The sequence below is a fragment of the Schistocerca nitens genome, chromosome 2 (assembly GCF_023898315.1).
Source record: "Schistocerca nitens isolate TAMUIC-IGC-003100 chromosome 2, iqSchNite1.1, whole genome shotgun sequence".
NCBI classification, from domain to species: Eukaryota; Metazoa; Arthropoda; class Insecta; order Orthoptera; family Acrididae; genus Schistocerca; species Schistocerca nitens.
Window position 1 is genome coordinate 124551857 of NC_064615.1, and position 72089 is coordinate 124623945.

Here is a 72089-nt window from a genome sequence, read left to right on the forward strand (position 1 = left end):
CGCTGTTTCCGGAGTCAATGTTGATTCCTACAGAGTAGATTCTGGGTTTCCAGAAATGACATGATACGCGAGCTAAAAACATGTTCTAAAATTCTACAATAGATCGATGTCAGAGATATAGGCCTATAGCTTAGCGCATCTGCTCGACGACCCTTCTTGAAAACTGGAACTACCTGTGCTCTTTTCCAATCATTCCTTTCCTCTAGAGAGTTGCGATACACGGCCGTTAGAAGGGAGGCAAGTTCTTTCGCGTACTCTGTGTAGAATCGAATTGGCATCCCGTCAGGTCCAGTGGACTTTCCTCTGTCGAGTGATTTCAGTTGCTTTTCTATTCCTTGGACACTTATTTCGGTGTCAGCCATTTCTTCGTTCGTGCGAGGATTTAGAGAAGGAACTGCAGTGCGGTCTTCCTCTGTGAAACAGCTTTGGAATAAGGTGTTTAGTATTTCAGCTTCACGTGTGTCATCTTCTGTTTCAATGCCATCATCATCCCAGAGTGTCTGGATATGCTGTTTCGATCCACTTACTGGTTTAACGTAAGACCAAAAGTTCCTAGGATTTTCTGTCAAGTCGGTAGATAGAATTTTACTTTCGAATTCACTGAACGCTTCAGGCATAGCCCTCCTTACACTAACTTTGACATCGTTTAGCTTCTGTTTGTCTGAGAGGTTTTGGCTGCGTTTAAATTTGCAGTGAAGCTCTCTTTGCTTTCGCAGTAGTTTCCTAACTTTGTTGTTGAACCACGGTGGGGTTTTCCCGTTCCTCACAGTTTTACTCGGCACGTACCTGTCTAAAATGCATTTTACGATTGCCTTGAACTTTTTCCATAAACACACAACATTGTCAGTGTCGGAACAGAAATTTTCGTTTTGATCTGTTAGACAGTCTGAAATCTGCCTCCTATTACTCTTGCTAAACAGATAAACCTTCCTCCCATTTTTTATATTCCTATTTACTTCCACATTCAGGGATGCTGCAACTGCCTTATGATCACTGATTCGCTGTTCTGCGCTTACAGAGTCGAAAAGTTTGGGTCTGTTTGTTATCAGTAGGTCCAAGATGTAATCTCCACGAGCCGGTTCTCTGTTCAATTGCTCGAGGTAATTTTCGGATAGTGCAATCAGTATAATGTCAGTCGATGCTCTGTCCCTACCACCCGTCCTAAACATCTGAGTGTCCCAGTCTATTTCTGGTAAATTGAAATCTCCACCTTTGACTATAACATGCTGAGGAAATTTATGTGAAATGTATTCCAGATTTTCTCTCAGTTGTTCTGCCACTAATGTGGCTTGCAGGTACTTCGAGGAGAAATGCATCACAGCAACGCAACCTTCTGTACTTCATCAGTTTGGCTTCTAGTCGTCCACAAGGAAAACAAGTACAAACCAAAGTAGTGGGCAAAGAAAGTGGGCAGGGCAACACCTGGAACTGAACCTGCATCAGTGGCATCGAGTTCTCTTCATATACAAGAGCCAATTTGACCTGGCATCTGATAATCGTTGTAGGACGGCGGATCCGGAGAGGTACCCACACGTTTTGCAGGAGTTGGGTAAGTCACGTTTTGGGCTAGTATCAGGTATTGATATCGCAGTCTCTCTTCACAATGAATAGGCTGCAATAATCCTTAACTGTCATGTATAGTACATGCTGCACAGATACAATTTATTGGAGTAATAAGAGACTTCGACTTACATGTTGCTGTTGTTGTGGTCTTCAGTCCTGAGACTGGTTTGATGCAGCTCTCCATGCTACTCTATCCTGTGCAACCTTCTTCATCTCCCAGTACCTACTGCAGCCTACATCCTTCTGAATCTGCTTAGTGTATTCATCTCTTGCTCTTCCTCTACGATTTTTACCCTCCACACTGCCCTCCAATACTAAATTGGTGATCCCTTGATGCCTCAGAACATGTCCTACCAACCGATCCCTTCTTCTAGTCCAGTTCTGCCACAAACTCCTCTTCTCCCCAATTCTGTTCAATACATCCTCATTAGTTATGTGATCTACCCATCTAATCTTCAGCATTCTTCTGTAACACCACATTTCGAAAGCTTCTATTCTCTTCTTGTCTAAACTATTTATCGTCCATGTTTCACTTCCATACATGGCCACACTCCATACAAATACTTTCAGTAACGACTTCCTGACACTTACATCTATACTCGATGTAAAAAAATTTCTCTTCTTCAGAAACGCTTTCCTTGCCATTGCCAGTCTACATTTTATATCCTCTCTACTTCGACCATCATCAGTTATTTTGCTCCCCAAATAGCAAAACTCCTTTTCTACTTTAAGTGTCTCATTTCCTAATCTAATTCCCTCAGCATTACCCGACTTAATTCGACTACATTCCATTATCCTCGTTTTGCTTTTGTTGATGTTCATCTTATATTCTCCTTTCAAGACACTGTCCATTCCGTTCAACTGCTCTTCCAAGTCCTTTGCTGTCTCTGACAGAATTACAATGTCATCGGCGAATCTCAAAGTTTTTATTTCTTCTCCATGGATTTTAATACCTACTCCGAATTTTTCTTTTGTTTCCTTCACTGCTTGCTCAATATACAGATTCAATAGCATCAGGGATAGGCTACGACCCTGTCTCACTCCCTTCCCAACCACTGCCTCCCTTTCACGTCCCTCGACTCTTATAACTGCCATCTGCTTTCTGTACAAATTGTAAATAGCCTTTCTCTCCCTGTATTTTACCCCTGCCACCTTCAGAATTTGAAAGAGTGTATTCCAGTCAACATTGTCAAAAGCTTTCTCTAAGTCTACAAACGATAGAAATGTGGGTTTGCCTTTCCTTAATCTTTCTTCTAAGATAAGTCGTAGGGTCAGTATTGCCTCATGTGTTCCAACATTTCTACGGAATCTAAACTAGGGAAGATAATTTAAAGGCTAGGTGGTATTGGTACAGAATCCTCCAAACTATTGTCCAGATATCTACATCTATGTCTGTACTCCGCAAGCCATCTTATGATGTGTGGAGGAGGGTACCTTGTGAACCAGTCGGTTTTTTTTCTTTTTTTTTTCCTTTTTCTTTTCGAGTCGCGAATGGTTCCTGGGAAGAACGATTGCTGATAACCGTTTGTGTGGGCTCGAATGTCTCTAATTTCATCTTCATAGCTTTTTAGCGATATATACGTAGGAGCAAGCAATACATTGGTTGTCTCTTCTAGGAACGGACTCTCCTGAAACTCAAACAATAGATCATACCATTATGCGAACTTCTCTCTTGCAGCGTCTACCACTGGAATTGCTGAACAATTTTGTGACTCTTTCGTGCTTAATAAATGAACCTGGAACGAACCATCTTGCTCTTCTTTCGTTCATCTCTATTTCCTCTGTCAATCCTATCAGCTACGTCTCCCATACTGACGAGCAGTATCCTAGTACTGATCGAAAGACGGTTTTTTAAGCTATCACCTTTGTGGGTCATCTGCACCTCCTGAGAGTTTTTCCAGTAATTCTCAGTCTGGCATTTGCCTTGCCCGCCATTAATTTTACGTGATTGTTCCCCTTCAAATCCCTCCACATGTATACTCAGATATTTTGTGGAAGCAACTGCCTTCAGTGATTGTTGTACCGTACGAAAGTACACTCGCTGGCACAACGACGAGTTCTTTGGTTCACTCTAGAGGTAAACAGGCCAACGGCCTTGCCGCAGTGGTAACACCGGTTCCCATCACATCACTGAAGTTAAGCGCTGTTGGGCTGGGCCAGTACTTGGATGGGTGACAATCCGGTCTACCTAGCGCTGTTGGCAAGTGGGGTGCACTCTGACCTTGTGATGCAAACTGAGGAGCTGCTTGATTGAGAAGTAACGGCTCTGGTCTCAGAAACTGACATACAGCCGGGAGAGCGGTGTGCTAACCACATGCGCCTCTATATCCACATCCAGTGATGCCTATGGGCTGATGATGACACAGCAGCCGGTCGGTACCATTGGGCCTTCTTGGCCTGTTCAGGAGGAGTTCAGTTCAGTTCAGAGGTAAACGGAGTGGAACTGTGACACATAAAATATTAGTTCAGTTTATTACAATATGCACTCTAAGACAGAAAAAACAACGACGCACCATGAAGGAATTATCCAAATGGGATGGAAATGGCAGATGTGATGAATATGTACAGATAAACAAATGTTTACAATTTCAGAAATATTTGATGAGTAATTCAAGACAAACGGCTTCGCAAATTGAGCAAATTAATAACGATTTGTTCACCTCTATCCCTTATGCAAGAAGTTATTCGGCTGGGCATTGATTGTTGGATGTCCTCCTGAGAGACATACTGCCAAGTGCTGACCAAAATTGGCAACTTAGATCCTGGTGGGAGGGCCCTGCCCATAATGCTCCAAACGTTCTCATCTGGGGAGAGATGCGGCAACCTTGATGGCCCAGGTAGGGTTTGGTGAGTACGAAGACAAATAGTAAAAGCTTTCGCCGTATGTGGGAGGGCAATATCTTGCTCAGATGTAAGGCTAGGGTGGCTTACCATGGAGGGCAACAAAACGGTGCGTGTAGTATCATCGACATACCGTTGTGCTGTAAGGATGCCGCCCATGACAGCCGAAGGGGTTCCTGTGAAAAGAAATGGCACCCCTAGACCGTAAGTCCTGGTCGTCGGGTCATATGGTGGGCGACAGTGATAGGCGACAGTCAGGTCGCTATCCCGCCGCTGTCTGGGGCATCTTCAGACACGTCTTCGGCCTGGAATATCATTGACTGGAGCAGAATTTTCTTCAGTGATGAGTCCCCTTCGAACTTAGCCCCGATGACCGGCGAAGCTGTATCTGGAGACGCACCAGGCAATGGTGGGATATCAACCTGCAACCTGACTGACGCTCGCCAAAACTTGCTCGCACATGGTCAACAGCTTGCTCACTCAGTGCAGGCTGACCCGTTGATCATACTATCGATAATATGTGTAGGTGTGATACTGAGTCAAACAAGCTTTGGAAGTCAACAAATACTGTATCTACCTTACTGCTGCCTTCAGGGTGTCATAAGAGAAAACTGCGAGTTGAGTTTTAACATTAGTTGTATTTATTTATTGATTTATCTTTTGATTGCTGTTTTAAGCGATATTGGATATGTTAGTATGGTCACACAGTTACATTTGCAGGAACAGGGTAACTTACAGTTTGAGCACATACATTGTTTTACAACATAGGCAAAACAAAAACTTTAATACTAATGTAATTTACTAGAGTTGGGCATTAAATTTCAATTTCTGCTGCAGTACTAGAGTATTAATGAAACATAAGAAACATTTCATGTTTACTTTTTCATTGACGAATTACATGTAGCATATTTCTCAGGATATTGCTTTAATACTTTCTATCTGTTCTGGACTAATCTCGAAATATTCGTTAGCACTGTACAAACATCTGTTTTAAAGTACTCCCTTAGTTTCACTTTGAAAACTGGTAGTTCTTTATATTTTTAATCTGCTTGGTAGTCTGTAATATATCTAGCACCCAGCTTTAGTAGGGTCTTTAACAACCAGTTGTAGTTGGGCCGGAGTGGCCGAGCGGCTCTAAGCGCTGCAGTCTGGAACCGCGCGACCGCTACAGTCGCAGGTTCGAATCCTGCCTCGGGCATGGATGTGTGTGCTGTGCTTAGGTTAGTTAGGTTTACGTAGTTCTAAGTTCTAGGGGACTGATGACCTCAGAAGTTAAGTCCCATAGTGCTCAGAGCCATTAGAACCATTTTGTAATTGGGAACTTTTGATGTGATGGTCACCTTTGGTTCTTGTCTTGTAATTGTTCAGTTCTCTGTTTATCATTGCTGTACAATTTAGTTTCGAATGTATATGATTGATGTTTCCAGAAACCATGGTGCTGAGATTGCCATCTGTCATTTTATTTGAGATACCTCGCACGTTTGAGCTCAGAGTAAGTTCAGGTTCTTCAATGAATAGTCATCAAATATATCAGATGGTAATTATATGTATCAGTTTTGCTGCCCTTTTTGCAGTCAGGTTTGACCTGTGCTTTCTTCCAAACATTGGGCAAATTTTATTATCTGAGCGATCTACAGCATATTATGTTTAAAAGAGGGGCTAACTCAGCTGCAAATTCGGTATAGAAGCTGATATGGATTTCATTGAGCCCTTGAGCTTTGTACAGCTTTAACTAATTCAGCTGTTTCCCAGTTTCACTGACATTAATATCTATTTCACTCACCTTTGCAGTGGTAGGAGAATTAAACTGTACCAATATTTCAGATTTTACTTTACAAAGGAACATTTGAAAATGGAGTTTAGCCTTTCTGCTTTTGTTTCAGTATGGACAGTTCTGGTCACTGCATCTACATTGTGTGTCTAGACACTATCTCTGATGCCACTTTCAACATATACAAATAATTAGTCTTTGGGTTTTGCAAGAGGCCTTTCAGTAAGACTCTACTCCAGCAGTCATTGAAGGGTTAACATATTACCATTTTGACAGGTAAATGCATTTTGTTTCGAATTTCTCTGTTATTTTTTAAACATGTTGTGCATCTGTCTCCATTCCTTTAGAAATTTCTTTGCAGTGAATGTATACCAAGGATGGTATACAGTCTGGTTTGGCAGTAGAAGATAGCAAAACCAAGGCTAAAGTTTTAAATTCCATGTTTAAGAAATCGTTCATGCAGGAGAAGGAGAGCGGTGTGCTGACCACATGCCCCTCCTATCTGCATCCTCATCTGAGGATGACACGGCGGTCGGATGGTCCCGATGAGCCACTTGTGGCCTGAAGATGGAGTGCTCATGCAGGAGAAGCGCACTACTGTACAGTCGTTTGACAATTGCACACAGTCCTGTATGGACAACATAGTAATTAGCATCCCTTGTGTAGAAAAACAATTGAAAGAGTTGAAAACAAACAAGTTGCCAGGTCCAAATGAAATCCCAATTCTATTTTACAAATGTCTATGTCATTGGTCCCTTACTTAGTTTGCATATATCGCGAATTTCTCGACCAGCGAAAGTGCCAAGCGACTGGCAAAAAGCGCAGGTGACTCCTGTATATAAGAAGGGTAAAAGAACAGATGCCCAGATTTAGGGACCAATATCCTTAACATCGGTTAGCTGCAAAATTCTAGAGCATATTCTGGGTTTCAATATAATAAATTATAAGTAGGCTGTTTAGGTTTTTTTATTGGTAACGCCACGTAGCGCTCTGTATGAAAATCACTGGCTGTGCTGCGTGCAGTCTGTGGCTGGTTTGCATTGTTGTTAGCTATTGTAGTGTTGGGCAGCTGGATGTGAACAGCGCGTAGTGTTGCGCAGTTGGAGGTGAGCCGCCAGCAGTGGTGGATGTGGGGAGAGAGATGGCGGAGTTTTGAGAGCGGATGATCGGGACGTGTGTCCATCAGAGACAGTAAATTTGTAAGACTGGATGTCATGAACTGATATACATAATTATGACTTTTGAACACTATTAAGGTAAATACATTGTTTGTTCTCTATCAAAATCTTTCATTTGCTAACTATGCCTGTCAGTAGTTAGTGCCTTCAGTAGTTAGAATCTTTTATTTAGCTGGCAGTATTGGCGCTCGCTGTATTGCAGTAGTTCGAGTAACGAAGATTTTTGTGAGGTAAGTGATTCATGAAAGGTATAGGTCATTGTTAGTCAGGGCCATTCTTTTGTAGGGATTATTAAAAGTCAGATTGCGTTGCGCTAAAAATATTGTGTGTCAGTTTAGTGATGATCAGAATAACTAAAGAGAGTAATGTCTGAGTATGTTCAGTTTTGCTCAGCTGTTTGAAAAGCGAATAACGTAAGCGGTTTTCCAGCACAGTAATTCATAAATTTTTCTAAGGGGACGTTTCAAAATTTCATAGAGACTGAAAAGCTCATATCTACGAGCCAGCACAGCTTCAGAATGCATCACTCTGCGAAACCCAGCTTGCTATATTCTCACATGAAATACTGCAAACCATGGATGAAGGGCAACAGGCTGAGTCCATATTTCTAGATTTCCGAAAAGCAGCAGGGTACCCAGCCACAGACTGTTAACAAAGGTACATGCATATGGAATAGGCTCTCAGACATGTTGCTGGCTCGAAGACTTGTTAAGTAATAGAAGCCAGTATGTTGTCCTCGATGGCAAGACAGGGGTAACATCAGGAGCGCCACAGGGAAGTGCAACAGGACCATTACTATTTTGTGTATACATAAATGATGTGGCAGATAGGGTGGGCAGCAATCAGCAGTTATACGCTGATGACGCTATGATGTACAGGAAGGTGTCGCTGATAAGTGATTGTAGGTTGATACAAGATGAACTACACAAAATTTCTAGTTGGTGTGATGAACGGCAGCTGGCTCTTACTGTAGAAAAAAGGTAAGTTAATGAAGATGAGTAGGAAAAACGAAGACATATGTTCAGATACAGCACTAGTAGTGTCCTGTTTGACACAGTCACATCGTTTAAATATCTGGGCATAACGTTGCAAAGCGATATGAAATGGAACAAGCATGTGAGTATTGTGGTAGGGAAGGCAAATGGTCGACTCAGGTTTGTTGGGAGAATTTTAGGAATGTGTGGTTCATCTGTAAAGGAGATGGCATGTAGGACGCTAGTGCGACCTATTGTTGAATACTGCTCAAGTGTTTGGAATCAGCACCAGACTAGATTGAAAGAAGACATCACAGCAATTCAGAGGCGAGCTGCTAGATTTGTTACCGGTAGGTGTTACAGATATGCTTTGGGAGCTCACGTGGGAATCCCTGGAGGGACGAAGATATTCATTTCGAAAAACACTACTGAGAAAGTATAGAGAAGTTGCATTTGAAGCTGACTGCACGACGATCCTGCTGCCGCCAACAGACATTTTGCGTAGGGACCACGAAGATAAGATATGAAAAATTAGGGCTTGTACGGAGGAATATAAATAGTCGTTTTTCCCTCGCTCTATCTGCATGTGGAATCGGAAAGGAAATGACTAGCGGTGGTATGGGGTACCCTCTGACGCACACTGCACAGTGGCTTGTGGAGTACGTATGTAGACAGAGATGTGTGGTCGCTCCCATATGGATTATTCTACTAAGTATGTGAGTGTGCATTAATGCCTCCGAATTTTTTGTTCTGCTCTCGTTATCAGTTGAGGTATTACATGTCATGCACATTACTCAGTCGATTTCTTTGCTTCACTGACACAAGCTGCAACACTCTGCCACCAGAGGGCTCTGAATTGTAGCATGTAACGTATATAATGTGGCAGTCTCTAATGTAACTAAGTCAATGTGTGAGAGACCCTCAGAAAAATGAAAGCATAAATTCTAAGGGATTGTCCACACATGGAGAACCCTCTCCTTCAGCATGACAATGCGAGACCATACACGAGTACTTTGACATCTGCAACAATCTGACTCCTTCAGTTCACTGTCATCGATCATCCTCCATAGAGTCCCAACTTGGCCCATCCGATTTTCATCTGTTCCCAAACCTTAAAGACCACCTTCGAAGATTTTGATAGTAATAAAGCAGTACAAGCAGAAGTGACGTTGTAGCACTGTCAACAGAGTCAAATATTCTACAATGAGGGTATCAACAAACTTTCTTGGGAGAAATGTGTTCGTCGCCTGGTGACTATGTTAAGAAATAAATATGTACACATGAAGAATAAATACGTAGAATATTAATAACGTTTGTTTTATTTAAAAATCTTTCAGCATTTCACATAAAAAATTTCAATGCATTACTTTTCAGCATGCCCTCATACATATCTATTCAGCTTGTGGTAATCTATTCTTTTAAGCACGAACCAATTCCAAATTTATGCTCATCCCTAATGCAAAGTTTTTCCCAAACAATCTCGCTTGCAGCTTCAGTTTCTATCTCAGTGGATTTAAGTTTCTTGCCTGCTGCTACAAATTGATCACTTCGTTTTTCCATTAGCCTATCCTTTCGATATACACTTAAATTTTCTCAAAAACTCTCACTGTAATCAATTTTGGATTTTAACCAGACTCTTGTACCTAGTATTACGTGTGCACCACTGCTTTTAAGGATAACTCTAAACTCTGGCATTTTATTGCGATTGTATCAGCAATTACCCACAAGGATTTAAATATTCTCACATGTAGGAGGCATTTCTTTGGAACTTCCACTGATGCTTTTGGGTCTCCAGCTACTATCATCATCTGAAATGGATGGAGAGTCGCATAATTTCAAATAACTTTGCATGCACTCTGCCCACAATTTGTTTTCTTTGATGTGCAGCCCACAGTTCACCTATTTAGGAGCACCCTATGTTTCATGACCTATGGCTCAAGTGTAGGAAGTCACATCCTAGCTTGTCACAGATGCTTTGAAGTTTCTAGCCCAAACCTTTCACGCGACTCAGAAGAAAGGCACCATGATCAGTTTTGGGGACAATGTTGCAGACTGTGAGCTACATTCAAATTCCATGACCAACACTGGGTTTCTAAATCTTCTCTGTCAGTTATTGGAATTATCAAAATATGGAATCTGTGCTCTGATGAAAGGCATCTTTTGTTCCATTGTGTGCCACAATCTGCAGTTGATTACACCCAGTTTATCAATGGCTGCCAAAGCAGCATCTTCACCATGTTCAATGAGACCCCCTAGTATTTACACTGAATGCATCTGGTGTTCCCTCCCATCAGCCAGCTGTTGTGGCCGAGCAGTTCTAGGGGCTTCACTCCAGAACCACGCTGCTGCTATGGTCGCAGGTTCGAATCCTGCCTCAGGCATGGATGTGTGTGATGTCCTTAGGTTAGTTAGGTTTAAATAGTTCTAAGTCTAGGGGACTGATGACCTCAGACGTTAAGTCCCATAGTGCTCAGAGCCATTTGAACCATTTTTTTGTTCCCTCCCATCCCTTACTGCAACTTCCCTGAGGGGTACCATTATTCACCAAAAATTTGAACCGCCAACAATTAATAGAAACTACCCTTCTGCGTTTACCTCTCTTTAACACAGGACACAGCATGTTTCACAACAGGTGAAATGACTCTCACTGGCTCAGTTTCTGGTTCAGTGGAACACAGCACCTAGAACTTGTCTGTTAGTAGGGTGAACGTAAGATCCCAATTTCTCCCTAGTCCCTGTTTGCTCCTACCGTTCACATGCCACTCACAGTATAGTCAACAAGTAGTGATAGAGGTACCTTTAGTACCTCTCATACATGACTATTGGTTGCCCTCACTACACAGCCATTCGCAGCAGCTTCCAATCGCTTGACAGTATTTAGGGCAATTTCCAGCTGATTCTGAACATCAACTGTTTCATCCCAAGCCCAAGAGGAAGGTCCGAGGCCGTCTGCGATATGAGTATAGGAATCAACCAGGAACGGTGATGTCGGTCGCACCTCGCGGATAAAATCCGTGTGCACTAATTCAAGTTACGGCTTCCTGCGGCGTTTACCATCTTTGATGCCGAATTGTTTGCGATCTTGCGGGCATTGGAGCAGATGAGATGTGTTCCCAGTCGTAAGTTCCTCATCTGTTCTGACTCCCTGAGTGCCCTTCAGACCATGCAACACTTGTACCCAGCGGATACGGTCGTCCAGAACATCCATGATGCCCTACTCCACCTGCAACGGCAGGGGAAGGAGGTTTCCTTCTGCTGGGTGCCGGGGCACGTGGGTATTAGGGGCAACGAACTGGCGGATGTGGCTGCCAAAGATGCGTGTTCCCTCCCTCACGTTGTTGCATGTGCCGTCCCCCTCCATGCTGTTACCTCCCTCCTGCGTTTTCGCGTTCTGCGTCAGTGGGAAGAGGAGTGGCTGGCAGTCGGTGAAAATAAGCTGCGTCTGATCAAGGCCACCACGCGGCCCTGGCGTACGTCCTACCAGTCATGCAGGCGGGATGAGGTTCTCCTCACTCGCCTCCGCATCGGGCACAGTCCCTTCACGCATGATTTTTTACTCCGGCGGGAGGACCCCCCAATCTGCAGTGCTTGTGGCGTCCAGATTACTGTCCGCCACATTTTACTTGACTGTCTTTTATTCTCTGACCAGAGGGCGGTGGTTTCTTTGCCACCGGATTTGCCCTCTATTTTACAAGATGACGCGACTACTGTATTTAAGGTCTTACGGTTTTGTGTCCTGTCCAATTTGTTGCCTCGGATTTTAGGGAGAGGGTTCTAATGTACTACTGGGTGACTGGCTCACCCAGGTTTTAGGTAAGAGGTCAGCCAGTCACGATCACCTCCTTGTTTCCCTTCGGTTTCTGTTCTCTTTTCCTTGTTTCCCTTCCTTTTTCGTGTGTTCCTTCTCCTCTTGTTTTGCCTCTGTATGTGAGGATGTAAAACTGCGTCAGGTCTGTCTCTTTTAGCCGTACTCCTTGTTCGCTGTCCGTCTTAGTCCCTTCACTGCATGTGTTCCTGTTTTTATGCGTTTGGGCGCTGATGACCCCGCTGTTTAGCGCCCGTAAACCTCAAACACACACACACACACACCAAGCCCAAGAGCAGCATATATAGGTGAACTGAGTTTTGGCTAATCAGTATTTTACAGAACAGTAAACAAATAACTCTAAAATAAGCTTGCTGATTAGGCTTTAATTTATGTGCCTGATAGGCTGCAAGTATTCCTGAAATGTTTTTGAGTTTCAGTAACCAAAAAATTGGAAAATAGTGTCTGTTTATGACAAATACAGACAATATATATTGCTGTTAAAAGAGAGATCTAAATGTGATACGATATATTAGTTATAATGCATGCTACGGTAAATGTAAATCACAAGTGCCAATTTACTGTGAAATATATTGTGCACAATTCGCGTGATTTCCGAAAATTCTCAGTTATATACCTTTTTCCAACAAGATATGTGCTGAAATTTCAGCTTAACGATTCTTTTTTTAATTAGGATACTACTGCGAAAATTGTATAAGGCACTAACACTCTCAAGTGCTCGAAAATTCGGAGAAAAATACTTTTTTTCACACTCCATAAGCGTTTGGTGAAGTTAGTTAAGGATCGTTTTTGATTGAGCGTACTGTTGTCCAAAATTTCTAAAAACCACAAATTAAGTTTACAATTAACGATACATTATGGGCTTCTTGTGGCACTTGCAAACATTCAAAACTATGCAATACATAATGATACATACAAGTCTGAACACAATCAATGAAAGATTATGTGAAAACGACACAAACAATTAAATATTAGAATCTAGAATTTGACTTACATATCCAGTCAAGAGAAGGCAGTGCAGTTCAACCATTCTCGAGATAATTTATGTTTTTTATTTGAGAATTTGCCCATTTTCTCAAGACTCTTGAATGAGACAAATGCCTATTCCTAATGCTTGCAGTGTTACCAAAAGTATAATCTTTAAGTTTTATGTGAAATGCTACTTGCTATTTATAATAGCTTGAGGGTATATGGGAAACTAAGGCTCTTACCTGAATATTTCTGCTTTGTTTCGATTCTTTCATGGTTCTGACAGGTTGCAGTACTATAAATACAACGTTTCTGTTCTTGATTTTGTAACCAAAGTTTGTATCATAAAATTCATGGTAAAAACTTCAGCTGTCAATTATTTTGCGCAGTTCGCTTCTATTTCCGGTCAATGACCATTACCAAGCTTAGCTGGCGTAAATGGAAGGAACGTTATACCATAGTTTAAACAAAAGTAGTTTGCTCTTTTAAGCCCACCATAACACATAAAAAATTTCTCTCTTGCTTGTTGACGAAAATTATTGTACACAGTTATTACTGTGACAATTTTTATGTACTATTGTGTACTTAAAAGGGCAAATTACTTTTGTTTAGATCATGGTATAGCTTTCCTGCCGTTTATGCCAGATAAGCTTGATAATGGTCATTGATCGAAACTAGTAAAATTGTGCAAAATAAATGACATCTGAAGGTTTCACCATGAATTTTAACAACTATTTTTGTCAGATGAATATCCCCATCTGTAGACATACATAAATTTTGTATCATTTTTTTTATCAGAATTATCATCATTTGTTGAAGTTCCATACTTGGTCATTTGAATGGAAATACTTCTACTAATTCGTTCTTGTGTATGTATGTTAATCGTAGAATAGCGATTATGTATGTGTATGCGGTACATCCTGCCATATACTTGACTTCTGCACAATGTTGCGTTTTCATGTTTCGTAATATTCCACATATGTTAAAATCTCGTTCGTGGCTGCTTAAATGGGAAAATGTTGGTAAGTCGTTCTTTTGTATAGATTCTAAAAGTAAAATTACACATGTTAGAGAATAAAACAGGGTGTGCAACGAGTCCGGCCGTCTATTTGAAAGCTGCGCGTTGTTTTAATATTGAAGGCTCCGGTTGGTGTAGAGCACGCTATGCTGCATATGATGGTGCAATGAATACAAATCGATGATTAAAAGGAATTTCTATTTTAACCCTTATATCATCCCAACTAGCACGACAGTGATCGAGTGGTGAATTTCCACAAGCCAGTTGGTTGGCCTATCCGATGTGGTGATGCGCCAGTGCAATTTTCCGTTGACTGTGCAACTTTTCATTGCCTGTGAAAGACTACAACGACATGGATGAAGTATCTTTGAACATCAGTGAGCGATGTGCGTGAAATATGGCTAATTTGAATAGAGTGGGAACCGCATTATTTCGAATTGCGAACAGTTTTTTTGACAGCTATAAATCTGGGGTAAATACATCAAATTTAACTTTCAGGAAATCATTTACACGTTAGCGAAAGTATTGAGGAGTATGACAATAATTCAGGTTATAATGGAAGTATAAGTAAGAAGTTTTCTCTGTTAGTCCATTGACAGAAAATATTGGTGGCTCAAGTAAATTGAATCTGAAATGAATTCATTCTTATGTCATTGTGTTAGAGTGTGATAATGCCTCCTCGACATCTTGTTCATCGTGATACAGCAACATGTATATGTACCATCGCTGTTTGTTTTGGAAAGAAAAACCACCTTTGTTGCCGTAGTGTATTTGTTACTCCTAGATGGGTTTCACCTTTTTCACTTAAAGGGCACGCAGACAAACTCGTTGTACCAGCGCTATTTAACGCAGGTCATAACACACTATTACCATTGTAATATCCCCCTACTTGTAGCGTGCCGACCTAGGATGCATTTATCCAGTCGTCATACATGCCTTCCTGTCATCCACCACATTTTAACTAAATTTCAGCACTATACAGGGACAAAAACTATTCAATCCCAAAGGAAAAGAAAACTCGTTTTTATTGAAGTTAGAATCGATAAAAAAAAAGTTTAACTTGTGCCATGTAAATGAAAAGCGCTTCAGAGTAAAAAAAATGATAAAAACTTTTTGAATGCACAAATGATTGACTTAAAGAAAGTAAAAATACTTATTGTGCTTTTGATGCTGTAAATTGTTCAATCAATCCATATAAATTATAGTTTTCTCCCTCCTATCACGTTTGTTGAGCCAACTTTAGTGTGCCCAGGCCCTTGTCAAAATCATAGTTCCGCTCTCTTGTGTTGCAAAGAAATCTGAACTTTTTGTACATTTCGTTGAATGAAGAGAACCAGTTTATTTCAAACTTCTTGGCCCTCTGTCTTCACTTTCCCACATCTTTTCATTTACACTTCCTTATTTTCTTCACCCTTAACTAAACTTTGCACCTACAGAAACAGTGGGTAGTGCATTTGTCCCAGCTGCCACACCCTCATTTTTCCACTGCACTCCATTACCAAATTGGTGCATCGGGTTGAGTTTATCCCTTCTTTTAGTCAGGTTATGATAAAAAGTTTTTTTTTTCCAATTTGATGCATGATGAAGTACAATTACATTATCCAAATGATCTGCCCATCGAATCTTCAATATTCTTCTGTAGCTCCACAGTTCAAAACCTTCGATGCTCTTCTTTGTCTGTACTGTTTGCCGTCCACATTTAACTTCTTGTATAAGGCAGTGCTTCAGTCATACACTTCCAGAAGAGGCTGTAAAACTTAAATTTATGTTCAGTGTTAACAAGTTTCTCTTTTTCAGACACACGTTTCTTGCCAGTCTGAATATGATATCCTCTCTACTTGAACCATTATCAATTATTTTGTTGCCCACATAGCAAAACTCATCTACTACTATGTCATTTTCTAATGTATTTCCCTCATCATTGCCTGGTTTAATTCAACACTATTTCATTACTCTTGTTTTGCTTTTGTTGATGTTTATCATAGAACCTCATGTCACCTGTTCTTCCAGGTCCTTTTCCGACTCTGAAAAAATAAAAATTTCATTGGCAAACCTTAAATTTAACTCTCATTCGAGAAATGCTACCTGGTTTTCTGTACAGGTTGCTCAATATACGTATTTGAATAAAATTGAGGAGATGCTACGCCCCTGTCTCATTTCCTCCTCAGGTGATATTTCCATTTCATGTCCCTTTACGTAACTGCAGTCTGATTTCTGTAAAAGTTGGGGATAACTTTTCGCTAACTGTAATTTATCTGTACTACTGTCAGAATTTGAAAGAGTGCAGTCGAGTCAGTATTGTTAAAAGAGTCATTCCATGTCAATTCAACCAGGGGCTCCAGCTTGTAGTCTCAGATTTGTCTGAAATTTAGCAAACCAATGCTACCATGTGTGGAATGCTTATGTACAAAGTATTAGGTTCCCCTGAGAATTAGTTCCAGATTTATAGTTTCTGAAACAAGGCAGTGTGACCCGGAAAATGCAACACACTTTTGGCAGTTAATCATCAAAGCCAACTTCAGGGCTTAATAACTTAGGAGCTATTCCTCACAGTGCAGTGAAATTTTTATCACCTAGTAACATCTACTTAGGGAACACAATGTATCAAAACACCAACAGGCTTCTGAGGGAAAATAAAAAATGTCAAAATGTGATAAAAAATGCAACTTGTTAAAAGATACATATTGTAGGTTCCCTCTTCTTCTTATTCTTCTTCTTCCTCAGTAGTACTACAGCCCTTGGTGAGCCTTGGCTTCTTCAACAATCTTCCTCCACATTTCTCAGTTATTTGCTGCTCGTTTCCACCCATCAGATTCCCATATCGTGTCATCAGTCCATCTTCTTCCAGGTCTCCCTTTTTGCCTAGCTGAATGGCTCACACCTTTCATCATTTTCTTTGGAGTTCTATCCTCTGCCATTCTCTCCATGTGTCCTAGCCATCATATTCGGTGTGATTTCACAAATTTTACTATGACCCTACTTTGTATTGACACTTATAATTCGGCTTTGTAGTGTTTTCACCAGCCTTCTTCCTCCCTTCTTGGACCAAAGATTTTGCATAGTATTTTCTGATCAAAAGTACTTGGTGCATTTTTATCACGTTCTGTCAACATCCATACCTCTGACCCGCATGTGATAACTGGGCAGATTAGGGAGTTAATATATTAGCAGTTTTGTTTTTCTTGTAACAAGGATACTTCTGAAAAGTTGCATATTTGCAAAGTAAGCTGTTTCCTCCTTGTATTCTTTCCCTTATAGCCTTTCCAATACTGTTATCATTTATTATTAGGTCTCCCAAGTAATTAAAAGAGGACTCCCCTTTGAAGCATTTCCCTTTGATGTTTAGGTCTTTAGTGTTTCTTCTGGCCTCAGATTGTGACAGTACCATATATTTTGTTTTGTTTTCATTTACTATGACGTCAACTTTTAAGGCTTCTGTGCTCATTGCCTGGTATGTTTTTTGCAGTGTATTGATATTTCTTCCCACTATAGCGTGGCTCTTTTTGTTGATTTTATTTATTACACTATGCAGAGCTATATTGAATAGGACAGTGGAGAGACTGTCATAGCCTTATTAGTTTAGCACTTATAGCACTTTTTCCAGTACTCTGTATAGTTATTGCCGGTTTACACTGTCAAAGGCTTGTTTAAGTCAGTGAATAGGAAATGCAGAACTATATCATATTCATAGAACTTTTCTATCATTTCCTCTGTCTGGTCGAAAGCCACACTGATGTTCCCCTAGTATGTCTTCTGCACGCTTTTGTATCCTTTTGTTTAATATACTTGTGGAGATTTTATAAGCTGTGCTTAGGAGTGTTATATATCTGACGTTTTCACATGCTGTTGGTCCCCTTTCTTATAAATAGGGATTATTATTCCAGTTTTCCAACTATCTGGCCTAGGCTCTGTTTCTCATTTGTTATTAATGTGTGCAGTTCCTTTGTTACAGCCTCGCTACCAGTTTTTATTAATTCAGGAATTATGCTGTCTTCCCCAGGGGCTCAATTGTTTTTTGACTTGTGCACAGCCTTGGAGACCTCTTGTAGCATTGGCTTTCTTGCCTCATGGCATCATTGTCTACTTCCAGCTCCACTCTTTCATCCTGTGCAGCTCTCTCTTCACATTCTAGGCTGGTACTTAATGTGCCTTTGAAATACTCTGCCCATCTTTCCGCTATCTGTTCTTCCTCCCTTATCATTTTCCCAACTTTACTGGAACATGCCATTATTTTTGGCTTCCAAATACCCAGATGGATCCGTTTGTGTGGGAAGCAGGTCCAAATAATAATCGTATTATTTCTTGCGAGTTGGCATAGTAAGTCTCCATTCTCACTGTTTTCTCTATGTATGGAATTTTCCCAGAAACGCTATATGGATGTTCATTTTTCCCTATTTTTGGATTAACATCTATTACTAGCATCAGTTCATATTTAGGTACTGCGCAGCATACTTTCTCCAAGTCTTAATAGAACTGTTCTTTAATTATATCATCTTTTTCCTCTGTTGGTGCATGCGCATCCACTATTGGTATATTTCTAAATTTCCCTCTTAGTCTGAGTCTGCACATTCGTTAATTTATGTGTTCAAATTCTAATAATCTTTTCCTAACTTACTTAGTTATTATAAATCCTGTTCCAGGTTGGCCTGTTCTTTCTTGTGTCCACTATACACCAATGAGTACTGCAGGTTTATCTATCTGCCCATTCCCTTGCCATCTTATTTCCTTTAGCTCTACAACATATTTGAAGCTTAAAATTTCATTGTCCTCACATTCCATGATGCTGCTGTCAGATCCTTTATCCGTTTCCTTTGCCAGAGTTTGGATGAATGTATTCCACGCAGTTTCCGAGGCTTCTGTTGAATTTTCATAATATTCTCTCTCTGAAGATGCCTGCATTAAGGCGGTGTCCCCTGGGAGGCGTTATTGGTTTCCATCATGCTAAATATAACTCATTCAGGAAGGGGATAATATTTTTTTGTAGTAGACCTGATATGGACTATAACACACACACACACACACACACACACACACACACACACACACACACACACACACACTTCTACATCTTTTACACATACTGAGTTACATGCACAGGAAAATACAGAAAACTGAAAAAAATTGCTGGAAAAACATGGATTTTCAAAGTATGGTAACACAAAAGGGACAAGTGATATCCAAACCAAATTTCGTGCATTGCATAAGTGACCATTATGTAATATGTTGGAATTTCATGTTATTGAAAGCTATTTGTGTACAACGAAAGTTGACAGAGAAGTATTTGGTGATGTGACCATTGTTGCAGAACACGATTTTGGAAAAAAAACTTGTCTTAAACTCATGGGATTCTTCCTATTCCTTCCCCCCACCCCAGTTGTTTAATCAGTAAGCAACAACATACAGGTAAATTAACACAACCTATAGTTAATGCACCTTAACTTCTAAAAACCAGTTACTTGTGCTTAGAACAGAAGTTTTCCCTTGTTGTAGCTACTGATTCTGTACATTGAGTGGCAAATTTTACTATCTTCCTGACACAGTAGTAGGAACTGTAACTGTCTTAAGAATATGTTCAAAACACTTCTGTCAAACAGGGCCAATGAAATGATCTTGCTGGTCCTGCTAGTGCCATGAAGTTCACTAATACATCACCATTAGTACTGTGCAACACGTCCTAAGTACCTTCTGTCATCATAGATAACAACAATGTGGCAACTTGGTTATATGTTGCTATTTTTGCTTCTGAATCCAGGGTCAGACCCACTGTGAAGACACATTTTGTGCATGAACCTTTAATTATAACCAAACAGTCTGCTCATCTGCACTTTGGAACAGATAGTTATTCATCTTTCACCATTGGTCTCTTTGCCATTTTGTGTTTCATTTTCATTTCAGCTTCTTGTAGTTTTCTTCTGCCATAACTGAATCTCTCTCATTTTTCAACTTTCTGTGTCTTCATGGAAGGCAAACTAACAGCGGTCGCGGAAATATTTAATTTCTCAGCTGCTGTGGTGGAAGGCAGCTGACATTCTTTGTTACTATCGTGTACATTATCAGAATATTTTCAATTTTTAGTAGTGTCACACACTTGTACAATAACATTTGTGCTGGTTTCGTGTAAGTTCAACTTCTCGAAGGCTGCATTTCACTGTCTTCTTATGGATCCGAAATGGGTCAAAACAACTTCTTTGTAGGAAAGAATACATATCCAGAAACACCTTCATATGATGGTAACAAAACTCATGTTCCCTGAATCTGTACTTCTCACACCCGTAGTGTGCATCCCAGATCTCCGTAGCAGCAAATCTTGGTCTGATTCACCCAGATCATGTACAAAGCAAATGCCACATTTAGTTCCATATGTTGTTTTATGATGTTCAGATTATTGTGCTTTACCAACACTGCAACATGTATGAACAAAAGCATCACCAACATACTCATCTGCCTCCATATCACCTTTACCACAACAGCACTGACCAGTTTGAACTAGAATCTTGAAAGCATGAGTAACCTGTGATGCTCACAGGTATCCTTTGTTCTTCCTGCCTCACAATCCTTCTTCCTCTTCCTGAAAACGTCCATTGTTTAATTTTCAGTTGCCAAATGATCCTTAACACTTGCTGCAGCTTTATCTGAAACAAGAAATAAATCTCATCAGATAAAGGAGACCACAACTGTCTGCATCATCATTATTAATTGGTAAATCATGTTAAAACAAATGTAACAAAGTACATTTCTGTCACCGTTCATTGTACACAAATGCCTTGCAATGATATGGTGAAATTTTAATAATATTGCATTATGGGCTACTTATGCAGTGTATGAAATTTGGCTTGGATATCATGTCCCTTTTGTGCTAACACGTTTTTCCAGTGATTTTTCAATTTTCTGTATTTTCATTGCATGTAACTCAGTAAGTGTGAAAAATGTGGACATGATGTGTTTTGTGTATTTAGCCAACATCAGGCTTATTACAAAAAATATTATCCCCTTCCTGAGTGAATTGTATTTGGCATGACGTGTTTTGTGTATTTAGCCAACATCAGGCTTATTACAAAAAGTATTATCCCCTTCCTGGGTGAAATGTATTTGGCATGGGGGCACCTACAATATGTATCTTCTTACCTTTTTTTAACCACATTTTGACATTTTTTGTTTTCCCTCAGAAAAATGTTGGTGTTTTGATTTATTGAGTGTGTTCCCTAAGTAGATGTTACTAGGTGGTAAAAATTTCATTGGACTGTGAGGAATAGTTCGTAAGTCATTACGCTCTGAAATTGGCTTTGAAGATTAATTGCCAGATGCGCATTGCATTTTCTGAGTCGCACCACCTTCTTTCACGAGCTACAATTCTGGAAATAATTCTCAGGGGAATCTGATAATTCCTGTTCTGTTAGCTACTGTGGGAGTCAGCACTGACACTAAAAAGGAAGGGGAGAAGTTGCGATGGCCGGCAGGACCAACCAACAATAGGCGGATGGTTAAATCAGCGTTGAGGTAGGGTCACTGAACGCTGTCTTCCAGGAGGTGTGGTACTGCCCACTCTTTTCATTGGCGAGAGCAGGTCAGCACCTTCTTGATGCCCTTTCACGATGCTGCTCTGATCTGTGTGCAGTTGATGCTTTAGGACTATGCACTTCGTAAATAAGAATTCCACATGTGGTAGTGTTGGTGCACTAAATTTCAGCCAAATCTGCTTTCTCTAAGTCTGCAAATTTATAAGTGTAGGTTTACCTTTCTTAACCTGCTTTAAAGATAAATTGTAAAGTCAATATTGCCTTGCATATTATTAATATTATCATGTTTTCTAAGACCCAAATTGATCTTAGCCAAGGTTAGCCTCTGCCAGTTTATTCCATTCTTCTGTAAATAATTTGTGTCGGTATTTTGCAATGACAACATATTAAACTGATAGTTCTGTAATAGGCCTATTCACAGCTGTCAGCACCTGCCTTTTTTGGAATGGGATTTAGGTTCTTCTTGAAGTATGAGGATTTTACACCTGTTCCACACATCCTGTTCACCAGTTGGAATACCTTTGTAATGGCTGGCTCTCCCAAGAATCTCAATAATTCTGAGGGAATGTCATCCACTCCAGGAACCAAGTTTCTTTCATCTACATCTACATTTATACTCCGCAAGCCACCCAACGGTGTGTGGCGGCAGAGGGCACTTTACGTGCCACTGTCATTACCTCCCTTTTCTGTTCCAGTCGCGTATGGTTCGCGGGAAGAACGACTGTCTGAAAGCCTCTGTGCGCGCTCGAATCTCTCTAATTTTACATTCGTGATCTCCTCAGGAGGTATAAGTAGGGGGAAGCAATGTATTCGATACCTCATCCAGAAACGCACCCTCTCGAAACCTGGCGAGCAAGCTACACCGCGATGCAGAGCGCCTCTCTTGCAGAGTCTGCCACTTGAGTTTGCTAAACATCTCCGTAACGCTATCATTGTTACCAAATAACCCTGTGACGAAACGCGCCGCTCTTCTTTGGATGTTCTCTATGTCCTCCGTCAACCCAACCTGGTACGGATCCCACACTGTTGAGCAATACTCAAGTGTAGGTCGAACGAGTGTTTTGTAAGCCACCTCCTTTGTTGATGGACTACATTTTCTAAGGACGCTCCCAATGAATCTCAACCTGGTACCCGCCTTACCAACAATTAATTTTATATGATCATTCCACTTCAAATTGTTCCGCACGCATACTCCCAGATATTTTACAGAAGTAACTGCTACCAGTGTTTGTTCCGCTATCATATAATCATACAATAAAGGATCCTTCTTTCTATGTATTCGCAATACATTACATTTGTCTATGTTAAGGGTCAGTTGCCACTCCCTGCACCAAGTGCCTATCTGCTGCAGATCTTCCTGCATTTCGCTACAATTTTCTAATGCTGTAACTTCTCTGTATACTACAGCATCATCCGCGAAAAGCCGCATGGAACTTCTGACACTATCTACTTGGTCATTTATATATATTGTGAAAAGCAATGGTCCCATAACACTCCCCTGTGGCACGCCAGAGGTTACTTTAACGTCTGTAGACGTCTCTCCATTGATAACAACATGCTGTGTTCTGTTTGCTAAAAACTCTTCAATCCAGCCACACAGCTGGTCTGATATTCCGTAGGCTCTTACTTTGTTTATCAGGCGACAGTGCGGAACTGTATCGAACGCCTTCCGGAAGTAGGACATAGATCTTTCAGTGCTCTTTTAATGTCTTCAGCAATATCATACTTACCATCTCATGTTCATCTTATTCTTCTTCCCATCTTTAGTTATTAGTGGCTTAGCATCTGATCTCTTGACATTCATGCAGTTGCTTCTCTTTTCTCCAAAGGTTTTTTTGTAGTTTTTCGATAGGCTGCCTGTGTCTTTCCCCTAGTCACTAATGTTCCTCCACCCTTGCATATGTTCTCTATAACACTCCTGCGTACACATTTTCCTCTTCATTGATATCAACTGGACATTAAACCGTAGTCTTTCTATCTTATTTTGCACTTAGAACATTTCTACACTTACTGTCATTCTCAGTTTTTAGTCCTCTGCAGTCCTTTTGTCTGCTTCATTTTTATATTTTCTGCATTTAGCAGTTAAACTTAATGCCCCATGTGTTATCTAAGGATTTCAATGAATGCTTGTCTTTTTCCTTATTTGATCATCTACATCTACATTTATACTCCGCAAGCCACCCAACGGTGTCTGCCTTCACTATTTCATCGTTTCTACATATCCAGTCCCCTCTCCTTAATTTCCAACCATTCTCCAATTACTTTAGCTCTAATGTGCAGTTAATAAGTTGTGGTCATTATCCACATATACTCGTGGAAATCTTTTGTACTTTAAAATCTGGTTTCAAATTCTCTAGCTCATCATTATATATCTGTTAGAAAGGTTCCAGTGTCTCCAGGTCTCTTCCACATATATAACCTCCTTTCTTGATTCTTCAACCAACTGTTGGCAATAATTAAATTGTGGTCTGTGCCAACTTCTACCATGCTGCTTCCCTTTTCATTCCTTTCCCCCAGTCCTTGTTCTCCCATTGTATTTCCTTTTCTTGTTGTTCCTACTTTGAATTCCAGCCACCCATCACAATTATGTTTGCCTCCCTTGACTATCTGAGCAATTTCTTTTATCTCCTCGTAAGTTTTTTTTTTACTTCTTTATCAGCTGCGGAGTTAGTCAGCATATAAACTTGTAGTAAGGTGGTGGATGTTTGCATCATACCTGTCTTAGTTATTATAGTGCATTCACTCTGTTGTTAATAGTAGCCTATCTGCATTCCTGTTTTGTTATTCATTATTAGATCTACTTTTGCATTACCCCTACTTGATTTTATATTTATAATGTTCTACTGACTTGACCAGAAGTCCTGTTCTTCCTGCCACAGCTCCTCACACTCTCTCGCTGTGTCTAACTTCTGTCTATCCCTTTCTCTTTTTAAATTCACTAACCTATCCAACAAATTAAGGGATCTTAACATTCCACACTCAGACCCATAGAACACCAGTTTTGGTGGATATAATGATGGCTGGTATTCCAGCACAGCTGTGCAAAGTCAGTAGGAGTAATTAAGGAAAACATTATGTGGTGGGTTTCTCAGTTAGAAATTGTATTTGAATGTTGGTTGCTCGTGAGAAAAGTTTGGTCTATAGACTGCAACTTATTACCCTGTGCTGCTGCTCATTTTGGTTGGGATCCCATGACCTGTCTTGTGGTATTCAAAAGGGCCACACCAGCACCATGCAGCATCACAGTCGCCTCATCTAACTGGTCCCAGAGAATATAGACATGTTGTTAGCTCAGCATTACAGCATTGTACAATCACAAAACTTAGCTTGAGTCAGGAAACGGGCTTGTTTGCACCAAGACTGGCATCCGCTCTGACATGCAGCAACTTGTGGAGCACTATGAACTGTCAGCTCAGAGACTGTTGTTGCTACTGCCCTTGACACAGCAGTGTAGCAACAGTGGTGTGCCAGATGACAACACTGGACACAACAGTTGTACCACATCATTCTTATAGGCAAGTCATGGTGCTGCATGCAGTATCATGTGGGACATATTCATATGTAGAGTAAAAAAAATGTTACCACACTGCTTTAGTCATAGTGTGGGCCAAGCATCAGGCATAATGTTATTACCTCTGGTTTGCTTAGCTGATAATTTGGAGCTGCCATTACATAGTGGCATTTTAACACTGGTGGCTGTGACCTATCTTCAAGGTATGTGTGACATTATATTCCAACAAGATAAAGCGAGAATACTTGTTGCCCCTGCTGCCCTCACGTACCTCAGTACACAAGGGGTTCATCTACAGCCCTGGCATGCACATTCTCCAGATTTCTCACCTCTGGAAAACTTCTGGTCATGGGTTTCAAAAGACTGACACTCCACTACTCACCAGGCACTACGATTGAGCAACTTTGGCGTAGAGTATAAACAGCGCGCAATGACATACGTGTATATGTCTCCATTCTCAGTTCAGCTGATGTCCAGCTGGGTTAGAGCCATTTTTGATGACAGAGACAGTGCTGTGTACCAAATATACCCCATATCACCTGTAAATTAAGTCATCTTCTGCACACAATAAGCAAACTTTCTTTATTTGCTATTCTTCCTCGTTTTGCAATTTTAACGCCTGGCAGTCTGGGACAATTTGTTTAATAATGACAAAATATGTGTCCCGTTTATTTTGGAGTTCAAGAAAACAATTAGTACTGTATTTCTGGCATGCACACTTGCAAAGAAAACCCTGCAAAAAATAAGGCATTGCCAAGGGAAGTTGCCCTTTTAGTACAAAAAACTTTTTTGGTTTCAGTCATAAAAAATTACAATTGTGATACAGTTGTAAAATATTTATATATGGTGTTTAAAACTATCATATTTAGCTTGAATACACACAATGCCTCACCAAATCATTTCCACACAACCATTCATAATCTCTGTCATGGTATTGCTGTGTTGACAACAATAACGTAACTAGCTTTATTGGACCACAAGAGTATCAAATTCTTCATGCTTTTGTTTAATGCCTTTCTCAAGTTTTGCAGTCCGTAGAGTCCTACATCAAATTATTTGTCACCAAATCTGATACAACACTACAGAGAATGTAAAATGTTAGCCAGTGGCTCACTTACTTCTATTTCACTTAAAAGTGATAGTGTATTTATTAATTCAGCAGCTTCAGTTTGATCTTTGGTACACTTGTGTCGCTCTTACTGTGTGGCCTAGTAATTGTTGCTTATCATTTCTTGTTGCAAGTGAAGTACAGGGTCCGGCATAAAAAACTCCCCGATTACAAAGTAACATGCAGCGGACAGTAGAAGGAGCAGAGTGGTGGAGGGCGCGTCGTTAAGTAGCTGCCTACGTGCCGTTTTCAGTGTACACCATGGCGTGGTCTGGTGAACATCGTGCCTTCGTAGTGGAAGATTTTATTCAAAATGGCGAATCGCCTATTAATACTCAACGTGCTTTTCGCGTTCGCTTTGCGCTCGGACGACGGGACCCTGTTCCCGATAAGAAAACAATTTATTCTTGGGTTGCTAACTTTCGTGAGACAGGTTCCGCATTAAAAAGGAAACCACCTGGACGACCACGGACTGCAACAGGCCCCGGAAATGTTGATGCAGTTAGAGCTTCAGTTCAACAATCTCCTCGACGATCCGCTAAAAAGCATGCGGCAGCATTACGGATATCTGATCAAAGTGTGAGAAGAATCTTGCATCGAGATCTTAAAATGCATCCTTACAAAATTGTAACTACACAGGAACTGAGTGAACGAGACTGGTGTCCGTGTAAGTTTGTGCCAAGACCTTCTTCGGAACATTCGTCCCAACGATATTGTGATTTTTTCTGATGAAGCACACTTTCACCTTGCCGGAACAGTGAACAGCCAAAATTGCAGGTACTGGTGTGAACACAATCCCCAAGAACTTCATCAACGACCACTTCATAGCCCTAAAGTAACAGTATGGTGTGCTGTTTACAATTCCGGAGTGATCGGTCCTTACTTTTTCGAAGAAAATGACAGGAATTTAACCGTCAACAGTGAACGCTATTGTGCCATGCTCCGCGACTTTCTCCAACCGCAACTAAGGGAGCTTTTTAGTGAAATAGAGAACGTGTGGTTCCAGCAAGATGGTGCTACAGCCCACACAGCGCGGCAGTCACTGGCATTGGTGAAGGAAATGTTTCCTGGACATGTGATCTCGTTGCGTGGAGACATTGGCTGGCCCCCACGATCGCCGGACTTAACGCCCTGTGATTTCTTTCTTTGGGGCTATTTAAAAGCAAAAGTTTATGAACAACGTCCACAATCTTTACGAGCCCTGAAAGAAGCAATTACACAAGAGGTTGAAGCTATTCCACCTGAAATGACTCAAAGAGTAATGAATAACTTCAGGGAAAGACTCAATCAGTGTGTCGACAGTGCAGGAAGCCATTTAAGGGATGTTTTATTTAAAAAGTAAGACCATAAGAGTATTTTCTAAAATGGCATAATATGTACTTTTATTTAGTATAAATAAAATTATTCTACCTTATTTGGTTTTGTTTTTATTAGCTTTCCTTAAAGGGGAGGTTTTTCTGCTGGACCTTGTATGATGGGATATATTAAAATCTTTTCTCAGCAAAGTGATGACTATGGCTATAATTGAAAGCAGCCGTTTTCTGTTGGGAGAGTACATGGAGAGAGATGGAACAGGTCACTATAGCAGTAAGAAACCATTTTATTCATTGTTGATACGTGTTCTACATCCCTTCCTCCATAATTATTGTAATTAAGTAGTTCATTCATCGTGTTATGTAGATCCCATCACATTCAGTAATGCAAGTCAAGGTGTATGTTGAGAAGGAAAAGCAACTGTTAAGAATAGAATTGGTAATTTACTTGATATCAAACTGAAAAGCCATGTGTTTTTCATTCAGTAAAGAAAGTAGAGTAAGTCCTAAATGAATTTATATTACTACAAGCTCATTTAGCACTTCCTTTTACTGACTGAAACACATTTTCCTTCTGGCATTTCATATTTGCAAAAGATGTTTACTGCTATTCTAGAGAATGCAGATCTGTGAGTTTTTGATCAGTATAGTGCTTTGAGGTCTGACAGTGGCATGAACATATTTGTGCAAGTTGCCATTTTCTTTATGATCTTCGCAGGAACAGATGCATCCGTAAATATATATACCATCCAGGTTAGCACCACTTCCTCTACATCCTGTACTGACTATACACTTTCCTCTAATACTTCTGTTTCAGTTTCTTCCAGCAACACTTAAAACAGCAAAGTAGTTATTAATGTTATATCTGGTTCATTAAGATTAGGTATCTGATTGTAGCTGAATTATCTTTGTTTGTTTATTTGTTTGAGGCACACCGACTCAGAAGCATGAACAGAACCAATTTTCTTGTTTCGTATCCACACACTTTAAGTTGGTTTACAGGTTTTTAAATTGTATATTAATCTGTTTTTGTCAATACATAAACTCCTATGTTTTAGTTTGGTAACAAAAAAAATTGTGCAGTACATTTCATTTAATTCTGATTCATTTTCAGCCAAAACGAAATAAATACCAAAATTGCTGGATGATAAGAGATGTAAAAAGAAGGCAGTGTGTAAAGGAACATGCAGTTGAAAGGCTTAGGATAAACTCTTTGCGAAAGAATGATATACTTCCAGTTGAAATTAGGGTGAGTACTGCAACACAATTAAAGTGTCCTTAGTGGTCTGTGTGTCTCTCACCTCGAAACATTCCATCATTATTGTTTCTCAAGATTCTGTGTTGATAATATGATATATCTAAATATTGGAAAAATTCTTGATAACCTATTAACTTGTAGGAAGAAAGATATTTTTGAGGTATTAGTTTCATTTCAGTACACTAATTTACATAGTTTCTTACTTGTGTGTCTCCCAAATATTAATTTATAATGTTCTCGTTTTCTATCCTTTATTGATTATTGTGGGCAAAAATGAACAGTATCACTCGACTGGAGAATGTTCAAAAGAGTTAATGACATTTGAATGATGATGAATAAGCTAACTCCAGAGTGAAAGGCCATCACTTAAAAATATATTGCAAGTTTTCTTTGTGGGTAGAACGGTTGTGGATATCTTAGAATGGTAACAAAAAAGTAGCTGCTAGTTCCACTGCTCTGATCTGTTCAATCACGAATGCCGTTTGCAGCAGTAATGACAGAAAAAGATCAGAGTTGAAATGAAATATCCAAAACCAAGTCAAAGATTTGGGATTCGATGCTTGTCTAATCAGTTTAGTCTTATCAAGTTTCACTTTAGGAGATCTTGGACAAAAGACACAGAGAACCAAAAGAGATTAGATTGTAATATCCTAACTATAAACATTATATAGTTTCCACAATGCAACAGGTTATGTGGAGGAATGTCATGACTGACTATGTACCAGAGCCAAGCTCTTAGGATGAGCAGTCATTACCTCCTAAGCCTTGGTCAGTGCTAACTCACTCCAGGCATCTCAACTGTGCTGTTGATATCCCTACTGCAGTTCTCACAGATACTGTATCTGAAAAATATTTTTTCAGCTGAGAAGTACATGCCCACAAAAAGTACCTTGAGATGCCGATTAAAAACAATTTTTCATGAAGCATGCATACCAAATCACAATTCTATCCTATACATGAAAAGCCCTTTACTTAGGTCACAAAATGTGGCTGTTTGGAAGAATGAGAATAAAAATAGAACATACTTCTTGAAAGAGTTACTGTTCAACAACTGATCAGATCTTGGATCCTCAAGTGCATTCCTACTTTTCAGTGGTAGCTGCACATAAAAAAGAAACATGTGGTACAAACATGACAGGGAGCAATCATAGGTTAAAAATACAAAACATAACTTGAAATCATACAAGAAAGAAGACCAAAATGTTGCTGTAACTGCAGAGGTACAGAATTGTGTGGTACCTCATACCATGCCACCAGTATTTTTAAGTCGAGTACGTTTCTGGTTACTTCACTCATCTTTTGAATTACTTGGATGGGGATGTAGAAGAAAGGGCTACACATGGTCCCTGAGAATGTGGAATTAAACATCCTGGTTCATGTTAAAAGTATTTTAATGAGTGTGCCCAAGTTGTGGAATGAAAAACACCCCCTGGACATCACAGAACCACTATCAGCCTGAACTTCATCCTTCAGCTATTGCGGCTTAAATGCCTAATTGGGGCCAACAGTGCACTCGCCACTTTGTAGATTTCGAAAAGAGGTGAAATGGAGAGTTGGACCACACTACATGCCTCCAGTCTGCTACTGTCCAGTTTCTGTTGTGTTTGACCCATTCAAGACTGCAACTTTATGTGCTGCTGTGAGTAGTAACCTTTTGTGAAGTGCCTGACTCTAGATGGCCCGTGCATGCAGTTTCCTTCACAGTGTTTGCTTGGAAACTGGGTTGAGTTGTACCTGTGTTTACTGAGAGCAGCAGTTCTTGTGAAATTTCAACCCAGTTGTCATTGAAAAGGCCTTACACAAGTCTCCTGTTTGTGTCAGTAAGGATTTCTTTTTTTTTTTTACAACCGTTGTTCTTACACCATGTTACATAGCTGCAGGAAGCACCATTTGTTGTTGACGTATTAGACAGTCTGCTTTCATACACCAACAGATTGGGCAACCCCATTGACAATGTGATCATGGGCATGTCCCTGTCTGTGATTTTTGTCACATCTCCACATTGACCTACTTACTGTGCCAAATCCGTACAAGCGACGGGCACATACACATCACTTCATTGCCATGACTTACAGTGTGGAGAATCGCATGACTGTATAGTACCAGTTCTACACCACTCCAAAGTGCTCAGTGTGCTCTTTGTAAGGAGGTGGTTAATATTTTGTCCAGAGAGTTTTATTGGTTTGGGAGCTCAAAGATGAAATGAAATCATGTCAGATATTAGGAATTTGCTGTGTATAGTGAAACCTCTATATAACATTTTTCAAGGGAGCACAAATTCTGAACACTGTATAGAGGAAAACACTATAAAGAGGAAGGCTTCCAAATAATAATTATAGGGCATTACTGAAGATCGGGATACCACTAATCAGTTTTGACAAATGGTGCCATAGATGACATTTTAAATTTTCACAACACTGTAATATGATATTCATTGCAAATGATCAATGTATCAAATGATTAGTTTTTTGTAATTAAAACATGGGGCCTGGTAGGTGGATGGGTGAAAGTAAATAGCGCCAAAAAGACCGCAAGCAGAATGTGCGTCACATGTCACGTGACCAGGTTCTGCCGCTGACATATGAAACGCGCTGAGCGCGGGCTTTACGAGCCGGTGCAACTGAATCCACAGAACGGAAAATGATGCGTCTACATCCAGTCGCTTAAACATTATAAAGAGGTAAATAATTGACCAGGGTTCCAAAAATATGAGCATTACATGGAGGAAATTGTAATATAGAGTAAACACAGTAAAGAGGAAAATTTAACATTGTTTATATGGGCTTTTAGTCGGGACCGAAAAAACAGATGTAACATAGAGGAAGACATTATATGGAGGAACGTTATAAAGAGGTTTCACTGTATTGTTGTATTTGTTTACTTTCACGTCGTTCCACCTTCCTCTTGTCTTGTACTTGTGGTCTGATCAACTCCCAAAATTTTGACATGATTTGGTATGTCTCATCTTAACGCCAAGCTCCAAAACCAATCAGGACCAGCACAACTGCCCTTAGCTACTCATCAACATTTAAGAGCATCTACTAATACAGCCAAGTAACATCTGTTCATTTCAAGGATATATTGCTTGCTGCATCCATAGTGTAACCTACAGATGGCACACTTTATTATTATTATTATTATTATTATTATTATTATTATTATTATTATTTACTGGTTGTAAGCTGACTGCTCTGAGAGGAGGAGGTGGTCCTTGTTTCACCAGCCAATGTGCAATGAGCTGATCGCGGCATCCTCTCCTCAGGGTCCAAGTTGAAGTGTGCAATCCGTAAACTACTCTTGCCTCTTGGGGTTGCTAAATGGCAATCACCTTGTGGGGCTGAGTCTTTCTGGTTGGGTTCACTTTCACTGAATGTAGCATTCCAAAACTGTAGACTGGGCAGTATTGTCATTGTCTTTTGTTGTGGAGTGTACACATTTTAGCAACCATTTGTCACTCACAGTAACAAAATGTTCTGTGAGTTGAAGAGCAGGGATCATGTTGTAACTAAAAAACACCCGAACCTTGTAGTGTGCTGTGCCCCAGTGAGACTGTGGTCACTGAAGTGTAAAATTAAACTGTTCACAATATCTGAGACACCTGCCATCATGAAATTGTTTTAGGATTTATTATATATGTGGTACTCTTTTTGTGTCAAATAATTAATTTTCTTGTGGAGCCTTTAGAGAATCACACAGTCTACCTTCAAGATTTCCAGTGGCTTTTGTGGACTAGTAGGTACTATTAAAACTGACCCAACAAAGGCTTCTCAGGTATCTACATCTGCATATATACACCAAACAAGCCATTATACAGTGCACGGCAGAGGATATTTGTATCTAAAACAGCAGTTTTCTGTCACATTCTGTTTGCGTATCGTGTAAAAGAAGAAAAAAAAAAGAAAAAAAGAAAAAAACTCTGTATACATATACAATCCATTGATTGTGACCAGGCCAAATATCTCACGAAATAAGTGTCAAACGAAAAAACTACAAAGAATGAAACTTGTCTAGCTTGAAGGGGGAAGTCAGATGGTGCTATGGTTGTCCCGCTAGATGGCGCTGCCATAGGTCAAACGGATATCAATTGCGTTTTTTTAAATAGGAACCCCCATTTTTTATTACATATTCATGTAGTACGTAAAGAAATATGAATGTTTTAGTTGAACCACTTTTTTCGCTTTGTGGTGGATGGCACTGTAATAGTCACAAACATATGGCTCAATTTTAGACGAACAGTTGGTAACAGGTATGTTTTTTAAATTTAAATACAGAACGTAGGTATGTTTGCACATTTTATTTCGGTTGTTCCAATGTGATACATGTACCTTTGTGAACTTATCATTTCTGAGAATGCATGCTGTTACAGCATGATTACCTGTAAATCCCACATTAGTGCAATAAATGCTCAACATGATGTCCATCAACCTCAATGCATTTGGCAATACGTGTAACTTCATTCCTCTCAACAGCGAGTAGTTCGCCTTCCGTAATGTTCGCACATGCATTGACAATGCGCTGACGCATGTTGTCAGGCATTGTCGGTGGATCACGATAGCAAATATCCTTCAACTTTCCCCACAGAAAGAAATCCGTGGACATCAGATCCGGTGAACGTGCGGGCCATGGTATGGTGCATCAACGACCAATCCACTTGTCATGACATGCTATTCAATACTGCTTCAACCCCACGCGAGCTATGTGCCGGACATCCATCGTGTTGGAGGTACATCGCTATTCTGTCATGCAGTGAAACATCTTGTAGTAACATCGGTAGAACATTACATAAGAAATCAGCATACATTGCACCATTTAGTTTACCATCGATAAAATGGGGGCCAATTATCCTTTCTCCCATAATGCCGCACCATACATTAACTCGCCAAGGTCGCTGATGTTCCATTTGTCGCAGCTATCGTGGATTTTCCGTTGCCCAATCGTGCATATTATGCCGGTTTACATTACCACTGTTGGTGAATGATGCTTCGTCGCTAAATAGAACGCGTGCAAAAAATGTCATCGTCCCATAATTTCTCTTGTGCCCAGTGGCAGAACTGTACAAGACGTTCAAAGTCGTTGCCATGCAAATATGATACGGGTGCAATCGATATTGCTGTAGCATTCTCAACACCGACGTTTTGTGATTCCTGATTCTAGCGCAATTTGTCAGCTCCTGATGTGCGGATTAGCCATGACAGCAGCTAAAACACCTGCTTGGGCATCATCATTTGCTGCAGGTTGTGGTTGACGTTTCACATGTGGCTGAACACATCCTGTTTCCTTAAATAACGTAACTATGTGGCGAATGGTCCGGACACTTGGATGATGTCGTCCAGGATACCAAACAGCATACATAGCACATGCTTGTTGGGCATTTTGATCACAATAGCCATACATCAACACGATATTGACCTTTTCCGCAATTGGTAAACGGTCCATTTTAACACGGGTAATGTATCACGAAACAAATACCATCCGCACTGGCGGAATGCTACGTGGTACCACGTACTTATCCATTTTGTGACTATTACAGCACCATCTATCACAAAGCGCAAAAAGTGGTCCAACTAAAACATTCATATTTCTTCTACACGAATATGTAATAAAAATTGGGGGTTCCTATTTAAAAAAACACAGTTGATATGCATTTGACCTATGGCAGCACCATCTAGCGGGACAACCATAGCGCCATCTGGTTTTCCCCTTCAAGCTAGACGAGTTTTGTTCTTTGCAGTTTTTTCGTTTGATGCTTATTTCGTGAGATATTTGGCCCGGTCACTATCAATGGACCACCCTGTCTATGCAACCTAAAATCTCTTATCTTCTTCTCATGATCCCTATGCGAGATGTAAAATGATGGAATCAAATTGGTGACATAATATTCTCTTAGAGAAACTCAAATATTATGCAGAGGTCTTGCTGGTAACTGGTTTTTATATTATCTAACTAAAAGGATGCACAGTATTGCATTAAGATGCTCAGAAAGTCTACAAAATGAAACAACATCTTAAGAAAGGGGATAATCACTACTGGTGTATGACAGGGATTGATGCTGGATTCGCTCTTGTTCGTTTTGTAAATTTTCCATCATATATCCAAGAAGCAGAAATAGTTTACTTTGCTGATGATTCGAGTGTTATAATCAGGCCTAATGGAGGACCTTCAACACTTACAAATATAAATGATATTTTCTAAACAAGTAAACTTTGCAACTTGTGCATTGCAGGTAATAGCAGATTGTGGAAATGAGAAAATCAAAAGTTGATATTGCTATTTTTGTTCACTATTTCCATATGGCAGCCAGGTAATTTAGTATGTTATTTCTGAAAAGCATTTGACTGATTACTACACGCATTCTTACTATCAAAAGTATGATTGCATGGGAGATGTGAAATTTGTGGCTGGATTGAGAATTTCTTGTTAGGGTGTACAATGCACATTATCAGGGACTGAAAGTTATTGACAGATGTTGAACTGACTTCAGGTGTATGCCCCAGGAAAGTGTTTTTGGACACATGGTGTCCATTTTGTATAGTAGTGTATGGCGGTTCCATCTGATTTTTATTTATTTTGTTTGTTGTCCTCAGTGTCAACTTACTGCGTTGCTACACTGGCTGAAAAAATGGGTTGTGGATTCAGACACTGACTACTGTAAATCATATAGCCGACAGGTGCACAGTTGTGTTTGGCAGTACTTTAATTTTCACTTTGCACAACCCCGAACATTACACTATTGTTTAACCTTCGATAAGCCTCATAATTAGTTTGCAGGCAAAACTCCACACACTGCTACGATAGTTTCTTGTTAAACATCTACGAGCAGTAAAACCTAACCACAAAGTTCACAGTTCTTGAAGAATAATCAGGTACGTACAGAAACAGTCACTGTCATCATTTTTACACACAGCCTCTTGGTGTAACACTTAAGTTGATCATTGTTGTCGTTCTAACGAAAACAGGTTCCTCGCCTGAAACTCAGCTGTGGACTGACTGTCTTGTGACCAAAAATCGAGCCCTTATATATCATCACAATAATAGCTGCTGAAACTACACATTGTTTAAAGTTAAATTTACAGAAATCATAATTAAAACTTAACTCATTAAATTAACTGAATACATCGAAAAATTGGTTCTTTTAACAGTTTCTTCTACTGCAAGAATTAGGCAAAATTATTTGTTTAAACCATGAAATCAACAAATAGTTACGCAAACAATACTTTTGACAAAACTGTTAATTACTTTGGAATTAATGAAGGGTTTGTTTTGCTAACATGTTTTCAAATGGATCCAAATACATACTTTAAGAATACTACTAGTTCGTCTTCCAAATGTTTATAATTACTATAGAATTTATATTTGTTTATATGTCAACAATCGAATTTAAGTCACAAAACAATCACCAATTTCACCCTATACTGAAAGATACTAGGAATAATCAGAATAAATTAGAAAATCAATTACATACAGAATGGTGTTTCTCATAATAAAGCTAGAAGATGGAACATTTGAGAAGTTTATCTTATTTAGAGACACAGTATCCCCGGGCAACTTCACGCATGCTATATTTTTACTGTTCTTTCTCACTACATTAGCTGAGGCATCATTGAGGGAAGAAATTTCTCACAGCTCCGCTTCCCTGAGTGCCCCACAAATGCAAAGTACTCACCAGGAAAAATTGCCCAGAGTGTACAAGGGCTCCTTTCTGCACCAGAATGAAAAATATATAAAATTCTGTTTGGAAACTGACCAGGAAACATGGGAGTTTCAGGAAATTAACAAGTAAGTGTAACAGCTGCGAAGGCTACAAGGAACGTAACCATCTTGCAGATTGTTGACTGGTTCTAGATTGGTGGTAAGGAAGAACAAACTGTGCTCAGTGACACATGGGTAGTTGGTGTCACCCTCGTGTGGCATACCTCATTTTAGTTATTCTGACAGGACATTGTCATTTAATTCACAGCTTCATATCCAGGAAAGAGGAACTCCGACTGTTTTCTGCCTGCCAGCATTTAAATCACTATAATCACATTTTAACAGTGTGATTTTGTGCTTTGACAAAAGGGTAAAACCAAATTCAAATGGCAACCTGTCTTCTGTTTCAGGTAACAAATTTTTGTGTGTTTTCCAGAGCCCCAGCTTAAGCTTTTAGGCTGGAGATTTTAATGTGTTGCAGAGCAGTTGGTTATCCTTTTTTAGCCCAGTGATCAGCAGTCATGTCCTTTACCCTTGTTATTTCACATCCTCCATTAATTTTCTCTTTAGCTATTGCAGGTGTGTGTGTTAATGTTAGCAAAATATTATGATTTATTTCTAATTGACAATTTAATCATTTAACACACAAAACCACACTCACGTCATACAATTATGCTGTGGGAGTCAAAGACAAAACACTTGACCCCCATCTGTTTCAGTGTGGAATAATACTTTTAAGATAAATTTTGTCAACTTTCTTTTCCAAGGAATAAATTTTCAGAGAGTAAATTACATTCTTTTTTTCCCTGCAGGAAATTGCAGACAAAGAAATTGCGGCATTTCCAAGAGACTCTAGTAAAGTTCGGTTGGTGAACCGGTGTGCTGTTACTTCCCGGCCACGTGGTGTCGTACAGAGATGGCGCTTAAGCAGAATTGTCTGGCGACATCTTGCAGACTATAATAAGTTATCTGGAGTACAGAGAGCTATGTGGTGAAGCTTGTGTCAGTAATTTTTGTATGTAGTGTACTGTTGTTAGTGTGATTAATTATGGTAAAAATTCAATAAATGAGAATGTGTTTTCCCAAATTGGAGGTTTGTTCTTTTTTAATATTTATATTGGATTAATGCCATTGTCAGAAATTACAGTGACCTTGTTTGTGATGGACTTAGTATGAGGTGCAGGAAGTCACGACGACATGATATAACTAACCTCTGAACTAAATTGCATTGAATACCTAGATGCTTTTGCTTTCTGTACTTTATTGACTCTCTGATTTGATCATGTTACTTAATACTGTAGAAATGAAGCTTTTTTTTTTTTTTTTAAAAAAAAGGCTAGTTTCTTGGAGTGGGAAAGAATATTTTGTAAATGATCAAGAACTGAAACATTGACCATTTGTTTATCCAGTGATTTCCATATAATATATACCCTGGATCATAACACGTCAAAATTTCATCCCAGTCATCTAATGCATATTACATCTTCCTTTGTCTCAAAATTCTTTTGATCCATGTTCAGTCATGTAAAATTAATAAACGTGTTCATAAACTAAGAACATTCAGTTCAAAAGTATTTTTCTTCAAATAACTTGTATCAAAATTTATTAATGTAGGAACTCGAAGACCTGACTTCATTGGCTGGGTATGTGTTTAATGAACCCGGAGATCCTAAACTGAAGACAGGTGAGTGCTACCAGTCCGATGTAGCCATAAACTGTGTGTGTGCTTCAGCCCGTGTTGTACAGTGGTGGAATGTTGCATGTCACAAGGGGAAGGGACCTTGGTGTAACAGCCCAGATCTTTAGGAAGGTACAAACCTCAATTTTGTTCAAATATATTTAACAAAACCCCAGTCTAAGTTGTGTTGTGTGCCAATGACGTGGATGGCTAGTCTGGTAAAACAGTCAGTGATGAGCAAGCTGTGGGATACCTGCCTATCTCAGTTGCACACTGCCTGACAAAAAAAGTGGAGCACCCTGAAGACGTGGTTAGATGTCAGTGTTACTTCATACATGTCCACACCATAGACGAGTGTGTAAATGTTTTGCAGTTCCCTGTGACTGGTAGAACGGCTACCTGAGTGCATTTAGTGTTCAGTGTCGTTACCAGGCCTGTTAGGGCATATAAGGAGTATGAAAAGTGTCAGATGTTAATTGATCACTGTGGAGAACAGGGAGATGCTGCATGCTCATGTTAGACACTGTTATCAGCAGTTGAAAGAGTTTGTATTGTGCACAAGCATTTTGTAACTCTTTCACATCTGTACATGCCATCTGAGGACAAGAAATGTACTCCGTGCAACATTGTATGTCATCCATCACCATTTGTTAGAGGCTAGCAGCATCCTGGCTAATGAATTATTGTCCCCTGCGTAGGCTGCTGTTAACACCATAGCACAAACAGCTATGTTTGGAATGTTGCCATTTGGATTGTTGCCATGACCAGAAAGCATGGGCTACTGTGTGTTCAGTGATGACTTGCAGTTCTGAACTGTCGTTTATGATCATTGTCAGGTAGTATGGAAGCAACTTTGGGGAAGGTCTCATTCTTCCGATGTTTTGGAGAGCCACAGCAGTGTAACTCCTGGCATGATGATGTGGAGAACCATCATGTATGGCTTCAAGTCACAGCTGGTAGTGATACCGGAAACTCTTGACAGCACAACGGTACATCACAGATATCCTGCATTCTCATTAGTGGGATAGTATTGTGGTACTATTTTTCAACTGGACAGTGCTCGCCCACACATGGCACATCTCACTCAACTCTGTGCAACGTTGAAATACTCCCATTGGCAGCAAGACCCCCAGATCTGTCCCAACAGAGCATGTGTGGAACTAGCTCAGGCGTCAACTCAGTCCCTGTGTCAGAATTCAGGATGCTGAGGACCAGTTGCAATAATTGTGGGACAGCTTGTCTCAGGAGAGCATACAAAAGCCTTAGGACATCCGTCCCAACATAATCAGTGCGTGCATGCAGGCCATAGGAGGTAAAACATCATACTGCCAAGTTCTTTGTTATTTTGACTCAATTATGTAATCACTGAAATAATACATACTCTTCCACACTGTGAAGTTTCATTCGCTATTCTCCACCCCTACTTGGTGCTTCACTTTTTATGTAAGACACTGTGTGAAGCTATGTCCACACCAGACATGTCACACCATTCCATGCACAGTGTAGAATGTTCATAGGTGTGCAGCATGGTTCCATTCTGTGTTCACATATGACTGTAAAAACGGAAGGTGAAACTCTGATAATTGCAATTGTTGCTTTTATAGTTATCTATCATCAGCTGAAGCTGGAGAAACGTGAAAACTCTGTATGTCCGTCTTTTCAGTTGTGGGACTTGGCTGTTCGATACAGGGTGTCAAATCAAACACCTTTCAGCTGTCTAATATCCAAACTTATTTTATTTGGCTACCAGTTTCGGTGATTTACTACTCGGTCTTCAGGCCCCTGACCGACATGTAGGAAGATTTCACTTTGGTTCTGGACAAAACAGGGGCCAGCATTCGAATACTGGTATCTGTAGACTTCTGCCTGCTATATCGATCACTCCAACCATCATCTGCTGGCTGTTAGATCTAACAGTCGGCAGATGATGGTTGAAGTGATCGGTATAGTATGCAGAACTTGACAGATACCAATATTCGAATGCTGGCCCCTGTTTTCGCCAGAACCGAGGTGAAATTTTCCTACACATCAGTCTAGGGCCTCTGGCATAGTAAATCACCAAAACCGGTAACCAAATAAAATAAGTTTGGAAACAAGATGGTTGAAAGGTGTTTGATTTGACATCCTGTAAATGTAAAAATGGTCATCAGTGCTTGACACAACTGCTAAAAAGTCTAAAGATAAATTTCAGAAATACTCTTTTAATGGATATACATATCAGTGGGATATCAATGATGCGATTCACTGACGACATTGCCATCCTCTATTAAAGTGAGGCAGACATACTGGACTTGCCGAAAGAAATGAACAATCAGTCTACTGAGTACAGTATACGGACTGGATTAAACTGAAGAAAGATGAAAGTAATGTCTTACAAAAACTGGGGACCCCAAAGTAGATGAAGATAAGGAATTCTGCTGCTTTGGAAGCAAAATAACATGACATACAAAGCAAGGAGGGCATAAAAAGCAGACTAGCACAGCCAGAGAAGGCATTCCGGGTGATAAGAAGTGTACTAATATCAAACATAAACCTTAATTTGAGAAAGAAATTTCTGAACGATGATTTACATTTGGAGCACAACATTGTACGGAAGTGAATCATAACCCGTAGGGAAACCAGAAAACGAGAATTCATGTTTTTGGGATGTGTGCTATAGAACAATATTCAAAATTAGGTTCACTGATAAGAAAGAAGTCTTCCGCAGAATTTGTGATGTAATGCTAGATGGCCCTACTACTTAAAAAAAATCTCATTGTCCTTTTCTGCTAACTTATTGGCTTTCTCTAGGGACAATTTCACTTAGCATATTGCCAGTACTAGCATTACGTGTTTTTTTACATAATGGAGCTAGTTGAGTTAGGTGAAAAATCACTGTTTTAAAACATATTACTTTATTTCAGTTAAGTGGGCACATTCACACTCCAGCACTGCTCCAATGGTAAAGACCCCAAGCAACAAGCATCTGGGTGCCTCACCACTTGCGCTGCTTCTGCCACATTCCGACACCCAAAGCAGTCTGTCCAAAAGAACAAAGATTTCTATAACTTTCCCACATTCTGGCATTTTAACACTATTTTGTATGGCTAAATGTCACTGTTCTTGGAAAAATATAACTATTGTATTTTAATTCTATGGAAAATTCTTGTAAGACATATGGTGCATGGATACACTACATAAGCATACTGACTTCCAGCGAAAATAACCAACATGTGGAAATAGTATCTGTGCATTATTTCAAAGAGCCTCTATGATGTCGTCTGCCCCTGACCATTGATGTTGTAATGTTATAGTGAGGAGAGAAATTTGGAAAATATTGACAAGAAGGGACAGGATGATAGGACATGTGGTAAGACATCGGGGAATAACTTCCCAGTATTAGAGGGAGCTGTAGAGGCTAAAAACTGTAGGGGAAAACCACTCGGAAGCTGAATGATGCCGACGCCCTCCTCTCTCACTTTACCCCAAAAAAATGGGGGGGGGGAGGAGGAGGAGGAGGAGGAGGAGGAGGAGGAGGAGGAGGAGGAGGAGGATGGAAAGTTTGAACCTTTTTAATGCAGGCTTTGAACACTTGAGTTAGATTGGACCAGTAATAAAGAAACAAGACACTAATTGTAGAAATTCGGTATATTGTCACAAAAAAATCTGAGTAGCACTGTGGAGTAGTGGTTATGATACTAAACTGTTGCATGGAGGGTCGTGACTTAGAATAATGTCATGTAGAAGAAGGTGTAATTAGATGAATGACAAACACTAACTTCATGTAATGAAGGTTTTCTTCAGCACTTGCACATACAAGGGCGCGGAGCAAACTGCGTCTGGCCAGAACACATACAGTATATATACAGCTACAGAACATTCCAGTACAATGATTCTTTACATTTGTGGATACTTCTAGAATGTACTCAGACTGAATATAGAAATTAAAATTGTACAGTCCAGAGTGAGTTTTGAACTCGCGACCCTTCATGCAACAGTCTAGTATCATAATCACTACACCGTGGTCACTGTGCTACTCAGCTTCTTCTGCGACATTGCTCCCTCCTTAAGAGAACAGCGTCTCGGTGTTACGTTGTCCTAGTCCGAGAATGAGTCATCGGTCCTGCATACTCCGACTCCCGATGACTGATGTTCACCCTGGCAGCGATCTTCTTAGAACTTTCTTTGCCACTGTGCTCTTTGTCACCTTTCCGCTTGTTGCCTGTCGCTGGAGCTTCTAATTTACCCTGGGTTGCAGGATCCTTAGAGGGCTTCATTCGAAGGACGTGGACCGTATCTCTGATCCTTCGCTGTCTTGTGTTGGGGTTGAAATCTTCAACTTCATAAGTAACATCAGACAACTGTCTTAACAACCTTATAAGGTCCAAAGTAGCACCTGAGGAGCTTCTCAGAGAGACCAACCTTCCGAATAGGAGTGAAGATCCAGACGAGGTCACCAGGCTGGTAGACAACAGGGGGGTGGCTCATGTCATACCTTTGGTGATCGTTTTCTTGAGCTTGCAGCGTGCGGAGTCGAGCTAACTGCTGAGCTTCCTCAGCTCTGGTTAACACCTGGCCGATGTAGTTGTCGTCCAAGTCATCAGGATGTAACGGAAACACAGTGTCCATCATCGTAGTCACCTCACGCCCATGCACCAGGAAAAATGGGGTAAATCCTGTGGTTCTTGTTTGGCGGTGTTGTAGGCAAACATTATGAAAGGTAGCATCTCTTCCCAGTTGCTCTGCTGAACATTGACGAACCTTGATAGCATATTGGCTAGGTCTTATTAAGGCATTCAGTAAGCCCATTAGTTTGCTGATGGTAGGCAGTCGTCATGTGATGAGTAATGTCACTCAATCCTTAATTAACGACCTTGGGGCACCGCGTTTTAATACAATGTCTACCATGATGAATTTGGCTACCTCGAATGCTTCGGCTGTTTTCACGGCTTTTGTAATGGCATAGCGTGTCAGATAACCAGTGCAAACAATAATCCATCTATTGCCACTAGCAGACGTTGGAAATCGTCCAAGGAGGTCAATCCCAACACGCTGGAAAGGTGTTTTGGCTGGTGGAATTGGTATGAGTCGGCCAGGTGGTTTCTGAGAAACTGCCTTTCTCCCCTGGCACTCTCGACAGTGCGACATATCGTGATGAACACTCCTAAATAAACCTGGCCAAAAAAATCTCTTGTGGATCCTATTGTAAGTCTTAATAAATCCTAAATGTCTGGCCTCAGATGTGTGATAGAATTTCTGTAGAACATCTAAGTGCATGTGTTTAGGAATCACAGGTGGCCACCTCTTTACAGACTGATTAAAGTTTTTCTTGCAAAGTAATCCATTAACTACCTTAAATTGTCCTTTCACAGCCTCTGACCGATTTAAGGCAAGCATAATTTGAGATATCTTGGTGTCGTCCTGCTCAGCAGAGAGATCCTGGAGTGAAGCGAGACAGTGACTAACTTCATCAAAGTCTTGATGGTCTTGCACGGGGTTTGTTGAGAAACAGTCATCTTGGTGTTTTCTTCCACTTTTGTACACTATGGTAATGTCATACTCTTGAAGGTGTAGTGTTCACCTGGTAAGTCATCCTGTTCAATCTTTAACACCTGTCAACCAATAAAGTGAATGATGGTCTGTAACAACTGTGAATGGCCTTCCATAGAGATACTGTCGAAACTTGCACATGGCCCAGATCATAGCAAGGCATTCTCTTTCTGTAGTTGAGTAGTTTCTCTCGGCTTTTGTAAATATCCTAGAAGCGTAGGCTATAACCTTCTGTTTTCCATCCGAAATTTGCAGCAGAACAGCACTGATCCCATACCCACTGGCATCTGTGTGTAGTTCAGTAGGTGCTCTCTCATCATACAGACCAAGTACAGGGTCAGTCGACAGAGCCTTTTGCAGCACATCGAAAGAATCTTGTTGAGCACCACCCCAGATAGATTTAGCATCAGCTTTTAACAACTCTTGGAGTGGCCTGGCTTTGATACATAAGTCTTTGATAAAACAATGGTAATAAGAACATAATCCGAGGAAGCCTCTCACATCTCTAATACTTTTAGGAATAGGAAATTCCATTATAGATCTCACCTTTTCTGGGTCTCTGGCCGCACACCTTCGTTTGACACAAGGTGTCCAAGTATTTTGATTTCTTTTGCTCCAAAGAGACACTTTCTTGGATTAAGTTTCAGTCCACCTTTTTGGAGGCACTTAAGAACGGCCTTCAGTCTTTTTGTGTGTTCATCAAATGTCTCTGAGAACACTATAATGTCATCTAAATAATAAAGACACATCGTCCACTTCAGGTGACTTAGAATATTATCCATCATCTGTTCAAAAGTTGCTGGTGCATTACACAAACCAAACAGCATTACCTTAAACTCGTACAGGCCCTCAGGGGTGATGAATGCAGTTTTCTCACCATCAGCCTCATCTGCTTCGATTTGCCAGTATCCTGAGTACATGTCCATGGTTGAGAAAAACTTAGCCCCCTTCAGACAATCTAGTGTATCGTCAATTTGTGGAAGAGGGTAAACGTCCATTTTAGTTATCTTATTAAGCTTTCTGTAATCTACATAAAAGCTCCAAATGCCATCCTTCTTCCGGACAAGAACCACTAGTGATGACCATGGGCTCTGTGAAGGCTGAGTGATGTCATTCTTCATCATTTTCTCTACCTCATCACGAATTATTCAACATTTCATTGCTGACACACAGTATGCTCTCTGGCTTATTGGTTGATGGTCTAATCCGGTGCTTCACCGTCAATTTGTCTAATTTGCTCTTTACCTGTAGATTGAAGCATTCAGAGAACTCTTGAAGAATGACAAGTAGCTTCTTCTGTTGTTCCTTAGTGAGATCTGGTGATAGTCAAGCTAGAAGATATCTTGTCTCGTAGTGGTAGCACCACAGACTCGGCATGGGAGGTTTCTATGACACTCAGCCGTTCGGCAGTTAACAGTTCAGCGTTTGCTATGCACATGCGTCTTAGAAGGATCTGCGGTTCTCGGCGACAGTTAACTATCCACAATTCACCGAATCCGTTCTTAGACGAGACAACAGAGGCTGGGAAGACCAAGTTAGATTCCACTAGAAGATCCATGGGTTGATATATGGCATGACACATGACAGTTACCTTTCTAGCACTGACTGCAGGAATGATCACTTCATCCATCACACATAGTCTCCACACACTCAGATGCGCATCTTCTTGTACACTGTATCTCATCTCATCTAGCATAATCTTCGAGCGACCACTATCTATAATTGCCTGAGAAGCTTTCAAAAAGTTCCATCCGAGAATGACGTCATGACTACACGCTTGTAAGACGATTAATTCTAAGGGCTTTGTATGGCTACTTACACCCACATGAATGACACATCTTCCTGTAGGTTTTACATATTTCCCATTAATCACCTTCAGCAGAAATGTTTTGTTGTCAATGAATACGGCTTTCTGCAACTGGTGTGGTACTTCTCCGAAATGACTGAATGTGATGCTCCAGAGTCCACAAGAGCTTGGGCTGGTCGGCCATCCACGAGGATATCGACGTAGTTTCCTATCATTTTTGTAGTGATCGACAGTGGAGGATTTTTCTCTTTGGCGGCCTCACCTTCCAGGAAGGACACACCCTTTAGTTTTCCAGGTTGCAGCAGCTAGGTGATCGGCTGGAGCTTCTAAACGGCGATGGAGACCTCGATTGGGGTGTTGGGGAGTGTCCTCTCCAGCGGCTAGCTTGTGGCGATGGTGACCTATGTTGTCCTGCACACACATCATCGTGCTCATCTTTGGCATTGGCTAAGATCAGTCTGCTGTCATCTGGCATGGGCGTCATCAAACATCCGCCACCTTTCTCGACAATAGCACACCACATGTCCAGGTCGTCTGCAGTGGAAACATACTGGTTGGTTATCCTGGGTCCTCCAGGCATCAGCCTTCCTTGGTGCCCAAACACGTTCCTCATGCAGCATTGTAGGAATGTAACTCCACCTGGGTCTCGACTTTTTCACCATTTTAAAGGGAAATGGAGGACGAGAGATTGGTTTCAATGTCTGTTCCACTTCCTCCCTTACAACGTCTTGAAGTGTCTCGGGTTTTTTTGCTCCCTGTGAATCCAAGTGCCTTCTGAACTTCCTCTCTCACTATCTGATGAAGAGCACTTGTGAAATCAGTTTCTTCCTTTATCACAGACATTGATACGACGTTTGGAAGCTGTTCAAACTTCTTGCGTGTAATTCTTTTTTGATGCATTTTCTAGATATACTGACACCATTTTATGAAGTTGTCTGCTGTCGAAACCTCCTTCAGGAGTAGAACTTGATACATGTCCTTGGCAACACCATTCATGAGATGTGCAATCTTATCTTCCTCCTTCATTCTAGGATCCACTATTTTACACAGCTCCAAAACGTCTTGAATGTATGATGCTGTAGTTTCTCCTGGGCACTGTGCCCTGCACTTTAATTTATCTTCAGCCTTGCACTTCTGTCGTCGTGTGTCGCTGAAATACTTGCGTAGTTCCACCTGGAATACTTCCCAGCTTGTGAACTTCTCCTCATTGTTTTCATACCATTGCTTGGCAGTGCCCTCCAAATAGAAAAATACATTAGCCAAACACATGGTGTCATCCCATTTATTAAATTTGGCTATATGCTGATATGCCTTCAGCCACTTGTTTGGATATTGGCCATCATCACCAGAGAACCCAGAAGGATGTCTCATGTAGTGGCACACAGTTTCTGTCATCATAACGTCCTCTTCTGTCTCCGATAGATTGCAATATGTTGAATATGGCTCGAACTCGGGTTTTGCACTACGTAAATGGTGGCTCTGTTGTGGCTTGATGGGAGCCACTGTGCCGTTGATAATGTGCGCTATCACAAGTTCCAATACCCAGCGCCTCCACCAGAATAATGTCACATAGAAGAAGGTGTAATTAGATGAATGACAAACACTAACTTCACTTAACGAAGGTTTATTCAGCACTTGCACATACAAGAGTGCGGAGCGAACTGCCTCCGGCCAGAACACATACGGTATATATAGAGTTACAAAACATTCCAGTACAATGATTCTTGACTTTCGTGGATACTGCTAGAATGTACTCAAACTGAATATACACTCCTGGAAATTGAAATAAGAACACCGTGAATTCATTGTTCCAGGAAGGGGAAACTTTATTGACACATTCCTGGGGTCAGATACATCACATGATCACACTGACAGAACCACAGGCACATAGACACAGGCAACAGAGCATGCACAATGTCGGCACTAGTACAGTGTATATCCACCTTTCGCAGCAATGCAGGCTGCTATTCTCCCATGGAGACGATCGTAGAGATGCTGGATGTAGTCCTGTGGAACGGCTTGCCATGCCATTTCCACCTGGCGCCTCAGTTGGACCAGCGTTCGTGCTGGACGTGCAGACCGCGTGAGACGACGCTTCATCCAGTCCCAAACATGCTCAATGGGGGACAGATCCGGAGATCTTGCTGGCCAGGGTAGTTGACTTACACCTTCTAGAGCACGTTGGGTGGCACGGGATACATGCGGACGTGCATTGTCCTGTTGGAACAGCAAGTTCCCTTGCCGGTCTAGGAATGGTAGAACGATGGGTTCGATGACGGTTTGGATGTACCGTGCACTATTCAGTGTCCCCTCGACAATCACCAGTGGTGTACGGCCAGTGTAGGAGATCGCTCCCCACACCATGATGCCGGGTGTTGGCCCTGTGTGCCTCGGTCGTATGCAGTCCTGATTGTGGCGCTCACCTGCACGACGCCAAACACGCATACGACCATCATTGGCACCAAGGCAGAAGCGACTCTCATCGCTGAAGACGACACGTCTCCATTCGTCCCTCCATTCACGCCTGTCGCGACACCACTGGAGGCGGGCTGCACGATGTTGGGGCGTGAGCGGAAGACGGCCTAACGGTGTGCGGGACCATAGCCCAGCTTCATGGAGACGGTTGCGAATGGTCCTCGCCGATACCCCAGGAGCAACAGTGTCCCTAATTTGCTGGGAAGTGGCGGTGCGGTCCCCTACGGCACTGCGTAGGATCCTACGGTCTTGGCGTGCATCCGTGTGTCGCTGCGGTCCGGTCCCAGGTCGACGGGCACGTGCACCTTCCGCCGACCACTGGCGACAACATCGATGTACTGTGGAGACCTCACGCCCCACGTGTTGAGCAATTCGGCGGTACGTCCACCCGGCCTCCCGCATGCCCACTATACACCCTCGCTCAAAGTCCGTCAACTGCACATACGGTTCACGTCCACGCTGTCGCGGCATGCTACCAGTGTTAAAGACTGCGATGGAGCTCCGTATGCCACGGCAAACTGGCTGACACTGACGGCGGCGGTGCACAAATGCTGCGCAGCTAGCGCCATTCGACGGCCAACACCGCGGTTCCTGGTGTGTCCGCTGTGCCGTGCGTGTGATCATTGCTTGTACAGCCCTCTCGCAGTGTCCGGAGCAAGTATGGTGGGTCTGACACACCGGTGTCAATGTGTTCTTTTCTTCATTTCCAGGAGTGTGGAAATTAAAATTTTACAGTGCAGGTGAATGTTGAACTTGTGACCCTCCATGCAACAGTCTAGTATCATAAGCACTACACTGTGGCGACTGTGCTACTCAGCTTCTTCTGAGAATGGCAATAACACTTAAGTTGTTTTTGATTCATTTTAAAGTTTGGCGTATGTCTTAAAAGTTTCCAAGTGAAGCATCTCCATGATTTTTACTGAAGTGTACAGGGCTCTTAATGATCCATTGAATACGTATTCTTTAATTCAAATTCCGTTTGTTACCAGCACAACTTATGAGGTAAAATTATTAACAATTTCTTGCAAAGAGAGAGAATACTAGTAGGAAACACTTGATGTCCTTGAAGGGAGAATAGTGGTGATCGATGGGTGAACGATTCAGAATTATATTGATTTTTTTTAATCATTATATTTTGGATTGTTCTTGGTACAGGTCTGTTTAAGTTTTCCCTCGAAACTCATTTTGAGGTAGAATTCTCTGTGAACTTCTACCTCATTATGGCATGTTAGTGATAAAGCCTATCCTTATAGAGTGCACACAAATGAATCATTTCTTTTGACGTACCGATACTGTGCAGAACTTGTTCTTGCTCGACAGTGCACAGAGCATTGTGGTTTCCTGCCCACACTGGATGGTGTGACTCTCGTGGGTAAACCAATGATTCCCTAGTGGAAATGGGTCAAAAAGTGCTCACCCCAACAAAAACAGTGTTCTCCACTGGAAGGGTGGTCCACCAGAGGATTTCCGTATCCACTCCACAAAGAGATCTCGGGCAGCCAGCCCTCCTGAAACATCTAAAATGCATTGTAGTAACATAACAACGTCAGTGGATAATAATGTATCTGATGTTATGAAGAGAGCAGAGAACACATTGTAGAGGATGCCCCCATTCTAGAGTCATAAAGGTTTAGAGAGAATTGCTGGGGCTCCTAAATCTGTTGAAAGGTTGCAAAATGGTACTCTGCTGATAGGGAAAATGGCACTCTGTCAAGAGCATAAATCTCTGCAATGCAAAAACTTTGGGGAATATCCTACTATTACTGAAATGCGCAACATCCTCAATTACCTTATATGCATTATATCAAGTTGTGACCTTATGGATGTGGACCCCAAAGAACTTATACAGGAGCACACTGAAAGTAATGCCTCCAAATTTTGTGTGTGAAAGCTCTTAAAGCTTTTTAAATAAAATGTTATTAACACTCTACATCTTTGTTCTCAATGTCTAAAATATTTGCAAACCTTTGCTGCTGGAGGGCTCTGAATTAGTGTGTGTAACATGAAAGTGTTTAATGTAACTGTAGCTGCATGAGAAACAGCATACTGTAGTCAAATTCCAAACTCTTCTGCACATGAAGCACCCTCTCCTTTGGCATGACAATGACAGACCCACACACAAGTGCTGTGACATCTGCAACAATCTGATGCCTCGGATTCGCTATCGTCGGTTATCGTCCGTACAGTCCAACTTGACTGCATCCAATTTTCATCTGTTTCCAAAACTTACAACACAATTTCAAGGATGTCACTTTGGTAGTGATGAAGCGGTGCAAGCAGAGGTGAGGTTGTAGCTCTGTCAACAATGTCAAATGTTCTACAGTGATGGTATCAATGAACTGATCTCTGGGTGGGAAAAATGTGTTTGTTGCCAGGGTGCCTGTGCAAACAAATATGTAGACAAGAAGAATAAAGATTGAGAATGTTAATAATGTTGGTGTAACTGAGCTGTAAAACGTGCTGAAATGGGCGAACAATGAACTGGACATCTTTAGCTCACCCACATTATCTAAATATATAAAGGCTAGCTTGTTACATCTCAAGAGTCCATCAATGTGTCCTAAACTGGATACACTGCTTTCGATATCAGTCCCAACTTGTAAGGAGAAGCGAACCTGTGGGAGATGTGGTTTGGATACTCGTGAAACAGGCTGTCTGTGCACTTTGCCACCATGTTGTTTTAATTGCTCAGGCAAATGTCTTGTACACTCAAACGAATCCCCTATCTACTTGCAGTGACAGAAGATTCAGGAACATTAGGTCATAAGATGACTGTCATGTGTGTTGGAATTAGATGTTAAAAGCTATGCAACCTCCAGAGTTTGCAACTTTATTTTCTACCTTTGTAAAGAAACCATTTACCAAGTCAGGTACCTCAACACAAATACTCTGTGCAGATACTAGCATGTCCACTTGTGCTTGAAGCTGACTCTGTATGGGCAGTGCTGCAGTTGTTATAATATGGCTGACATACAAGTGTGGAGTACAAATCAAAAGTAGGTGAATTCTGCTCAGAAAATGAAGTGTGGAAATAAGAAATCTCAGTGTACCTCCTTACCACACTCCCTTCAGGAAAGAGAAACAATGAGTTGAAGGGTCAGACCTAAAATGCAAGACAGCAATTCCTCTAACTCTAGAGTTTCAGTAAAGTCCAATGAGGAAGTGTATCAGGAGGACTTACAAATATGTTTGGACAATCCATGAAGTCCATCTGCTGTTCTCCTCAGCAGTTTGAACTCCCACATCAATCGCAGGAATTGGCAGTGGCTAAACCCAGTTGTTAAAATTGCTCCCTTGCTTATAAGGTACATCTAGAGTAGTTAAAACTGCAAATACAGGAAATGCCTGTGTAGATATGCCTTCAAGAGGTTCGTTTAAAGACAACAGATAATCTGTGGTACCAAGATGACGCATTTTGCACTATAACATCAGACATGCTCAAAAATATGTTAAGGAGAACATGGAGGCAAATGGAAATGTATTTACGGCATGATGGGAAACCTACCAATGCTTAATATGTAAGTAGGTAATTGAGCTAAAACCAATCAAATCAATTGGCACTCGATGCTAAAGGGTATGGGGATTTCTTTCCCACCTTGTACAATAATCCAACTCCCATTCAAATATCGAGAGCAAACTGCTGATTAAGTGAGGAAGATGAAACTTTTACTAATATAACAGATGAAATGGTTCCAATGAAAATACTACTCCAGCTAAATTTTGAAAAAATAATATTATTCCACGGGGTCTTGGGACTTGTGTCTGGATGACGTCATACAACTGTAATCATGAAAAGTCATGGAATGCTCGTTACTCTGGGAACACTTCAAGATACACAAGTAACACTACAATCACATCAGAAAATAATACCTAATAATTTTTAATTTATCCTTAACGCCTTACAGGATTTAACTGGAGAGAATTTATATAGACTCTTTGCTAAAGGTATACAGGAAACTGACGTAATTTTTCCTTATACGTTCCTGAAGAGGGGCAGCAGCCTTTTCAGTAGTTGCAAGGGCAACAGTCTGGATGATTGACTGATCTGGCCTTGTAACAATAACCAAAACGGCCTTGCTGTGCTGGTACTGCGAACGGCTGAAAGCAAGGGGAAACTACGGCCGTAATTCTTCCCGAGGGCATGCAGCTTTACTGTATGATTAAATGATGATGGCGTCCTCTTGGGTAAAATATTCCGGAGGTAAAATAGTCCCCCATTCGGATCTCCGGGCGGGGACTACTCAAGAGGATGTCGTTATCAAGAGAAAGAAAACTGGCGTTCTACGGATCGGAGCGTGGAATGTCAGGTCCCTTAATCGGGCAGGTAGGTTAGAAAATTTGAAAAGGGAAATGGATAGGTTAAAGTTAGATATAGTGGGAATTAGTGAAGTTCGGTGGCAGGAGGAACAAGACTTCTGGTCAGGTGACTACAGGGTTATAAACACAAAGTCAAATAGGGGTAATGCAGGAGTAGGTTTAATAATGAATAGGAAAATAGGAACGCGGGTAAGCTACTACAAACAGCTTAGTGAACGCATTATTGTGACCAAGATAGATACGAAGCCCACACCTACTACAGTAGTACAAGTTTATATGCCAACTAGCTCTGCAGATGACGAAGAAATTGAAGAAATGTATGATGAAATAAAAGAAATTATTCAGATTGTGAAGGGAGACGAAAATTTAATAGTTATGGGTGACTGGAATTCGAGTGTAGGAAAAGGGAGAGAAGGAAACGTAGTAGGTGAATATGGATTGGGGCTAAGAAATGAAAGAGGAAGCCGCCTGGTAGAATTTTGCACAGAGCACAATTTAATCATAGCTAACACTTGGTTTAAGAATCATGATAGAAGGTTGTATACATGGAAGAACCCTGGAGATACTAAAAGGTATCAGATTGATTATATAATGGTAAGACAGAGATTTAGGAACCAGGTTTTAAATTGTAAGACATTTCCAGGGGCAGATGTGGACTCTGACCACAATCTATTGGTTATGACCTGTAGATTAAAACTGAAGAAACTGCAAAAAGGTGGGAATTTAAGGAGGTGGGACCTGGATAAACTGAAAGAACCAGAGGTTGTACAGAGTTTCAGGGAGAGCATAAGGGAACAAATGACAGGAATGGGGGAAAGAAATACAGTAGAAGAAGAATGGGTAGCTTTGAGGGATGAAGTAGTGAAGGCAGCAGAGGATCAAGTAGGTAAAAAGACGAGGGCTAGTAGAAATCCTTGGGTAACAGAAGAAATATTGAATTTAATTGATGAAAGGAGAAAATATAGAAATGCAGTAAATGAAGCAGGCAAAAAGGAATACAAACGTCTCAAAAATGAGATCGACAGGAAGTGCAAAATGGCTAAGCAGGGATGGTTAGAGGACAAATGTAAGGATGTAGAGGCTTATCTTACTAGGGGTAAGATAGATACTGCCTACAGGAAAATTAAAGAGACCTTTGGAGATAAGAGAACCACTTGTATGAACATCAAGAGCTCAGATGGAAACCCAGTTCTAAGCAAAGAAGGGAAAGCAGAAAGGTGGAAGGAGTATATAGAGGGTCTATACAAGGGCGATGTACTTGAGGACAATATTATGGAAATGGAAGAGGATGTAGATGAAGATGAAATGGGAGATACGATACTGCGTGAAGAGTTTGACAGAGCACTGAAAGACCTGAGTAGAAACAAGGCCCCCGGAGTAGACAACATTCCATTGGAACTACTGACGGCCTTGGGAGAGCCAGTCCTGACAAAACTCTACCATCTGGTGAGCAATATGTATGAAACAGGCGAAATACCCTCAGACTTCAAGAAGAATATAATAATTCCAATCCCAAAGAAAGCAGGTGTTGACAGATGTGAGAATTACCGAACAATCAGTTTAATAAGCCACAGCTGCAAAATACTAACACGAATTCTTTACAGACGAATGGAAAAACTAGTAGAAGCCGACCTCGGGGAAGATCAGTTTGGATTCCGTAGTAATACTGGGACACGTGAGGCAATACTGACCTTACGACTTATCTTAGAAGAAAGATTAAGGAAAGGCAAACCTACGTTTCTAGCATTTGTAGACTTAGAGAAAGCTTTTGACAATGTTGACTGGAATACTCTCTTTCAAATTCTAAAGGTGGCAGGGGTAAAATACAGGGAGCGAAAGGCTATTTACAATTTGTACAGAAACCAGATGGCAGTTATAAGAGTTGAGGGACATGAAAGGGAAGCAGTGGTTGGGAAGGGAGTAAGACAGGGTTGTAGCCTCTCCCCGATGTTATTCAATCTGTATATTGAGCAAGCAGTAAAGGAAACAAAAGAAAAATTCGGAGTAGGTATTAAAATCCATGGAGAAGAAATAAAAACTTTGAGGTTCGCCGATGACATTGTAATTCTGTCAGAGACAGCAAAGGACTTGGAAGAGCAGTTGAATGGAATGGATGGTGTCTTGAAGGGAGGATATAAGATGAACATCAACAAAAGCAAAACGAGGATAATGGAATGTAGTCGAATTAAGTTGGGTGATGTTGAGGGTATTAGATTAGGAAATGAGACACTTAAAGTAGTAAAGGAGTTTTGCTATTTGGGGAGCAAAATAACTGATGATGGTCGAAGTAGAGAAGATATAAAATGTAGACTGGCAATGGCAAGGAAAGCGTTTCTGAAGAAGAGAAGTTTGTTAACATCGAGTATAGATTTAAGTGTCAGGAAGTCTTTTCTGAAAGTATTTGTATGGAGTGTAGCCATGTATGGAAGTGAAACATGGACGATAAATAGTTTGGACAAGAAGAGAATAGAAGCCTTCGAAATGTGGTGCTACAGAAGAATGCTGAAGATTAGATGGGTAGATCACATAACTAATGAGGAGGTACTGAACAGGATTGGGGAGAAGAGAAGTTTGTGGCACAACTTGACCAGAAGAAGGGATCGGTTGGTAGGACATGTTCTGAGGCATCAAGGGATCACCAATTTAGTATTGGAGGGCAGCGTGGAGGGTAAAAATCGTAGGGGGAGACCAAGAGATGCATACACTAAGCAAATTCAGAAGGATGTAGGTTGCAGTAGGTACTGGGAGATGAAGAAGCTTGCACAGGATAGAGTAGCATGGAGAGCTGCATCAAACCAGTCTCAGGACTGAAGACCACAACAACAACAACAACTTGAATATTGATTGAAATACGGGTTTTAAGGCTTTGTAGCACATATTACATTCACCTTACAAGTATAAACAAGACACTAAATGAAAGAGAAACACAAAAAGTTTTTCTTACAATTATTCAGTGTGAACATCGATCACACATCGACTCGATAGGTTAGTTGTTCCAAAACCTTGATCAATGTGTCAAGAGTAACTGTTGCGATAACACTGTGTCTAAAGTCGGATAGATCAGCTGATATCTGAGGCACATACACATGATCGCATCAGATCGTATGTGAACATGGAGGTCATGCATAATATCAAATGCTGTGTCAACTAGCCCATTGCGCCCAATCCACTGGTCAGATACAACGTTGTCTAACCAGTCATGTACTGAATTATGCCAGTGAGGCGGCACACCATCTTGCTCCCAAATAAAGATGTGTTATTCAGCTTCTTCTCATTGAGGCACGTACCATAGCTGTAACACATCAAGATAAGAAACATCAGTTACAGTTGATTCACCAAAAAAGAAAAGCCCATAAACTTTCCACAGGGATATTTCTTGGGGCTAAGCATGAAAGACTTGCACTCGTTCAACACGTTTTTCAGTCACTCTTTTTCGTAACCATACTCTTCCCACTGCACTTTCATTTGGTGTGTTATTTACAATTATACGTTGAATGTAATAAATGCTACAACACCTTAAAACTGGTATGTTCATTTTGAAACACCCTGCATATTTGTTTGTATTCCTCCCCCTACCAATCACTATTTATTTATTTTGACAACACATTTTGAAGGTTTAAATCTCCATCACTGGATGATTTATTTTGAATAATATGGCATGCATGTATTGTGTTACGACTCTGGGGTAACCTGTTGCACTGTAAGACAGTGCCACATGTTACCCCAGGATCATAAACCAATGTGTACATGGCCATATTAATCCACATAAATCCACCTGATGGAGGTTTAAACGTTTGAAATGCATTGTAGAATAAACAGGGACTGGCAACATTAAACTTTTGGTTTCATTTCATATCAATAATAGTCACACAAAAATGTTCACATTTAAAGATAATACAGTTTACTGCAAAAATATGGATGGTTGATCATGCAATTAAAGGGATGAATGAGCCAGCCAGAAATGTATTCAAATCTCCATTCAGTCAAATTGTGCAGGAATTCTGATGCCACACAAAGTTTCAACAATTTTCTTGCTGTCATTTACGATTGAAGATTGCATCTTAATGACATTATTTTCCAAATAAGCCAAAGACTTATAAAAGATAAAATGTTAAAACATGATGCACCACAAATATTACTCCATAAACTTCATTCTGGTGGATCTTTGTGCTGCAAGAGATAATTGGGTGTCATTGGGCAGTGTCTGCTATGTAGGTGAGTGAGGACCACTTCATCACTCTTTTGAGATTGGAAGAAACGGCGCCATGGTTATTTTGACTGCACCAGCTTGTTGCTTATAACTTTTTATCACTGTCTCTCCCACTTCCATTTTGAGATGCCGGAGATGGCGGTGTGTGTTTCCTTTTCTGGAGAAGGCTTTAGCCAAAAGCTAATGTGTAAGTGTCATTTCATTGGCCTGTCTACAACTCAACATGTCATCTTTACAATGGGCAGCAGTCTATCTTTTACTGTATTACTGATGCTCACCCCTCTTTGTTACTCATGAAACTACAGCCTGTGTGGTGATTTTATAGTGAACCGTGCTGTTTTCTTGGTATGCTGCTTTTGCTGCTCCGTCAGCTACCTAGTTTCTCTTGACTCCAATGTGTACAGGTGCTGTGCAGAATTACACCTATTTTTTATGCCTTTGTATGAGAAGGATTACATCCTAAGCTACAGGCTCGAGCAGAAGCAGCACATAGTTTTTACTACTGAATAACTTCTGCTATTTTATTTAAAGAAACAAGTTTTACATTAAATATTAATTTTTTTATTGAAATCTACATACATTAATTAGGTATGAAAAATAATGTCATAGTGTCATTAGGATGACGCCCTTTATGTCAGATGCAAATTTACAGCCTCTTGTCAAAGCTCTCCTTGGCTTTCTTTCAGTCAATACGGATTCAATTTCCTGACAAACAGAAATTTTCAGTTCATTGATTATCCACAGCCTGTTCACGTACACTCATTTTTTCAGAAAACTCCAAAAGAAGAAGTCACAGATTGACAGATTTGAGTTGTGGCACCATCCTGTTGGAACCACATTTCTCTCATGTTCACCAAAGCATTTCCAGTTCTGAATGCAGGAAGTTGTTTTATATAAGGGTGGTTTGAAAAGTTCTCGGAACAGAATTTTAAAAAAAGTATCTACAGCACTGAAACTTTTTATATTTTTCAATGAAGTCTCCTTGTAGGTTAATACACTTGGTCCAATGATGTTCCAGTGCCTTGATCCCATCTCAAAAATGAGTTTCCTCCAGGCCTGCAAAATAGTTGTCAACTCCAGCTATCAATTCTTCATTTTAAGTGAATCTTCATCCACCAAGAAAAATTTTCGGGTTTTGGGAAGAGATGGAAGTCTGATGGAGCCATATCAGGTGAATAAGGTGGGTATGGCAACAATTCATACCTTAGTTCGTGTAATTTTGCCATGGTGACGGCACACGTTTTTGATCCAGCATCAAGAGTCGTGGCACCCATCTTCCAGATAATTTTTCATTTCTAATTCTTGAGTTATAATGTGATACACTCTTTCAGATGACATCTGGCAAGCGTGAGCAATGTCACGCACTTCCAATCGGTGATCCTCCATGACTATTTTGTGCACTTTTGCAATGATTTCTGGAGTAGTGATACATCTTGGCCGACCACTGTGCGTATCATCATCTAAGCTCTCCTGACCAAATTTAAATTCATTTGTCCACTTGGCAACAGTTGACTGTGAAGAAGCAGAGTCCCCCAGTGTATTCTGTAAATCGTCATGAATGTCCTTTGCTTTCATATGAAGTACTTAATCGCTGCTCGAATCTCGATTTTTTCCATCTTCCCAAATCACTACATGGGAACAACAACAGAGCCATGTCGCCGCCACAGCTCTCTTCCAAGAGTTTACAGACAGCAGTCCAAAAGATATCACTTGAACAGATCATTGCACTAGTGTTGACCTCTCATGGTGATTCTGAGAACTTTACAAATCACCCTTGTAGTTCGATGTATCATGCTGTTGTCACACTATCTGTGGTTCCTGCACCACACAGCTACCTTTGAGCTGTGGAGGGGTTTTTGGTGTAGTTCGTGTGCATTTTCCAATGCCCACTACCAACAACTCTGTACATTAACATGGCGGATTATGATTATTTTGTATGGGTGAAATCTGAGATGTAAGGTGGAAGATGTGATGCAACAAACGACATGGCATGCACAACACTACAGCCCATCATGTAGTGGATCATTTCGAACTAGCAAGAACTGTCCTCCCCACTCTATCTGCGTTTCCTGGAGTTTGAATTGAATGCAGAAGACCAGGTAATTTTTCCTTTATCACAAATCTGTTACTTCTAAACACCTTAACCCATTGGAGTAGTGTGTTTTGATCTGGGGCTGCACCATCTTGATGATTGACATTAAAATTTCACGAGAAGAGACATTGAACTGTGACATACAATCATTGTCTTCAAAAAAACTGCTTGACAGCACGGCTTTGTTTAGCATAGCACAAGAGTCCCATTGGGATTTTTTGTGATCTCTCAAAGGCTTTTGATTGTGTAAATCATGAAATTCTGCTAGACAAGCTTAAGTATTGTGGCATGAGTGGGACAGTGCACAAATGGTTTAATTCGTACCTAACTGGAAGAGTGCAGAAAGTAGAAATAAGTAGTTCTCGTAACATGCAAAGATCAGCACATTCCTCAAACTGGGGAACTATCAAGAATGGGGTTCCACAAGGGTCAGTCTTGGGTCCTTTGTTGTTCTTATTATATATTAATGACTTGCCATTCTATATTCATGAAGAGGCAAAGTTAGTTCTCTTTGCTGATGATACAAGTATAGTAATCACACCTGACAAACAAGAATTAACTGATGAAATTGTCAATACTGTCTTTCAGAAAATTACTAAGTGGTTCCTTGTAAACGGACTCTCACTGAATTTTGATAAGACACAGTACATACAGTTCCGTACAGTGAATGGTATGACACCATTAATAAATATAGACCTTAATCAGAAGCATATAGCTAAGGTAGAATATTGCAAATTTTTAGGTGTGTCCATTGATGAGAGATTAAATTGGAAGAAACACATTGATGATCTGCTGAAATGTTTGAGTTCAGCTACTTATGCAATAAGGGTCATTGCAAATTTTGGTGATAAACATCTTAGTAAATTAGCTTACTACGCCTATTTTCACTCATTGCTTTCATATGGCATCATATTTTGGGGTAATTCATCACTGAGGAATAAAGTATTTATTGCACAAAAGCGTGTAATCAGAATAATAGCTGGAGTCCACCCAAGATCATCCTGCAGACATTTATTTAAGGATCTGGGGATATTCACAGTAGCTTCTCAGTATATATACTCTCTTATGAAATTTGTTATTAACAACCAAACCCAATTCAAAAGTAATAGCAGTGTGCATAACTACAATACTAGGAGAAAGGATGATCTTCACTATTCAAGATTAAATCTAACTTTGGCACAGAAAGGGGTGAATTATACTGGCACTAAAGTCTTTGGTCACTTACCAAGTCTGACAGATAACCAACAAGTATTTAAGAAGAAATTAAAAGAATTTCTGAATGACAACTCCTTCTACTCCATAGAGGAATTTTTAGATATAAATTAAGAAAAAAAACAAAAAAATATTTAAAAAATAAAAATAAAAAATAAAGAAAAACAAAAAAACACAATAAAATAAAGTTGTTATATTAACTTAAGTATGTTGTTAAATTAACCTTATTATGTCATGTATTGGAAAATTCGACTCGTTCCACATCATTACGAAATATCGTATTCATGATCCATCGAACTAGTATTAATCTAATCTAATCTAATCTCTAAGCTGTCTTGCTGCAACTGTATGTGTTCTGTCAGGCCCCTTTCCTCAAGCAGAGATATTAACCATGTTTGTAACATGTGTGAATAATATGGGCTATTCCCTGTCTCTTCAAGAATAGCACAGTCCAAGCAGATGTGTCATCACTGCCCGCAGCCTTGCATGAGGTGGGTTCTTTCTAACTCAACTGTGTAATGAGGCTCAAATGACAATACAGGGTGAGTCAGATGTCCGTGGACACCTTCATACATTGGAAGATTAAAGAGAAAATTCTAATGTGATGATGGGAACATAGGTTTGATGTGGGGCTGCAACTTTTGGAGTGAATGTCATTCATGGCCACCATCTTGAAATCCGCCATTTTGGATTCAAGTAATTTTTTTAAAATGGGAAGGGGGTGTATGACACATCAAACAACACTCACTTGAGCTCTGGAAATTAGAGTTGTAATTTGTTTTTGTCTATCTTGTACAGTTTAGAGGTTATTAATGTTCAAAGTTGGGAAATAACCTTCATACCGAGTGCTACAACACATGTTCAACGTGTTGTCCATCCTGTTCAATGCACATCTGTAGTCGCTGCAACCACCCTGACTGCACACGGAGGAGAGTGTCTCCTGCGGATGCTCTCAGCATACACTATCTGCTTAAGATGTCCCCATAGATAAAAATCAAGGGGCATTAAGTGAGGGGATCAGGGCGGCCACTCCACGGGGCCACAGCGACCAATCCACTTCCCTGGCAATTGTTCCTCCAACCATTCACAGACACCAATGCCATAGTGTGGAGGGGCTCCATCGTGCTGAAAATAAAATGGGAAAATGCTGTCAGCGTTCAGTGTGGAAGGGAACACAAGGTCCTGCAGCAGCATCAGATACTGTGGTACAGTTAAGGTGTTATAAATGAAAAATGGCCGAATGATGCGGATGTCCCATATGCCACACCACACCACCACCTTCGCTGGACCATGTTCTGGAATTGGGGCAATCCAGTTCAGATTTGCGTCACTCCAGTATCGACAACTATGTCGATTAACCTCCCTGTTCAAAGTGAAATACGCCTTGTTGCTGAACAGTATGCCCTTGACAAACGAATGATCCAGTTCATGTTGTTCAGTAGCCCACAGGAAGAACTCCAACTGGCGATCAGGGTCATTCTCATTAAGTCGATGTTGCATCTGCAGCTTGTAAGGATGCCACTTATTGGTTTGCAATATCCGGACAATGGAGGTTTGGCTTGTTCCACATGCTAGGGCCACACGACGCATACTTCGTTTAGGACTTTTCACAAACGAAGCAACAACCACGGCTGCAGTTTCCTCATTGGTCGAAGTCATTGGTCACCCACTACGCGTCCTATCGTGAACAGAGCCCGTCTCCCGGAATTTGGTGATCACGTGAGCCACCGTGCTGTGCGATACCGGTTCTCTGCCTGGGTGCCGTGTGTTGTAGTCAGCTGCTATGATTTGGTAGCTGCATTCCCCTGATATAAGGATGATTTAAATCTTCTGTTCACGTGTCAGACCCATTTTAGATCACCTCGACAAAGAGAGACATGAGTCGGTGTCAAGGTAACTTTGAACATTAATAACTTCTAAACTGTACTAGATAGACAAAAACAAATTACACCACTCAATTCCAGAGCTCAAGTGAGTGTATTTTGATGTGTCATACACCCACCCTTCCCATTTTAAAAAAATTACTTGAATCAAAAATGGCGGATTTCAAGATGGCGGCCATGAATGACATTCACTGCAAAAGTTGCGGCCCCACGTCAAACCTATGTTCCCATCATCACATTTCAATTTTCCCTTTAATCTTCCAACTTATGAAGGTGTCCAAGGACTTTTGACCTGCCCTGTATAGCTTGTGAGCTGCAATAAACGGCACATTCTTCTGAAGGCATAACCTCAGCACAGTTTACTGCATTTGGAAATTTGCTTAACAAAGCACATCATGATAAAACACGCTCATTCTGGTCTGTATCCAATAACATGTTTACAAACATCAGTCAAAAAGACATTACCTTAAAGTCTTTTTTTCTTATGATCTCACATTGTTGTCCTCAGTATACCATGTTCCAGAGCACATTTACATATCAACTTCCAAGGAGATTGTTTGATCGAAGCAGAGACTGCGGCACACGTTTCTTCTCGTGTCTTCTTCCTTCCACTCTGCAGCCTGTCTTTAACACTGTCAAAAGCAAAGGCACATCTTTTCCAGTCCAGAAGTGTTGTGTTTCACAATGGACCCTTCTTAAATCTTTCCTGGAATGCTCTCAATAATCTGTCTCATTGTCCGCCCTGTGTGTTATTACTCTTGCAACCACACACTTGTCACTAAACTCCCCTCAGTGGCATAACTATGAACACTCACATCTACCATGGCTACAAATTAATATTTGACTGTGACTGTGAAAATGTGTAAAAGTGAATTCCAATAATTGAGTCCAACAACTGGTAAAAAGTAATATGCTTACCAATCTACATAATAACATTAGATACTAAACAGGAGTACAGGGACTTCTCGCCCACCCTGTACATAAAGCAATATAGGAAGAAATATAACACATACAGCTGTGTATTCACAATAATATTTTATATGACACAAATGACTATTTTGTTGACACTTTTCTTCTGCTGGGTGCCTCTGTCTCTTCAAACATCAACTTTGCTGAATCTTATTTGCTCTAAAATGTCAAGTTTTACTAACAAGGGAACCTCCCCATCGCACCCCCCTCAGATTTAGTTATAAGTTGGCACAGTGAATAGGCCTTGAAAAATTGAACAGAGATCAATCGAGAAAACAGGAAGAAGTTGTGTGGAACTATGAAAAAAACAAGAAAAATATACAAGCTGAGTAGTCCATGTGCAAGATAGGCAACATTAAGGATAATGTAAGCTCAGGAGCGCCATGGTCCCGTGGTTAGCGTGAGCAGCTCCGGAACGAGAGGTCATTGGTTCAAGCCTTCACTCGAGTGAAAAGTTTGCTTTTTTTATTTTCGCAAAGTTATGATCTCTCCGTTCATTCATTGACGTCTCTGTTCACTGTAATAAGTTTAGTGTCTGTGTTTTGTGACCGCACCGCAAAACCGTGCGATTAGTAGACGAAAGGACGTGCCTCTCCAATGGGAACCGAAAACATTTGATCGCAAGGTCATACGTCAACCGATTCCTCCACAGGAAAACACGTCTGATATATTCTATACGACACTGGTGACGGCATGTGCGTCACATGACAGGAATATGTTGTCGACCACCTAACTTGTACACTTGGCGAATGGGTAAAAAGATTCTTCTACCTTGCCCGATTTAGGTTTTCTTGTGGATGTGATAATCACTCCCAAAAAAGTGATGAAAACATAAGAGTTTGTCAAATAAACTGCAACAAATGAATGCAACAGTTTCACAGTCGCACAGTTTTTCCTGTGCTCTGTCAAAACATATGTTTGTTTAGGTGTAGCGTTCCTATACTACGGCGCAGTTACCTCGCATCGGACGGACGGACGGACGGACAGATAATAATTGTCTGAAAATAAAAAATTAAACTTTTCACCTCAGGGAGGCCTTGAACCAAGGACCTCCGGCTTCGCAGCTGCTCACGCTTACCACAGGACCACGGCGATCCTGAGCTCAGACTATCCTTGATGTTGAATATCTTCCGCATGGACTACTCAGTTTGTATATTTTGCTTATTTTTTCATAGTTCCACACAACTTCTTCCTGTTTTCTCGATTGATCTGTGTTCAGTTTTTCAAGGCCTATCCACTGTGTCAACTTATAACTAAATCTGAGGGGGTTGCGATGGGGAGGTTCCCTTGTAAGCAACTGAGAACATAACTAACATTAGCCATTCTCTACTGATCTTTTTAACTAACACTTTCATTTAGGTATCTTTCATGTATGGGATAATTCAAACACAAAACCCATGTGAGATACCACTCGGAATACTTCCTATTGACTCATCAATTCTCAATTGTTGCTCCCTGCCAATCAATACTTTTCTATAAATTATCTATAAAACTCCTTCCAAATTTGAAACTCTCTGGGATTTCATACATGCGAGGTAGCTTCTACTCCCACTAAATGACTAATAACAAATTTTGTTTTTATGATCCCAGGAGACTGGTAGTGCATCTTTTAATGTTCTCTAAATCCTGGATCATCACTCTCTATGTGATACTCATACCGTCAATCCCAGGCATTCTTCGCAAGAATTACTTCCAATTGAGTGGAAAAGCTCCCGTCCGCTATCCCCTTGTACATTTCAATCCTTAGTCTTTTCACCATTGACCCATGTACGCAAGCTTTTTTTACTTCTGGACTCAGTGGGTGATCACTTTGTACTGTATGGTAGAACATCTTCGTTGGCCCCTCCAACTGTCCCTTCAACCACAGATCTTGCTGAGATGAGGTGGCAGAATGTAGGTGCAACCATTTCGGAGATAGAAGAGTATCTGTGGAGAGACTAGACTAACCCATGGTTTCTGAAGAGGGGCAGCAGCCTTTTCAGTAGTTGCAGAGACAACAGTGTAGATGGTTGACTTATCTGGCTTTCTAATAATAGGCAATATGGCCTTGCTGTGTTGCTACTGAAAACGGCTGAAAGCAGGGGTAAACTGCAGCCGTTATTTTTTCCATGAGGGCATACAGCTCTACTGTATGGCTTAATGATGACGTCATCTTTTTGGATAAAATATTCTGGAGGTTATATTGTCCCCTGTTCTGATCTCCAGGCAGGGACTACTCAGGAGGATATCGTCATTGGGGTAAACAAAATTTGCATTTTATGGGTCAGAGTGTGGAATGTTAGATCGTTTAATCTGCTAGGTAGGTTGCAGAGTTTGAAAAGGGAAATGGACAGATTGAAGTTAGATATAGTGGGAATTAGTGAAGCACTGTGGCAGGAAAAACAGGACTTCTGGTCAGGTGAGTACATGATTTTCAACATAAATTCAAGTAATGGTAGTGCAGACTAGGCTTAATAATGAATAAGAAAATAAGATTGTGGGTAAGCTGCTATGAACAGCATAGTGCACACATTATCATAGGCAAGATAAACATGAAGCCAACATCCACCACAGTAGTTGAAAGTCATATGCCGACTAGCTATGCAGACAAGAGATTGAAAGAATGTTTGATGAAATAAAGGAAATTATTTAGATAGTTAAGGGAGATGAAAATTTAATTGTGAAAGAAGATAGCATGCACGGAAGAGACCTGGGGACACTGGAAGTTCTCAGGACGATCGTATAATGGTAAGACAAAGATTTCAAAATCAGATTTTAAACTGTAAGACACTTCCTGTGGCAAATGTCAATTCTGACCACATTATATTGGTTACGAACCGTATATTGAAACTGAAGAAACTGAAACAGGTAGGAAATTAGATAAATGAGACCTGGATAACTTGAAGGAACCAGAGGTGGTTGAGAGTTTCAGAGGGAGTATTAGGCAACATTGGACTGGAACAGAAGAAAGAATATAATAGAAGACAAATGGGTAGCTTTGAGAGACGACATAGGGAAGGCAGCAGAGGATCACATAGGTAAAAAGGCAAGGCCTAGTAAACTTCCCTGTATAAATGGAATATATTGAATTTAAATGATGAAAGGAGAAAATATAAAAATGCAGTAAATGAAGCAAGCAAAAGAGAATACAAGTGTTTTCAAATGAGACAGATAGAAAGTGCAAACTGACTAAGGACTAGCTAGAGGACAAATACAAGGCTGAAGAAGCATGCAAAAATAGGTGAAAGATAGATGCCCCCTATAAGAAAGTTAGAGAGATCTTAGGAGAAAGTAAAAGCAGCTGTGTGAATTTCAAGAGCTTAGATACCAGCCAATGCTAAGCAAAGAAGTGGAAGGTGGGAGGAATATGTAGAAGGGCTATACAAGTGAAATGAACTTTAAAACAGTGTTATAGAAACATAAGAGGCAGTAAATGATAATGAGATGGGAGATGTGATACTGCAAGAAGAATTTGACAGAGCACTGAAAGACCTAAGTGAAAATAAGACCCCTGGAATATATGACATTTCCTCAAAATAACTGAGATCCATGGGAGAGCCACCCATGACTAAATTATTCCACCTGGTGTGCAAGATAATATGAGACAATTGAAATATTGTCAGACTTCAGAAAGAATGTAATAACTTCAGTTCCAAAGTAGGCAGGTGCTGACAGGTAAAAGCTGACCTTGGGAAAGATCAGTTTGGGTTCCAGAGATATGTAGTCTAATTATTATTAATATTAGTAGTAGTAGTAGTAGTAATAGTAGTAATAGTAGCAGCAGTGGTACATTTTTTTACTTTTTGTGGTGGCTCTCCACATGAACTGCAGTAAGAAATGTAGCCTCCATGCTGTACTAGCTTCTTTCTAGTGATTGTGATGACAAAGTCTCACTCTCGGTGCAGAAGGCTTAGATAGTAACTGTGACACGTAGATCCTATGCACAGCTGACCATATGATGCCCACAACAGCTGTGTCTGCTCAGTCATCAACAAACTTAAGCTTGTACAATAAAACAAAATTTCCCTTTAATTCCATCTTAAATGAAGTATCTGTTATAGTGCATTTATTTTCTCATCCTTAACCATTTGCTTTCCTCTTAGAACTTCATAATCAAAAGTCAATTTGTGCCTCTTTTGGTTTATCTTTTCTTCTTTAACATGGCCTCATGCCGTGGAGCAAACTTGTTGTTTTTCCAGTGATTGACTTAAGATCTCTTTTCTTCCTAATGGTTATAATAAATTAATGCTGATTTCTAAAGTATTAATAGCTGTGTACTTTATATGGATTTGATTGGTATATTTTGTAACTATTTAGAGTTGGAGCAGTTGCTTATTCGATTTTTCTTCTTCCCAAAATTCCTTTTTCAATTTTGTAAAATCTGTCCAGAAAACAACACCTAGTTCCAAAATATTTTTCCACAAATAACTCATAATGTATTGCAATTTATAACTTCAACTTCAACTGGCTTTCACCTGTATTACAGTACAGTGGTAGATTAGTATGTTTTGGCTGATAGACAAGTATTACTTTTTCTTAACATTACAAAGTTTGTTTACAATGCCTTCTTGTTTCATTTTTATAGCGAAGAACATGACATATCTTAACAAAATGGCTACCACTCCCAGCCACTGATCATCAGCCAAAACATCACACCACTGCAAGGGTTTGCCTCAAATGAAAAATACTATACCACATTGCCACAATTCCCATCCACACACTACAAATTTGAGAAGTTACTTTCATTAAAGGCTGACTGCAATGATTCATTGATGATCTGTAAAGAGTGAACAGGGGCTGGTTTTTGATTAAAGTACTTTGTGACATCTTATTTGTTCAAGTCACTGAGAGAGAGATGTGTTTATTAGTGCATACCCACAGAAAATGCAACACACAGTACAACAGATATACTTATAAATGACTGATATACTTATGATATAAATGAGTTATAAATGACTGATATACTTATAAATGACAATGTCACTCTTAGTTTTTGGAACCTTTAGTTTTTCTTTCAGAAAAGAAATGGAAGAAGTAGTTGTATGAGATTGTAGAGAGTGCGTAGTTCATTCAGAATCTGGGTTAAAATGTCGACTACATTATTTGTGGAGGAAGAACAGATAAGAATATGTTAATGTAGGAGCTGTGATAAATTATTACAGCACTGAAGAGAGCAGCAGCTAAAGCAAAGTGTGGCCTTTTGTATTATTGGAGTCATGTCAGCATTGATAGCAGCTTGGAGTCAAGTACTGAACAGTGTATTTAAAAATGTGATTCTGAATAACAAGTAGCACTTTTATCTTCAAGACTAGCATTTGTTATTTAACTGAAAGTGTGTACAGGGAGTGTAAATGTGCTGCCCTCAATATTAATACTGAAAGGTATACAACTGGACAGTTTCACCATCTTTATGGTGATTTAAGGCAACATCCTAAAAACTTGGCTGAATATTTGAAATTAAAATAGAAATCTTTGATAACATCCTGTCAAAAATTTTGAACAAACACAAGTGGCAATGGGATAACTCACATACATTCTCAAGAAATGCAGACCGTGCCGAGGTGGGGTGGCTTGTATGCCTCAATAATACAGGTGCTGTACCATATGTGCAACCACATCATGGGGTATCTGTGGAGAAGCGAGACAAACCTATGGTTCCTGAAGAGGGGTAGCAACCTTTCCAGTAGTTGTAGGGGAAACACTCTGGATAATTGACAGATCTGGCCTTGTAACATTAGCCAACATGGCCTTGCTATAGCCAACATGATCTATGTTGGTACTGCATACCTGAGGGCTCACAACTTTATTACATGGCTTAATTATGATGGCATCCTCTTGGGTAAAATATTCCAGAGGTTAAATAGTTCCCCATTTGGGTCTCTAGGTGGGTACTGCTCAGGAGAATTTGGCCATCAGAAAAAACAAAAGTGGTATTTTACAGGTTGGAGTGTGGAATTTTAGATCCCTTAATTGGGTAATTAGGTTAAGAAATTTAAAAAAGGAAATAGGTAGACTGAAATGAAAATAGAATTGGTGGAGTAAGTTGACAAGAAGAACAGGGGCTTCTACTTCAGACGAATATTGGGATATAAATATGAAAGAAAATGGGGCTAAGGCAGTTGTAAGTCTAATAATCAACAACAAAATATAAATGTAGATAAGTGCCTTTGAACAAAATTGTGAACACAATTAGTGTAGCCAATGTAGACATGAAATCATCACCCACCACAGTAGTAAAAGTTTATATGTCTGCTAACTGCACAGATAGTAAAGCAATTTGAAAAATATGTGGTGACATAAAATAAATTATTCAGATAGGTAAGGGAGATGAAAATGTAATTGTGATGGGAGATTGGAATTTCATAGTAGGACAAGAAGGAAAAATAGAAGGAGAACATGGCCTGAGGGAAAGAAATGAAAAGAGGAGCCACCTACCAGAATTTGTGAACACTTCATTTTAGAATCATGAAAGAAGATTTTATACATGGAAGAGACTTTGGAACAGTGGAAGGTTTCAGACAGGTTATATGACGGTAAGAAAGAGGCTCTGAAACCAGATTATAAACTGTAAAACATTTCCAGAGGAAATTAAGGAGATGGGATATGGATAAATTGAAAGAAAAAGAGGATGTTGAGGGTTTCATAGAGAGTATTAGGCAGAGATTGATAGAAAAAGGAGAAATAAATACAAAGAAGACAAATGGGCAGCTTTGAGGGATGGAACAGTGAAGGCAGCAGAGGATCAAAGAGGCAAAAAGACAAAGCCAAGTAGAAATCCATGGATAACACATGAGACATGGAATATTATTCACAAAAGGAGAAAACATAAAACTGAAACAGTATCAAAACTGAGACTAAAAGATAGTGCAGAATGGCTCAGCAAGTATGGCTTGAGGGCAAATGCAAGGCTGTAGAAGTGTGCATACTAAGGGGAAGATAGATGCTGCCTATAGGGAAATTAAAGAGACATTTGGAGGAAAGAGAAACAGTTTGATGAATATCAAGAGCTCACATGGCAAGCCAGTACTTAGCAAAGAAGGGAAAGCTGAAAGTAAGAAGGAATATTTAGAATGGCTGTACAAGATATTTTGCATAAGGACAATAAAGCAAGGTAACAAAAGTCATAACTCGTACAGAGAAATACAGATAGTTGTTTTACCTATGTTCCATTTGTGAGTGGAACAGGAAATGGAATGACTAGTAGTGGTACAAGATTCCCTCCATCATGCACTGTATAGTGGCTTGCAGAGTATGTATGTAGATGTAGAAATGAAATGAACTTTAAGACAATATTACAGAGGAAGTAAATGAGGATGAGATGGGAGACCAGATAATGCAAGACAAATTTGACAGTGCACTGAAAGGCCTAAATTGAGACAATATCCTTGCAGTAGACAACCTTACCTTAGAATTACAGTAGAGCATCAATTATCCGAAGTAATTGGGGGACATGGGTGTTCGGAAAACTGGTTTGTTTGGATAATCGAACTGTACATGTTTATTTGCCAAAAAGAAGTACTGTACAGTAAATTTATTCATAAAAACAGGCATCTCTTTTAGTATTACAAAGTAACATACAACGGCAACTTCAGTAGGAATATATCGTATGTGGCACAATTTATTAAACAAAAATATATACATATTACATGTGCATTTTGCATGAACAATACACACAGTATACAAAATTAACATTTAAAAAAATCCTTTATTTTGGTCTGTCTAAGCAAGCCTACACGCTTACTAGCAGCTAAGTCACGTACTTTTTTCATTACAGATATCTGAAACTGGTCACTTTCATCTTGGGCTTCAAACCATCACAAGGCAGTGTCTAAACAAGTGAACACCTCAGAAGCCGTACACAACAGGCAAGGCTGACATATTAACGTGCCTGAAACAACGTGGTTTTTTACTTTTACCAATGACGAACATAGGCAGTCGGTGACTTCCAGCAGCATTAGCACAAGCCAAAGCTGTAATATGGTCCTTGCTTGTTTTAGGACCAGGTGCTGCTAATTCATGACGTGAAACAAGAGTTTTTCTCAGTGAAGCTTTCTAGTTAAGTCCAGTTTCATCAGCATTGTAAACGTTTACGAGAGCACAATCTTCTTCCCTTAATACGTTCCTTAGTTTCACTTCGAAAGAATCAGCTGTTGAAGAATCAGCCGACAGTTTTTCTCCCTGTATTGTAAGCTCACGAATGCCGTGTCTTGACTTGAAGCATTTTAACCAGCCCACACTCGCTTTAAAGTTCGAAGGCCCTCCAAGTTTTTCGTTGAACTGCATTGCCTTCTCACACAGAATGGGATGTGAGATAGGTTCTCCTTCCGATCTCTTTTGTGTAAACCACTCGTAAACAGCATCATCTAGATCTGTATTAATGGCGAGCTTCATAGTTTTACGGCTTGTTGATCCATCAGTAGAACCAAGCATAGCTATAAAATTTGCTATGCTCATCTTTTGTTTTTTTTTATATCCATAACTGTCGACTTCCCCACCTTGTACTCATTGGATAAAGTGGTTGCAGATTCACCTTCTTCTAACCTTTTAATAATCTCGTACTTGTCCCTCATAGAAAGGACGACACGTTTACGTCCAAGCATTTTGTATCGTCAAGTTTACTTCTTCACGCAGCAGCACACAAATGGTCGTAACAGAGAACAGAAGGTGACTGTTTGCACCGTTAGAAGCTCTTCTTGGAGGTGTGCAATCCTTCAAACTGCGCAGAGCGGCACGCCTCAACTCTAAGCTGGCGCAGCTGTTGCTGTGAACATTTTTGATACTGCCGCTACTTCTACTGCCAGTGCCAAGCCGACAGAAGTGTGCTGATTGTTGAAACACAGTGACTGGCGGCTTGGCCAGTCAGCAGCGCCTTGTGAAGGCCCCATTAGAAGCAATGTTCCGCCAGTGGTGGCCCAGTGCGGGGACTACTGTGGGAAACTTGGTTTGGGAGTGAGGGGGACGATGGACGGATAGGGTGGGAGAGTAAAAGGTGCGAGCGAGTACACAGTTCAGTTAAGCAGTCGTTCGGTTGACCGACTTTTGGATAATCGACGCTCTACTGTATTGAGACCCTTATGAGAGCTAGCCATGACTAAACTATTCCATCTAGTCTGCAACATGAGACAATCAGACTACAAGAAGAATATAATAATTTCAATTCCAAAAAAGGAAGGTGTCCTCAGATGTGAATACAACTGAACTGTCAGTTTAACAAGTCATGATTTCAAAATATTTGCATGGCCTACTTAAAGGAAGATGGAAAAACTGGTAGAGGTTGACCTTAGGAAAGATCAGTTTGGGTTCTGGAGAAATGTAGTAACATGTGAGGCAATACTGAGCCTACAACTTATATTAGAAGACACTTGAAAGAAAGGCAACCCTAAGTTTATAGCATTTGTAGAT

General features: G+C 40.4%; 1 protein-coding gene across 1 annotated transcript; it reads left to right on the forward strand.

The window, feature by feature from the left end:
* The first annotated feature begins 14455 nt into the window (after nucleotides 1-14455).
* Nucleotides 14456-37623, forward strand: LOC126235816 (28S ribosomal protein S14, mitochondrial). The gene is made up of 3 exons (XM_049944663.1): nucleotides 14456-14612; nucleotides 28704-28838; nucleotides 37349-37623. The coding sequence occupies exons 1-3, from the start codon at nucleotides 14538-14540 to the stop codon at nucleotides 37529-37531; spliced, it is 393 nt and encodes a 130-aa protein (XP_049800620.1). The 5' UTR covers nucleotides 14456-14537; the 3' UTR covers nucleotides 37532-37623.
* The last annotated feature ends 34466 nt before the right edge of the window (nucleotides 37624-72089 follow it).

Excerpts from the sequence above, each read along its gene's own strand:
- LOC126235816 (XM_049944663.1), top strand. The coding sequence starts at position 14,538 with ATGGCTAATTTGAATAGAGTGGGAACCGCATTATTTCGAATTGCGAAC. Across the intron at positions 14,613-28,703 it reads TTGACAGCTATAAATCTGGG|CCAAAACGAAATAAATACCA; the intron begins GTAAATACATCA and ends ATTCATTTTCAG. Across the intron at positions 28,839-37,348 it reads TACTTCCAGTTGAAATTAGG|GAAATTGCAGACAAAGAAAT; the intron begins GTGAGTACTGCA and ends TTTTCCCTGCAG.